Below are 72,089 nucleotides of genomic sequence, written 5' to 3' on the forward strand. Positions count from 1 at the left end.
TGCTGTTTGGCGGGCTTTAAGGTTGTTGCGGGTGGGCTTTGGGGTCTGGGAGCATGGCTGGCACAGTCTAATGTGGATTGCATTTGTTTTTCAGGAAATATATGGTGGATAAGGGGAGTTAGGGCCTAGCTGCACAGCGTGTTTGGACAAAATTGAAAGAAGGCTGAAAATATGAGATTTTCCATTTTTGCTTTTTGCCTGTATGGGGGTGTTCTGATTTTTTGTGGGTGGGTTGGCAGGTCTTGGGGCATTGCTGGGAAGGTCTAATACCAGATAAAAGTGGTTTGGAGAAAATCCACGCTGAAAAGCATTTTGGCACATTAACTTAGGGCTCGTTAGGAGTAGCACTAGCAGCAGGATTGCATGTGTTTCGGGGTGTTATAGATTTTTGCAAAAGAGTTCTGGGGTCTTAGAGCACTGGTGGGAATGTGTAATTTTGGTTGCAAGTGGTTTGAAGAAAATCTATGGTGGGAAAGGCGGGATTTGGCCTAGTTAAAGAAAGCGTTTGCCACTATTCTTAACTTAGGGCTCGTTAGGGTTAGCAGTATTGTATTGCATGTGTTTGGGCGGGGGCTGTTTGTGGGGGGGTTTGCGAGTCTTGGAGCGATGCTGGGTATGGATACTTTTGCTTGCTTGCAAGTGGTTTGAATACAATCCACGGTGGGTAAGGGGGTATTTGGGCCTACTTTACTTTCAAAGTATATTTTGTCACCATTTTCTACTAGGCCTCGTTTTTTGAGATCTGATTGGGGGTCTTCTACATTTTTGCGACTGGGTTTAGTAAGGGTCTGGGAGCCCTGCTGGGAAGGTCTAATTTTTTTCTAAAACACAGTTTACAGTACCCCTAGCTTGAGGGGAAAGATCCGCCAAAATAATTCGCCCATTCTTATTTATCCTTCAAAAGGAGACTCAGACAGAGTACGCACTTTTAAAAATATTGTACTGTCTATTAGGAAACTCAAAGTGTGACTTTTTGCACTACACAGCGTACATACCTTACATTTATTTGTCAGTGGTGTTCTAATATCACTTCCTGTTTTTCCATCAATAATTACAGGACGGGTTTCAGCCTGTGCAATGGGAAAAGAATGAAGTCAGGCTTCACATTAGCGAGCCGCAATTCAGCATCCGCCAGGCAGGCAGTGGACAGGGTGTCTTCTGGTCACCAACATTGATGGACGGAGCTTCAAATGGAATGGAGGAGTCCCGCTAATAAGAGGAATGGTTGGATGCATCTTACAACTAACACACAGAATGCCGTCAGCTGTCAACACAGGAGCCGCGCTGCTATGTCAACATTCCATAGCGAGCGCCGGCTGTCACATGGGCTGTACCAAGTACTGCTGAATGGGATGGGGGAAACATGAAGCAAGGGAAATGCAAACGATGTAAGATACAACACACCATCCTCCCTATGGGAACAGATAACAGTAGGGGAGAAGATGCAGATGGGAAGATGTTCGGCCCTCCCAAGGGGATAGGTGATAGGGCTGTCACCTCCCTGTCCAGGCTGTGGGACCACCTCGGGGGACCTGCTAAGCTAACAAGGCTCTCCTACAAGAAGCTATCTCATTTGGAAATGTTTATGCCACTGGGGGGCGTTCCGAGGTCTGTCACTCCTCCTGTCTGTTCTAGTATCCCTACTGATGTCTCCACCCTCTGACCTTGTCCTGTGAGACCTGGATTCTTCCCCTCCAGCCGGCATCACCCTGTCAGGACTCCACAGTCTACCATCCTCCATGACTACCGAATTCTTGTTTCGTATCTTGATTGTACTGGGGGCATAAAACTTGTCACCCCCTATTCTCAGTCTCTCAGGTTTCTTTACATAGACTCTTTGTCCTTGCTGGAATCCTCTCTCCTTAACTCCCTACTTCTTGTCGTACCATTCCTTGTATTTGCGTTGATTGGCCTCAATCCTCCTCTTGATCTCCTGGGGGTTGACCTCCTCTATTTGTCTTCTTCCCATCCAACTGGGTGTGAGTATGGTGCCAGCTTTCCTCCCCCTCAGTAACTCGAAAGGCGTGCAACCGGTGGTAGACTTTGGCGTGGTATGGTATGCCCACAACATGTCTCTTATCACTTCTTCGATGTTCTGTCCTGCTTGCTTGGTTAACTGTATGCACTCTTTCACCTTTCGGTTTACTCTCTCCACCTTGCTGTTTGCTTTGGGGCAGTACAGAGGCGGGCGAACATGTACTATAGAAAAGTCCTTGAGAAATTCCTTCATTTTCTCTGAGATTAGCTGTACGCCATTATCTGTCACCAGTGTCGCAGGCACCCCCTCTCTTGAGAACACCTCTTTCATGAACTCAATGATCGCTCTGGTGTTCACGTTGTGGACAATCTTGCATGTTACCCAGCTTGAGAAGTAGTCTACCATGACTAGTAGGTACCAGTCTTGGGGCCCTTTGCCATGGATCAGTCCGGCTATGTCAATGCCTAACTTGTTCACGGAGCTTCAGTTACTTCCACTGGTGACAAGGGTGCTCTTCTCGTGGTCTTAGACTTGTCACTTAAACTGCACGCGTAGCAATCACGCACTTTGCCCTCCATTTCACTGTCCATCGTTGGGAACCAGTAGTCTGTACGAAGTCTAGCTTTGCTCAGGCTTCTGCCTAAGTGTCCTTCGTGTGCCAGATCCACTATTTGGTTCCTTAATGCTTCTGGAGGGACTAGTTTCCCGGATTTCAGTATAAAATCTCCTTCTACTGATAGATCTTCCCTCACATTCCAATACGGCTGGATCTCCGTTTCCATGTCCTTGCACTTCTTCGGCCATCTCGTGAGTATATGTCTCTTCACCTTCTTCAGTGTTTCATCTCGTTCCATCTGAGTTTCCCAAGTATTCCTTTCTACCGCTGCTAAGCGCAACTCCAGAATTGAGTCACCTCTCAACTCTTCTTCCACCTCTTCCTCTGCCGGCGCTCTCGACAGGAAATCAGCTACCCTGTTTTGTTGTCCAGGAATGTAGGATACTTTGAAGTTGTAGGCTTGCAGATCCACCGCCCATTTAGCTATACGGGGCGTCATGCTTTCCATGTCTTTCTTTGTGAACAGTGAGACCAATGGTTTATGATCGGTCTGCACTTCAAAAGGAGTTCCCCAGATGAAAACTTTGTAGTGGCAGACTGCCCAATAGACCGCTAGAGCTTCTTTCTCTATGGTAGAGTAATTTTTCTCTGATGAAGTTAGGGTTCTTGATGCAAAGGCCACCACGTTGATTTTGCTCCCCTCTCTTTGTGCCAGGGTGGCCCCAATACCTCTGTTGCTGGCATCCGTTGAGATGATGGTCACGCCATTTTGGTCAAACTTTCCTATAAACGGGGCCTCGATGATGGCCTTCTTTATGCCCATCATTGCCATCTCTTGCTCTTTACCCCAATCGAAGACACTGTCTTTCTTGATCAAGTCTCTTAATGGCTGTGACACCATTGCAAAATCCTTAATGAACTTGGCCATGTATTCAGCAAGACCCAGAAACGATAGTATGTCCTCTTTGCACTTGGGAGTGGGGGCGTCTCTCACTGCTCTGACAAGGTCATGCTTAGGCTTGATGCCCTCTTCAGATAAAGTGTGTCCTAGGTAGTCTACAGAACATACTCCTAGCTTGCATTTTGAAGGTTTGGTGGTGAATCCTACCTCTCTTAATTTTTCCAACACCTCCTTTGCCATCTCCTGGTGTTCAACCTCACAACCTCCATAGATCAGTATGTCATCTTGGAAACAGAGGGTGTTCTTACAGTCCTTTAATACATGTTGCATGACTCTTTGGAAGGCCGCGGCCGCTGACGCCAAACCAAATGGCATACGCAGGAACTTAAAATTGCCAAACAGGGTTGTGAATGCAGTGAGCATCTGAGAATCCGGGTGAAGTTTGATTTGGTAATAGGCTGAGGACAGGTCCAGCACACTGAAATACTTTGCCCCCTTGATCGTGCTCAGCATTTCGCCTATCCTGGGAAGGGGAAATCTGTCCACCAGGATGTTCGCGTTGAGGCCTCTCAGGTCCACACAGAGTCTTATATTGTTCCCTCCATCTTTTGCCGTGATCACAATCGGGGCCAACCAGGCAGAACTTTCAATCTCCATGATGACTCCCTGACTGACCAGTCTCTGAAGTTCCTGCTGGAGGGGTTCTCTCATGCGCAATGGTATGGATCTAGTCTTGTGCACTACAGGTTCAGCCCCCTCCTTAAGAATGATCTTGTGCATATAATTCTTGAAAACTCCCAAACTGTCACTGAACACCTCCTTAAACTCTTCCGTGAGATTTCCTGCTATGCCCATGGGATCAATTAACAACACCTGTTCTTTGTTATTCGGGTCTAGAGTAATACCTAACTGCTTCTGGTGTTTCCAGCCCAATAGAGTTGAGCCACTAGAGGATACATACACCTTACCTACAGTATGTCTATCCTTAAAGGAGATTCTCATAGTCAACATGCCCTCTAGTGGGATTTTTCCTTTGTTGTACCCCTTGGGACTGATGTCAGGTTGCATCAATTTCACAGGATGATTTGCACATTTTTCCTCAAAAACATTTTTATCCACCAGGGTGTAGGGGGAACATGAGTCAGCGTACATACTAAACTTCACACCATCCAGTAAAACATCACATTTAGGATACATGTCCACATCATCTTCTTCCTCTTCACCTACTTGGAAAATATAGGATCTCTCCCCTTCCTCACCTTGTGTGGATTCCTCAATAACATGCACTGCTTTACCTGGAGTTTTACACACTTTAGAATAATGTCCCCACCTGTTGCACTTTCTACACTGCACGTTCCTAGCGGGGCACTTCCAGTTACTTGCCAAATGATTGGGACTGCCACATTTAAAACACACCATAGGGCCGGACTTACTGCGAATCACCTCTTTGTTCTTGTCCCCTAGTTTGCAGACAGTTTCTCCCTCTGTGCTAGAATTGTTTTCTGCCCTCTCCTTGTTTGTCCCCTCAGGGGATTTCATTTCCCTAATACACCTCGCGGTATGTTCTAGTCCCTTGGCTATGTTAATGGCTTTCTCTAAGTTGGGGTTCTTGGTGAGTAATTCCTCTTGAGTCTTGGTGTCATTGGTGCACCTCACCAGTTGGTCTCTGATCAATGAGTCTGTGAGTTGCCCAAATTCACATGTGGCTGACAAACCTCTCAATACTGCTATGTAATTGCTCACTTTCTCTTCCCTCTTCTGCACCCTCTTAAAAAACTTATGCCTTTCCATCACCACATTTATTTTTTCCTTGAAGTGAGCCTCTAATTCCCTCAGTGTGCTTTCATAGACATTAACACCTTCCTCCACTTCCTCTTGGTCATCCTCCACTAACCTCCCTGTTATATCTTCATAGATCTTCCTCCCATGTGTACCTAAATTGTGGAGAAGTATATGCTGTTTACGTATATTGGTGTAATTGCTACCTCCTATGGCAATTAAATATGATTTGAAAATACCTTCCCACCTCCTCCAGGGAATGACAGGTTCTCCTAACTCATTAAGGAAGGGTGGAGGCTGACTCATACCAGCACCAGCCATTGGCATACAGTTACTTTACTTTCCAAAATGACCTTTCCTTTACTTATTAACGAAATTGATGAGTAATCTGCAGGCAAATATTCTTATTTAAAGATAATTCAAATGTGCCAACTAGTAAAACCACAACTTAAGCCCACCATTAATAAAGTTCTGAATATCTAGGGAAAACAGCAAAACAGGATACTTAGCAAGTCCCCTTTTTACTTCCACAGATCTTGTCTCAAGACCAATGAGACCGCTAGCCTCCACCCACTGGCGGGACCTTCCTGTGTAAACAACTTCCCCTCACAAAATTACTTCCAGTCAAGTCGAAATAACTAGAGGGAAGGATACGGTGAATCCTCGTTGGCTGTTGAGCTCTTCCACAACGTTATTGTACAGTTTCTTAAAGGCTAAAGCTGAAACGAGCGGGGGATCTGTCAGAGGCTCGTAATTCTTGGTATGAGGAGACTAGACGGAAAACGCGCCGCCGCGCACCAAGGTACCGACAGGGTGTTGATTTACTTCTCAAGCACACGCGCCGCAAGCTCTGAGTTCTGTATATGAGCGGTGCGCAGTGCGTCTCCAAATCTGTCGCCAATTCCGCCGCCTGCCTTTATTGCGATCGGAAAGTGTTACCGATCGCCTCACAACCGTTGTCCTCGCCTTCGCTCTCTTCACCTCTGCGCCCCCTGTGCCCGGTCAGACACACGAACTAGATCTGAAACGCGCTGATCCCTAGAGCCAGGACGTAGCTCCCCTCAAAGTTCACAGCCATGGACAAAACGGAGGTCGAGGTGCCCGACCCGACACCCGAATTCAATTCCAAACCACACTGACAATCTTCCCTATGCCAATGCGCTAGGATAGAGTCAGTATCATGTTATGTCTAAATCACTCTTACTTGAGCTTCTTGGTATTCCGCTTGTCCATGTGATCAGTCTTTCACTTCGCTGGCTCCGTTAAAATTACTTTTACTTCTTTCTTCGTCGACAGCAATGAATTCACCCCAGGGAGACGACATCCACTGTCCCTGGCACAGTTTTCCTTCTCCTCGTCGCCAAGAATTGTAGTAATCAAGGAACGCCGTAGTTTGTGAGTAGGTTCTTTATTTGATAAGTTAACACACAGAATGCCGTCAGCTGTCAACACAGGAGCCGCGCTGCTATGTCAACATTCCATAGCGAGCGCCGGCTGTCACATGGGCTGTACCAAGTACTGCTGAATGGGATGGGGGGAAACATGAAGCAAGGGAAATGCAAACGATGTAAGATACAACACAATGTCAAAGAAATTCAACGCAAGTACTAGTTAAACTTTCAATACTTTACCATTTGTTAGGCTACATTTTGGCACTGTTCTAGTGTACTGTTGCCTGCTAAATTCTCTATCGTACCATTCTAATGCTACGGTAGGGACAAACAAGGTTTCATTTTCTTTTTTTTCGGATGCTGCAACTGCCACTGTGTAACACCACAAGTACCACAGCAATAATGACATTTCATCCGCCCAGGATTGCCAACCTAAATCGCCATTTCGCGTGCAGCCAGCCCTGTGCCTAGCCCTATTTCCGAACACAAATTACAGGTAAGATAAGCGTTTGGAGGAATGTAGTATAATGGAGTATTAGGAGAGACGAGAGACTGACGGTCCTAGGACTATTAAATTCACTTACTCTGTGAGAGGCACTTAGTTTTGAAAACATTTGGGCCATTAGTACTTACACAACTTGAATTAAAATGCCACTTAAGTTTTAGGATTGTTAAACCCCCCCCCCCCTCCACCAGCCTCAAAAGCAGTAAAAACATGTATGCTAAGATAAAGTTTAAAGTATATTTATATATCCCTAACATAAATAATCTCCCGCAAGACCCAACCCACCCCCCTCCCGAACCCCAATGAATGTCCCTGAAAACTAAGTCCAAAAAAGTAGAAAACCCAACTCCCAATTCCCACCCCCCAGAAGTCTTTACAAAAGGGGCAAGGGACAGTCTCCTCCTACTGCTGGCTGCTGTTGACTTTTCGGGTCAGGTCGGCATGCTCCTTCCGGAGGGTCTCGAGCAGGGTTTTGGTGTTGAGGAGCTCCCGCTCGAGGTCGGAAACCCTCAGGGAAAGCGGTGCATCCTTTTTTTGCAACTGCTGTTGTAGGGCAGCTGATTTCTTTGGTGCTAGGCGGTCGCCGGTGGCTGCGGTACCCCGGCTCCGTACCGCTGGAGGCCTGATGTGCTGACTGGCTGACCCAGGTAGCGCGGAGGAGGATGCAGATGTCACTGTGGATGTTGTTGACGTACTCTGCGTGTCCTCCTCCGCCTGGGCCACCAGCCGCCGATATTCGGCGACAGTGGCCTCCAGCTTCCGTTGCCGGGCCCTTTTAGCCAGCTCCTTCCGTGTTGGTTTGGAAGGAGCATCTATATGAAGAAAGAAAGACATAGTCTGTAACCAATGCTCTTTAAGATTAACACAAAATGATTCAGCAGAAAGTTATGTCACAGTAGAACTAGCAACTTGCAAGCGCAATACATAACTATTGTGGCTAGTATCTATCTAACTGCCCACTTCTTCATCCTTGCTCTAACATTAGTGGGAGTTTAAGGAATCAATTCTAAGAGCACTATGGACTCACTCCATTAGAGTCGACTATGACAGTACACCAGTCTTATTCTTCTTCTTCTCTCTTGTTTAGCAAAATTGGTACGTTAACTTCTGCAAGCCGGCATAATGCCAGCGCAGTCAACTTGCACCCAAGAAAAACAGACGCCCGCCATGATGAGTGAGACAGACATGCGTTACTGTACCAGTCCAGTGCATGCAGGTGGTGATGCTCTTTTTCCATTATGGGTGGCACTGAGAATACTCTGTTACAAGGGCTACTGCTTAATTAATTTAACTTTCACCCTACAGTGCCAATGAATACTAGAAAAGGAAAATGAAGAAGATAAATAATCTGTTTATCTATCACTGCACATGGTATGTATTTGCTTACATATGGGATGACTTTAGGTGCTTTGCTTTTTATTGAGTGAACAGTGATACATCCACAAATGAATGACCGAGTTCTACTAAACTTATTAACAGAGGTAGTGAGTGGCCATCATAATAGCCAGATATATGCTGTGCTTGCAATACAAGCTACTGCTACTATTCATGGTAGTATTCGGACAAAATTACAACTTCTTTTCCTTGCCTTTCCTACACTGGGACGGACGTGCGGGTGCTGTGTTACATGCTCTTCAAAGTAACACTTAGTTCCTCCAGTGACCGTCTACTCTCTCTAGATACACATATGCTATCTAAGAGTCAGATAGTACCATGATCCAGGCATCCATCCATTCAAACTATATGTCAATCATTCTTCTTCATGTCTCTCATCTGGACAAACCTTACGTTTTCTCACGGGGAGCACACTATGCAGTCTGCAATCTCAACAAAAGATTGCAGAACAAAAGAGGCACCATGGTGTGGCGTATATTAACAACGTGACGCATATGGGAGATGCATCACGTTGTAAAGCCCTGCACCATCAGGGGGGCGTTCCGGGGCAAGGAAGGACGTTCCTGCGCAGGAACCCATCCTAAAAGTGGCTGAGGGAAATCTACAAGATTTCAATCAGTCGCTTTTAGGACAATGATGCGTGACTCAAACCCTGCGCCTGCGGCTTGACGCAGCATTGGGGAGATAGGGCACCCCAGAGCATTGCTGGAGCTGCGCCATCTTTGCGACACAACTCCAGCAATGCGCCGCCTTTATGGCACAGATGCGTAACGCTTCGGTGACGTTTTGGGACCATGGTGCGCCGCATTGTAAATACGGCGCACCATGGGTTGTGGTGGCGTGGCGCACAATTACTGGCTCATCCCTTCTACTTTGCAGGGATGCGCTGGTAATTAAAAATCTGACCCTTAGTGTCTAGCATTACGCAGTTCTTTAAACTACACTCATACATAATTTCTCAGGCCAATGAAATGAACACAAAATTGAAAACAAATATACATAGTAGCAACGCTAATGAGAAGGAGAGCAGTGCACCTGAAATGCACAGAAGATTTTGAAATAAAATTTACCTACAATGTAATGAGCAGCATTATTGCTCTTGATAAAAAACAAACAATTGCCATATAATAACACACAGAGCAGGAGAAAACAGAGTAGTGAAGAAATAGCTACTACTACTCACCAAGTCCGGGGATCTCGAGGCCGAGCAGGTCGATCAAGTCGCGTTCCCGGTCCAGGAGATCGGTCCAACGGTGGGTGGCTTAGTTGTAGGTGCGCCGGACCCGAGAGTGTTGGTTCATAGCCCTGCACACCTCTCCCACCGCTTCCGGCACTCCCGGATCCCGTAGCCGCTAGCGATCTTGCCGGCTGCTGCCATGATGGTCCTGGAGAGGCAGAGCTGGACATAAAATACTAGTGCGGCCACCTCCTCCGCGCTAAAGATCTCCCGGGCTTTGACCGTCTTCCCCCCTCAAACTCCCGCACGGGAGCTGGGCATGGGGTGCGGGACCCTTCCCCTTCTCAGGCTGCTTCCCGGCTCCCTTTACCATGGTCTGGGCAGAAAGGAAGGTAAATAATAAAGAAGAAATAGAATAGGGAAGAAAAAAAGAAAAGAGTTTAAAAAAGTAGTTTAAAATTAACCAAAAGTAGCAGAAAACACAAAAATATACAGGTAGAAAAATAGAGGGATAGATAATAAGTAAAATAGATTAAAAAAAACTTCAAACAAGCAAAGGATGGCAGAGACTGACAGAGGATACAGAAAGCATGCCCAGAACCATAGCAATGAATGAAAAACAAGATGGCCGCGCCCGTTCACGACCGCGTGGGTAAGTTCGCGCAAGATTTTCCTCGCGATCACATGTGAACTTGTACTAGCGAGCCGCACACTTTGTGAGATTACACATAGCGCCCGGAAACGGAAATACGTTACGCTAACAAGATGGCCATGCCCGTGAACGACGGTGAGGGTAACTTCGCACCTTTGCGCTATAAGTGGCTCACTAAAACGCACAAAACCTTGCGAACTAACACGCCGCAAAAAACAAATCGCATATTCGCACGAATTCGCGGCTTCTGAATTCAATCTCGCGCAAATTCACGCCCCGTGAATCCCGCGAAATTGCAGAAAAACGATATTTGCAAAACTGAATGCACTCAGCAGGTGCAAAAGTTCAACCTCATCATTAGTAACCATTCCCTGTAGTGCTTCCTGAGGGCCTCCTCCAGAGTTCAGTTGCCTACTTGCAACTATTCTATGACCCTGCTCTGACCCTCACAGCAGGCTCACAGAATAGCTACAAGTAGGCCACAAAGGTCCTGTGAAAAAAAATTTCACTGCAGCAGAAAGCAATTACAGATAAGGAAGCAGCTGCCAGACTCAGTGACACATTAATCAACCCCAAATTAATTCATGTCAGTTGAAGCAGGGCAGGTGTGCTTTTCCCCCCATAATCTACAGTGATGAACCAGAGGGTGGCAATGATGTACCAGAGGGTGGCATGGGTGAACCAGAGGGTGGCAGTGGAGAAACAGAGGGTGCTATGATGAACTAGACGTAGATACAACATAGGCACGACCGTTGCGATCCAACAAGTAAGTTTGCGTTTGCGAACTGGTACAAAACCCTTGCAAACTGGCAGAAACCCTTGAGAACACAAAAAAAAAGAAAAAATCTGAAAATTTGCGAGAGTTCGCGGATTTTGCGGACTGTGAATTCGTGAATACGCAAATTCGCGAACCGCGAATTCACTAAATTCGCCCATGCTTAGCAATGGTATATTGTTCTTGAGATAAAAATAAAAAGCCATTGTCCTACTTTGAAATATTGACACTTTTATTACAAATTCACCAAATCATCATATTTACACTAGTTATATCTCCTAAGATACCTGCGATGAAAAATAAAAGAACAAAGCAAATACATTACTGACAAACACATTTAAAATGCACAAAATCATCAAATTTACATTAATTCTATCTCCTGAGGTACATGTAATGAAAATGTTAAAAGAAAAAGCAAATACATTACTGACAAACACATTTTAATTGCCTGCCTTAGGGGATGGTGGGTGGGGAAAATAAATGATGGGCCCCTGGTGGCCCGGGTGCTGTGCCTGTGGGGAGCGAATGAACAAGGGACTGTTCTGTTCCCACACCCCCTTTTAATGGGTCTAAACCGGTTAGACACCAATGCTGGACACCGGCGTGGACCGGAAGCACTAAAGTGCTTTAGGTTAATGCCCACCGCCTATTGGATGCTCATGGGGAGGTGGAAGTGCTTCCACTTCCTCCTTTACCCCTAGGACCGGTCCGACCGCAATAATGGCTTTGCACGCTACTTAGCGCTTGGCCTTGCCCATATTACCTAGTACTCCCCAAGTCCCCTTTTTACCTTTTGGACCCACAGCCCTTTCACGGATGGGGTATCTATCTCTCCTTCAAGGCAAGCATTAAGACCACACCAATTTTGGATTAGGGGGTGTAACCCCCCCAGCCATATTTATTACACAATTTAAAAAAACAGTAGTTATTACCATTGTGTACAATTACGCAGAGTGTCCAAATACATTGATAGACAGATGATGTCACGTGGCTAACCTTAACAACTCTAATACGGTGTACAGACAAAATATCGACTCCAAAATATCGACTGGACATAATATCGAGTTTTAAATATAGACTGGACAAAATATCGACTGGACATAATATCGACTACAAAAATATCGTTTTTCAGGTAAGTGAAGTAATATCGACTGTATAAAATATAGATAGCAAAAATATCGAATTTTTAATAATATATAATATTTTATAGTGTATTTTTATGTAATAATATGTGTGAATAGTGTGTATTAATGTTATAAAATATTTTATTAAATGAATTTTGTTTTTATAATAATTGCGTAATGTAATTCTGTAGCGGGTTGTGGTTTTATAGGGGAATAGGGTGGGAAGTAATTTAATAATAATTAATTAATTAATATATGTTTGTTAATATTTTTAATTAATAATTAATTGATAATTAATTAATATTAATTAGTTAATTATTTAATATAATTTTGAACATATTTTGTATTAGTAATTAATTGTTAATTAATTAATTATATTAGTTAATTACATTAATTAGAGTAAATTTTTAATATATATAATTTTGTGTTATTTTTAAGTAATTAATTTGGAAAAAATAATATTAATTATTAAAATAATGACAGCTAATGTTCTAATATATTTACTTTATTGTTATTGTTAATTAATAATTAATTGGTAATTAAATAATATTGATACATTTTGGGTAAAGGAGCATTTTTAGGGTTCAGGGTCAGTTTTCAGTTTTAGGGTAAAGGGGTATTTTTGGGGTTCAGGGTCAGTTTTCAGTTTTTGGGTAAAGAGGCATTTTTAGGGTTCAGGGTCAGTTTTCAGTTTTAGGGTAAAGGGGTATTTTTAGGGTTCAGGGTCAGTTTTCAGTTCATGGGTAAAGGGGTATTTTTAGGGTTCAGGGTCAGTTTTCAGTTCATGGGTAAAGGGCTATTTTTAGGGTTCAGGGTCAGTTTTCAGTTCTTGGGTAAAGGGGTATTTTTAGGGTTCAGGGTCAGTTTTCAGTTTTTGGGTAAAGGGGCATTTTTAGGGTTCAGGGTCAGTTTTCAGTTTTTGGGTAAAGGGGTATTTTTAGGGTTCAGGGTCAGTTTTCAGTTTTTGGGTAAAGGGGCATTTTTAGGGTTCAGGGTCAGTTTTCAGTTTTTGGGTAAAGGGGTATTTTTAGGGTTCAGGGTCAACAAATAAGATTGTAAAAAATTATTTTTATTATTTTCATTTATTATTTAATTATTATAATTTAATTTAAGTAGTTTTAAGTATATTTTATTAATTAAAATTTAATATTAATTTAATTTAACACTGTTTTTAATAAAGTCGATATTTTTTACATCTATATTATTGTTAACGATATTTTGTACTCGATATTTTTGTACTTACCTGTTTGTAGATACAAACTCGATATTTTGACTGTCGATATTTTGTCCACGATATTTTGGCAAGTCGATATTTTGTCCCTCGATATTATTTCAGTGATCCCTCTAATACACATGACACTCCTACTGTAAATCTAACAATGCATATATTCACTTTCTGCGTGTCCCCTCTTGAGCCTACGGCAAGGTCAATGACTGGCAGCCTCCAGATCTCAGCAAACTACGAAATTACTTCACCAGAATAGGCTTGCGCAGGGGTCACAGCTTATCGGATGGATACATTCCCTCAGGCCCCCCCTATAACCTGTGCCTTAAATCCATATCAGGGGCTGCAAAGATTCAGCATTCTTGTGCCCTGATGCGCATGTGCATGCGAGGGTGGCCACAGGCCCACTGGAAAGAGTGACTCCCCCTGCCTCCGCACCCCGACAGCCTACCTACCGGCTGTCCCTGCCCTGGAGATACATGGTTTTGACCGCAAAGGAATGAAGACTATGGTTATCACTCATTACCTTACCGCCACAGGACAGCATAGCTAACCGACTATCTGTCATTCCCCTCAGCCCACTACGAGTTATGCCCGCCTACCATGCTAAAATGTCCTCTATGAATGCTTGATTCCATTTGAATGATAGGTGAACCCCGTCTTGCAGAAAAGAACTGATCCCCCCGGATGTACCCATGTCCTATCGAATTCAGTTTTGGGATCCTGAACGGCTTATCAAACTTATTGTTGATCCACTTTACCATGTGATTCAATGCTTGCACTGACTCGCCCCTCTCCCTCGGAACATGGGATCATGTGAGACCCGATGATCACAGCATCGGGGCATCTCTTTGCCAACCATCTCACCTCAGGGAGTAGATCCTTAACTAACAACCTTCGTCCCAGGCGAGATGGGTTGTTGCCCCCTAGGTGCAGGATCCAGATTGCTGGTGGTCCCTTACCTTCTTTTAAAACACAGTTCACCAGCTCCCTGAATTGCCCCACGCACAATCTGCCCTGTCCCTGAAACTCTATTCTTGTTCCCAATTATGCACCTTGGGCTTGTGAGACTGCAAGCAAACATGAAAAGAGAATATCCGTCAGTGTATTGCCCTATTGATAGGCTACAAACCTACACTGTTGCACATGATACCATGTAACAGTATACTGATGCAAACTGCACATGACACCATGTAACAGTGTACTTATGCCAATAGCTCCCTGAGTAATAGGATGAAGAAACTTGCAATTCACTTGCAACAGAACTAATGGGCTAGACCATGTGCAGCAGCACATAGCGCTTATAGCAGTTAGCGGACCACATACTGATCCTCTTGAGCTGCTCCTCGCTTAGACACGTTGCCACTGCCTCAGTGGCCAACCTAATTCTAATGGAGTGGGTCCCAAAGTTAGCTGAATCCATCCCGGCATCCTGGATGGCAAAACCCATGACTCTTTTCAACTAAAAGATTGTGAGAAGGAACCATTCGCCATGTAGCAGTGGTGGCCCTGACTAGGCCGACGTCCGCTGTGCCATAAGGGCCTCCATTCTGGCCATGGGGCAGCACGTATTAGCACCACTTGCCACATCCATTCTTGATCTTACGGTCCCCACTTCTTGTCCACATCTTGCCGTCATTGCTGTGTGGATCACCTCACAAGTATCATATTCATGGATCCACCATTCATAAAGGAACATAAAACACATATGATTAGTGCTCCTAGCCTTTGGGTAAGAGATACAGTTTACCTGCCAGGCTCATTGACTATATCCTGAGACTCTATCCCCCCTTACCACCCACGCCCTCAGCCCAGGCACAAGGGTGCAGAGGTACTGTGCTAAGCAACACTAATATTATAAGTGTATGGGCACAAGGGTGCGTAGGTACTGTTTGACATAATACATTAATATTACAAGTATACGAGCACAAAATGTGCGTAGGTAGTGTGTGATGAACCACAGGTATCTAAAACTTGATTGTACAAGCACGAGGGTGCATAGGTACTGTGTGACATAACACAGGCATCCAATGAATAAGTGTTCCGGCACAAGGGTGTAGAGGCTACTGTCTGATATAATACATTAATATTTTAGGTGTACGAGTACAAGGGCGCGTATGAACTGTGTGATGAACCACTGGCACGTAATGTTTGATTGTCCAAGGCTGCATATGTACGGTGTGACTCAATAAGGACATCCCATGCATAAGCATTCAGGCACAAGGGTGCATAGGTACTGTGTGACACAATAAATTAATATTATATGCATAGGTGTACGAGCACAAGGGTGCCTAGTTACTGTGTGACAAACCCCAGGCATATATTGCATCTGTGTACAAGCACACAGGTGCAGAGGTAGAGTGGGACATAACAAGCTTCAAATGCATATGTGTACCTGCGATGGGTGCATATATGCTCTTTGCCACCAACTCCCAATTCATATGTCTAACAGCACATGCGTGCATAGGCACTCTAAAAGGTGTGACAACAAGTCCTGGGATGTATTGAAGTGACATCACAAGTGCAGATAATGTATGTAAGTGACATCACCGAGGCAAGTGCCTCGCAAGACTGACATCAAAGACTTGGAATATATTGATGTGACATCAGGGCTTGTAATGCCTTGATGTGATGCCAACAGCAGGGCAGTCATGTTTCAACCTGAAAAACGTCAATGGCGTGTCCATTCCAGTGGCAAATAATTGTAAATCCATGGATGCGTAACATTGCTTTCTTTGCGCTCAGATTGACCAGAGACATTCTCACCCCACAAGTAAGTTCTACCGCAAAATGTGGCATGAAAATTCGAGCAACTAAACCAGGCTGTCATCACTATTTAGCAAGCATTGATATTTTCGCTTCCGCAAGGATTTGTTTGTGGAAATTCCATAAGAATAACTAGTAATATATCGCATATATACCTTGTGGTTCTAGTGAACTTGCACCCAGCTTACTTTAAGCATGAATGGTCTTCAGCCTGCGATGGCTGGCTGACTCAAAGCAGGGCTTTTAAGACTTTATATTGAAAACAGACATTCCATTCTGACCGCTTAGCATAGCCTCAGTTGCATCACATAAGGAGCATGGAATTCAGACTTCCAATGAGAGCGCCTAGCATAGCACCAGTTCGATTTAAGTGAAGAACATTGAAATCAGACTCCCAATTAAGAGCACCTAACATAACACTGATCCATTAACTGAGGAACATTGAAATCAGACTTCCAATTAAGAGTGCCTAGCATATCATCAGTTGTATTACATGAAGAACATTGAGGAATACATCACAGAGATTCAATAGGCTTGCTGTGTTCCCTATATCGTTGACCGCAGTGTAGACTATATGCCCACCCATTTGTCACTGCTTTCCCATCTCTGGGTAGTCAGTAGATGGCCCATCTTCATCTTGCGGAGATCCCCCTAGTCCACCACACCCCCTACCATGACGCTATCGGACCCTATTCCCAGCCCCTCCCGCTTCTAGGTTGTAGGCCTTGCCCAGTAACTGGCCGCCGAAGTCTAAATTCGAGACGTTAATCATAATTTGCTGCCTTCAACAAAATGTACTGCATGTTCTAACTACTTTTGATGATGTATCATGCTGGGTGCACCACCAGGTTGTTCACATGGCTCTTTTTGGGGTGTTGCACCTGCATAACAGGTAAATACTGCGACGATCTCCTGGGCGATGGTGCGTGATCAAGCGGCGATCTTCCTCTCGCAGCTCCTCGATGGGATGGCTCTGCAACGATTCTTTCAGCGACATGATGCGGTGATCTCACCCAGCGGCGACAGGCTCTGCGACGATATTCGCAGCGGCGGAAATCTTCCCACCAACGAAGGGTGTGACATCTTCAGGCAGCGGTGACAGGCGCTGCAACGTTCTCGTAGCGGCGGGAATTTTCTCGCTCAGCCGGGTTTGCGACAAAACTTGCAGAGGTTTCTTTAAAAGCTTGGTTTCCAGCTTCCCATCACATGTACAACTTCCAGAAGCACCACACATGGGTAAAGCACTCCAGGAAGGACAGAACTCTCTCAATAAAGTTCAGGAAAGCTGGGGGTGAAGTCCTTTTGTTCCTGGGACTTCATACCAGGAAGCCAGCTCATAACAGCCCTTGGAGATTCCTTCAAGCAAGGGGACACAGCAAAAAGCAAAGTCCTTCACCTCTCCTTGGCAGCCTAAGCAACAGCAGGTCAGTCCAGCAGAGCAACAGCAGGACAGTCTTCCTTCTTTAGTTTCAGCTTTCTCCTTGGCAGAGGTTCCTTCTTGATTCCAGGATGATCTAATTTTCTGTTGTAAGGGGTCCTGTACTTATACCCCTAATAGTCTTTGTTTGCTTTGTCCAAGTGGGTCCTGATCCCGGTCTGAACCAGTTCTGAGTGTTCCTTGAGCACTTTGTTTTCCTGGCTTCTCCTTTCCTTTGAGAGTGAGGGGCAGGGCCATCAGCCACCCAGCAGAAGGTGGAGCCAGCATTGTGGCAGACATTCAGCCTTGGGCTGACCCAGCCAGCCTACTGGGGGCTCCCCAGCCCCTGTCACTCTCAAACCAGACAGTCAATTCACAAACAGGCCAAGGCACACAGAAAGGTCAGACAAGAGAACAGCAACTTTCTAAAAGTGCTATTCTCAAACACAGGAGTTAAAAACAACTTTTTCTAAAAGATGTGTTATAAAATTCTGAGTTCAGGGATACCAGACTTTGATGTCCTATCTTGTTGCTATGGGAAGATATGCTGGTAGCCACTGTAGCCAGCATCCCCCCATGATAGCCTATTGAGCAAGATAGCCTTACAGCAGTGAAAAACAAAAATGGCTGTAATTCACTACCAGAACATGTCACCTGCACAAGTACATGCCCTACCTTTTACATACACTGCACCCTGCCCAAGGGGGTACCTTGAGCCTTCTATAGGGGTGACCAATGTGCCCAGAAAGGGAAGGGTTAGGCCCGGTCAGTGGGGACACTGACCAGGAGGACATGGCAGTTCACAGACTGCGCACAAGCACTGCGATGCAAGGCCGAGACACCATTTTAGGGCTAATCATGTGGGTGGCACAATCAGTGCTGCAGGCCCACTAGTAGCATTTGACATCACCAGCCCTGGCACACTCAATGCACTTTACTAGGGACTTCTGGGTGATACAAATATTCCAATCAGGTATATCCAATTACAATAACAATTTAAACAGGGAGCACTTACACTCTGACCCTGATCAGCCGTGGCAGAGTGTCCATAGCAGAAACGAAAACCAGCACAGCATCAAAAATACAGGAGGTAGAGGCAAAAAGATAGGGGGCAACCACGCCAAGGATGCCAGGTCTAACAGTGTATAATAAAACAAATACAACGTTAATATTTGCCTCAAAGACATCTGCTTAAAGTAGAGAATAATATGAGTAAATGGCACACTCGCAAATAGAATTAGAGGTACTAACATATTTTAAATGTTAGATTTTAAATTAATTAAAAAACCGCTAGCTCATATCTGTAATAAAACTAATTTAATTTCAGGTGTTTTCTAAAGACACACAGTGCAACCGCAAAGCAGTTTAGTACAAAAATAATCAAATTTTGCAAATAATCTAGTAAACATGAATCACCCTGGCTTTGGAATGTTAACATTTTCTTTCTAAGATGATGCTGGTCCAGAGATGCTTTTGTAATAAGAACACAGTGCTTTCAATTGTGTAAAAGTATAATGAATTAACTAAAGACAAATCAAAAGTTCCCAATGCTAATTGTAATTCTGCATGTGGTATTTTCTCAGAGGGTCTCACCATGAGGAACTATGTGTTGGACATTACACATGATTGCAATGGTATTTAATCAATGTACCAAATAGAATGCACAGGATGAAATCTGCAAACAAGTTGCATTTTACATGCAAATTATTTTAATCATATAAATCTCTTGGACTGTATCGAATATGGATCACTGCCCCAAGCTAGACAGACTTGATATCAGGCCTTGATCGATAAAGCACGTATCATGAATAAGCTTTTAAAGCACTACTGAATATTAATAGCAACCTTTGGAAAAAAGTGCCTGCGGCAACAAATGTTGAAAGAGGAAATCTGAAACATAAAATCACTGAATGCACAGAAGGTACACCAGTTACATTTGCGTGGAAATATTAGGCAAATATTATCAAGAAGTTTATTTGTGGTCCTAGCCATATATTTTCCAGGCTCAATGCAATCCAACAGCTCATGTTGAGAAAGTTCAGTTTAAAACATACATGAGCACTAGTATATATTTTGTGAATTTGGAAAAATAGACACATTTGTTTTTCCTGTTTAATTGTGTTCCAGAGACTAATCAAAAGCATGTATTACCAAAATTAAATAAAAAAAGTATGTGTTCAAGTTTACGCGCTTTTATCCTGTTTTGCCGCATTTAAAATGTATGTATTGACGTGTGCCTGTTACTATAATGAAGAAAAGGATAGAGGTGGGGGCATTACTCGCATAATTTTGTGTAGGAAAATTATGCGGAATTACTCAAGAATTCGGAGAGATTGTGTGGAATTACTTTAGAAGAGTAATTTTACATTTAGCACTATTTTTGTAGTGCTACAATGCCCTCTTGCATCCAAAATGGATGATAGGATCTATTACACTAAGAAAATACTGCTAAATGCAAATAGGCATGAGCAACAGCATGGGCATCCAAGCCAGGTCCTACCTGAACCGGAAAACAAGCAACCCAGGACCGGTTTAGCCCTAGTTATGGGCTCATCAGCAGGGTTCAACTTGGTTCCAGTGACACATTGTGCATGGGACCTACGTCTACTTTCCTGCTCTGGCTATTTTGTTACTGCGGTCTGTTCAGGGCCAAGTGACTGGGTGTAGTTGGCAGTCGGACTTTGTTTATTCCTCTCAAACAGCCACACAATAGAGGGATGTATGACGTTACAACGCATACATGCACAACGCAGTGACTTATCTTTCGGACGGCATATTTCTTCTCTTACTGGGAAATGTTTTGGCATCCTTCGGATGCTTCGTAATTTCTCCCCTTAGTGTCCATCCAGCACAGGAAAATCATTGTCCAGGCACTGGTCGGCTCTAGGCTGGATTACGCGAATGTTTTATTTCTGGGACTTCCCAAATATCTGGTTAGGTGTCTACAAATCGCCCAGAATTCTGCGGCCCGAGCCATCTTTGGTCTTCCAAGAAGAGCCAGAGTCACTGATCTTCTTTCTACCCTACACTGGCTACCTATTGCCAAAATGATTCTTTTTAAAACTTTGACCACGACTTTTAAGGCCCTACATGGTATAGGCCCTAAATATATTTCCAAACGATTGTCCTGGTATCAACCCTCCAGATCTCTTAGATCTTCGTCCCTATCTAAAATGAATGTTCCCATTATCAAGCGCGCTAGAGCAGGAGGACGGTCCTTTCGTTACTTAGCCCCTCATGCTTGGAATGACCTTCCAATTTTTTTAAGACAGGCTTCTAGCCTTCTGTCCTTCCGAAAGGCCCTTAAAACATGGCTTTTCCCTTAAATTGGTGTTGCTTTCCTGTATCTGCGTGTCCTCTCAGTGTTATGTTCTCCCTTCTTCGGTGGGTACCTTCGACAAAGCGCCGGGATACTCCGTGGAGTGGCCGTGCGCTATAGAAGTATAAAAATAACATAACATAACATAACATAACAACGCATACCATTACAACAAAACTGTTACAATGCAGGATCCATTACAACGCATGCCATTACAACGCATGCCATTACAACGCAGCTGCTATTAAAACGCATGCCATTACAACGTAAGTATGGTTAAGTATATATATATTTTTTAATTAACGGGAATGTAATAGTAGTGTAAGTGTTGGCTAGTGTAGGGCTTACAATTACTATTCTAACTCCAGGGGGGCGTAATAGTAGGGTAAGTGTTGGATGGTGTAGGGGTTAAAATGTAATTACATACTTACGTTGTAATGGCATACGTTGTAACAGCAGCTGCGTTGTAATGGAATGCGTTGTAATGGCATGCGTTGTAATGGATCCTGCATTGTAAAAGTTTTGTTGTAATGGTTGTGTGTTGTTTTAGTTGCGTTGTAATGGCTGTTTCCCCAATAGAGGGAGCAGGTGTGTGTGGAGAAGGGCCATCATTGGCAGGATGGGGGTCAGAGCTAGGCATTGTCACACTTCAAACTACCTCATTATTCATGCAGTCATGCTGGAGTTGGGAACGGGAGGCTGGAAAGGGGATTCTCTAAAAACGTTTCCTACTTCAAAGAAGGCACCTGGTATGAAAATAAGACCCCTGAATCCACTCTTCAGATTATTTTCTGAACCTGCAGAAGGATTCTCAGAGTACTGTCTGCTGCTGTGGCTTCAGAAGACTCCTTTGCTGTATGTGGAAGGACAGCTCCACTGCCCAAAGTTTGCCTTGGAACCTCAACCGGCTGCCTCAGCCTTGTTACAATACTTGAATCCAGAAATACCAGTTTGACTCCATGGGCTAGTTCGCTGGCTTCCTGATTAGAGCCTAGGGATAAAAAGGCTCAACCCATCTTTACCCTCACCTGGATTCAGCCCGGTTGAGTCTTGGCCCTCCAAGTGGTCATTCTCTAGTCTTGAAACCTTGGATGGGGTGCTAAAGGTGCCCAAGAAGCCAAGGTCCCAAACTTGTGAATTAGAAACTTTTTGGCCAAAAGCTGCTCTGAGAACTAATTGGAGGCTGGGACCTTATGGTCGTCGATCCTCGCAAGGCCCATCGCTGGTCAGCTTGACTTTGGGGAAGCACCTGCTATGTACCTCTCTGCAGCAGCATGTCCTGTTTAGCTGTCCTTCGCAGAAGAGGTATCCAGCCTCATAGCGGCTTCATCAGCTACAGCTTGTTTCCTCATCTTGGTGGATGGAATACTAAATCACAAATGTGATGGATAGCCTGTCCACCATATTACAAGTTCCCTGGGACATAATGGAATTGCAACACAGCAGATGGGATGTCAATCATGTTTGTGTTGGAGAAACACTATCCACCAAGTTCATAATCATTCCTACGTCTGAACATAGAAATCTTTACCACCTGCAACCTTGCCCATTCGAAACTTTAACTTTTCAGGCAATTTTTGTTAACATTTCTTCCAATTCCGAAAGTAAGCTCCGATGAGGGGCAATTCATATATTGTATTTGATCTGCTTTCCATTTTCCATCATAGTCGGCCATATTTTTTTACACTGACCTGGTCTCGCTCAACTACATGTCCGCAGTTTGTGCTTTGATCTTTTTGGTGTTTGTTTTTACAAATTTATGACTAAAATTCTACTAATAAAGACCGAGGAAAAAGGGATTAGATGGAGTGGAATGAAAAAAGATCTTGCCATGTCAGTTGAAAGACCAGATAGGGCAAGGGATGTTTCAGTGACTAAATGATAACAGATTGCTGTATCTTTGTCGTCATTCTTTTACAAATGAGTGTCTCTCAGGGTATGACGAGTGGACCACTTAAAAAGTATAACATCCTTTAGTATGAAAGGGGTCTTAGAAGTAAAGGTTAGGCTATGAGAGTTTAAGTTACATGATACATCATTGAGTCCAGTCTGTAGTTGAAAGAGATAAAAAAAGAAAAATCACACGCATGTTTGAGAATCCAAAAATTACAACAGAGAAGAGCAATAGAAGAAAGTACAAGAAATATGTGCACACCATTATTAAGGTCAATCCTGATCCTTTGTTAACAACTTCAGATTAAGTGAATATGTTAGCTTGGTCAAACAATGTTCAATTGTATATATTTCCACTAGCTGTATGCGTACAGGGCAAAACAGACAAAGGGGGAAATTGACTAAGATTTAATGCAGTGTTTGCACCACAAAAAATCCTTTTTTTACACTGGAAATAACATGAAAGTGATATGGCCTGCTTTGCATTACTTAACCCCAAGGGGGCATTCCATGGGTGGAGCATTGGCGTTCATATGCAACCCTCTAAAGTTTCCGATGCTAAACCCAATTTACAAAATAAAGTAGACAGGGCTTAGCATCAGAGAACTGTGCCCTTTGAAATAGGTGCAAGGAAGGGACAGTGCTTTCATTTGTCTTTCCTTGCCCAACTTTGTACGTGTGCTGCACTGAACAGCACACATGCAAAGAAGGAAAATGGTTTAAGTTAGTCTATGCATAGTATTTTGTACTGGAAGGGTGGAGCATGGCAGCTGATTTGAGTGCCAGCACTAGGGAAAGGGGAGGAGAGTGCCATATTTCAGTATATTTGGTGCACTCCTCCTCTCTCCTTTTCACGCAGCACAGCTTTTGCAGCTGCTGCAGTGTGCTGTGTGAAAAAATGGTCAGTCTGCCCCAAAATCTAATGCAGTTGCAGTGGGCTGTGCTACTCCTGAGTCACACAAGGTCTTTACTCACATAATGCTAGAAGAGGTTTTGAAAAGAATAATGTGAGAAGTTGGCCTGGTATATAATGCTCACTAATTCTAGTGATCACTTTGTACCATGCCAAGCAACCCTTATGATGATGGTTGTAATTCAACCTTGTAGACCAGTTATCCTAGTGGTAACGTGGACAAAGCAGTCTTAGGCTAAACTCTGAAAGGCATGTGAAGCCAGCTGTTATACCATACACAACCCCCTTGAATACCAAATGAAAGGGACACCACACAGATATATATTGAAAATATATATTGATTTATTAACTATTAAAATCCCCTGGACTCTTTATGAGCACAGAAGCACAAGCGTTAAATCACAAGACAGTTTAAAATACACAAAAGTTGCACAATATGGATGAGCCCTAGGGGCCACCTAAACCATATACTAAGAAAGTGGTATAAGAGATACCAAAAGGAAAGGGAACAGGCCTAGGGCCTTGGGAATCGCTGGAGCTATTCGAGACTGGAGTTAACTAAGTCGGGAAAGGCCCACGGGACTCGGGTGCAGTGTTCAAAGTGCACGCACTTCTCAATACAAAGTCTATGGTGCGTAAAAAGCACAAAGTTAGAAAGTTAGGAACCTTCCGAGTGACCTACGGAGCTGAAACTTAAAACACAGGCCCTTGGGATGTGTACCAGTGCAGGAGCACCGGCGGAGCTGAGTTACCTCACCCACAGGAAGCGGGTGCACAGGGTCGAAGATGTGTCGGGTTTCGTCACGCTGGTCGATGGTGCTTGGAGCTGAAGATGCTGCAGGCGGCTCGTTGAGAAGAGTTCCGGTGGATCCAAGGGTGGATCTGAAGAGTTGAAGACCTGAAAGCAGAGGGGACAGTGTTCAAAGTCACTAGCCAGTGACTACCGTGGAACCAGAGTGGAACCAGGCGATGTCGGGTGCAAACAGGCGTTGTCGGGTAGCTTCTTTCTGCAGCCACGTGGATACCCGGGGTCGAGGACGTCCAGGAGTCGGTCACGAGCTGTCCCACGTAGGCTTCTCGCTGTTGGCGGTGTCGGCGACCTGATCGGAGCAAACAGGCCTTGGCAAATGCAAGCCACGCAGGAGTTGAAAGATGCTGTTCACTCGGACCAGCAAGGTCAGAGCGAGTGCTCCTTTTCACAGGAGCTTGGGTAGGTCTGGAGCAACCAGACCTGCTGTTTAAATCTTCGGGTTCGTCGCCAAGATGGCCGCTGACCACGTGGCTAGTGGCCGGGATGGCGCGTCGAGTGGCACAGTGCAAAAGGGCCCCACGCAGATCGTGGAGATGCTGGGGGGCTGATCTTCGGTGCAAGGGCTGCTCGGTGGTTGGGGTTCTCAATCCCCAAAGCACAACGTCGAGGATGCCTCAGAAGCTGCGCAGTCAGCTTTACGAGTGTCTTCCAAGAGGTCCGGTCCCACGTCACTCGGTGCCTCCACGGGTCCCTTCTTCGCAGGGACTGTGGATCGGGCTCTGAGAGGTCTGGGAGTCTGGTTCTTGTCGGGCTCTGGGCTCGGTCTCCGGCGGGAGGCGGCGGCAAAGCAGACGTCGAGTCGCTGGTTGGTACCTGTGTTCACAGGGTGGTCACTCCTTGGCCACAAGGGAGATTCTTCTTCAGTCTTCTGTGCAGCAGAATGTCGAAGTCCAGTCTTCTTCTTAGTTTTAAGTTGATTTCGGGATGATCTGCTGTGCAATGGCACTGCTCCCTCTCTTATTCCAATCTGAGGGGTGGATCTCCTGCTAGGTCCCTCCCCTATGGGTGGGACCAGGAAGGGGGGTGGTTACACCCCCTCTCCTTTGTCCAGCTCCTCGCCAGGACTGGGGCTGGAAAGCCCCAGAACCGGTTTGGGCTGGCTTATGCACAGGGACACCTTGTGTGCCCCAGGCATGTCTCAATCTATTCAGCCCTGTCCTACCCAATACACAAAACCCTGTCTGGGGTGGTGCTCGCACCTCCCCAGGCAGGAAACCCTTTGTCCAGGCCCTCCTCGCTGGAAGGACTCCCAGCAGCAGGAGGTCAGACATGTGTCTGTGGTGGCAGCATCCATTTTGTGATGCTGAGGCTCTGTTTAACTTTAACCAGGGTTAAGGCTACACACATGTCGTGTCCCTCTAGAAGGGTGGAATGCTATCCCCGTCGCCAGAACTGGCGAGGGGATAGTATTCCAATTCGTATGACACCTTACTCGACATGTTTTGATAAAGCCAAACCAAAGATAGCATATAACCGCGAGGATTATAATGCACTTAAGAGTATATGGTATGGCAATATCCCGGAACAGCTTAGGGAGTGGTTCCCGACAGCTGCAGACAGGCTCAGCTCATGCTAGAGCACCATCTCACATATTTCCAAGCACTCTGCCTCCAGGATTGATGAGGCCTTCCATAGGAGTGGCTGATAGGAACATATGTGTCCAGTTTAGGGTTAGGCACAGACATACTGTACCTAAGTAAGAGGTGGTTACACCGACTTACCCCAGCTGAGTGATCAGCCAGTTGTGTCAAATATGGAGGCCAGGCCAGGGGTGGCACAACACATGCTGCAGCCCCTGGTAGGCCTTGGCTACACCTATGCCCTGGGTACCTATGGTACACTGTTACAGGGGCCTATAAGGTGAACCAATTCCAATTGTGTTATGTACCTAAGGTACATGGAGTCCATTTTAAGGAGAGAGCAATCAGCATGGGGCCCTGAATAGCAGGATCCCAGGCCAACTAAGTCAAAAACCAGCTAAACACCAGGCAAAAAGTTTGGGGGTAACCATAGTCAGATATCCACCTTCCTACATAACCCCCCCACAAACGAAAGGAGATAAGGCTATCCTTGACCAGGTAAGCCTATATTGCCTAAGTGGCCATATAAGGAAGTACCAGCTCTGGCTTGGTAACCCCCTGTCTCATGGTCCACTAAGCAATCCCTCACCCTAAGGGTATCGGAGGGTCTCCACCATAGGGAATCTCTACCTGTGGTGTGTCTTTGCAAAGTCAAAGGCTGGTGTTGAGATGGAGTACTGAAGTGAGTTTCCTCTGTAGGGCTCAGCTTCCTCCAATCACTCTCCACCATGTGTGCCTTTCTTTCTCTGACTGAGTTGCACTGTGCTCTCAGGGTCAACCTCTGGCTACCTAAAGCTGGAGGCTGGGTCCCTCTGTTTGGCTTACTGGAGGGACAGGTCAGGTTTGGGCCCTTAGGGTCCCAGGTTTTGCTGTGCCCAACAATATCCATCTGGGGGAGGTCCCTAACTACTTTTAAGGGGGATCCCTCAGGAGTTTTTAAAGCTTGCACCTCACTAGGGCTACTAGTTTTGGTGCCCCTAATCTGCTGATGGGGGTGCTTTATTTGACAGGGGGCCCTTTGGGTCTCACTGTCCTTCTTGTCCTCTGCAGCCCTGGGCTGAGTAAGGCAAGGTAGAGAGGGGCAGGTTACCTGCTCCAGACTGGGTCCCACCTGAGAAGGGTCCACTGCCATCAGAGGCTCTGTTAGGCCAGGCCTAACAACCTCTGGGACAGTTCCTTCATCAGGGGTAAGATCAGTTCCCTGAGGAGGCTGATCCTTTCCTAAAGTCTGGTGGGAGGGAGATTTCTCTTCCTCCTCAATGCTCTCTGTTTGGGTGGAGTGATCCATCATTTCAGGCTTCACTACCCATGTATCAGTTTGAGTTTGGGCTGTGGCCATCACAGCCCCACCAACCTTTTCAGGAGGAGACTCAGTTTGGGTATGGGCTGTTACTAGTACAGCCCTGCTACTCTTTCCAGGAGGGAAGTTATCTAAAGATGGGGCTGAGGTTTGCTCAGCCCTCCCAACCTTTTCAGGAAGGACATCTTGAATTGGGGCTGTAGCCATTACAGCCCCACTAACCTTTCCATGGAGATTTACCATTCTAGAATGGGTTTGCTGTTCAACCTCAGCCCAGGCTGAGATTTCCAAATCATTACCCAGTAGGCAATCTACAGGCAAGTTTGCTGACACTGCCACTCTCTTTGGGCCAGTGACACCTCCCCAGCTAAGATTGACTACTGCCATGGGATGATTGGTTTCTATGCCATCAATGTTTGTCACCTGATATCTGGCATCAGGTAAAAGTTGCCTTGAGGGGACTAGACATTCAGCCACCATGGTGATGCTAGCCCCTGTGTCTCTGAAGGCCTCAACTTTCAAGCCATTGATGAGGGGCTCCTGTCTATACTTGCTCAAAGTGTTTGGGCAAGCTGTGAAATTGGCAAACCCCATGCCAGTCTCATAGACAAGAGTATCTGAGTTAGGGGACCTGGATAGGCCAGGGTCCACCTGTCCTCCAAAAGTAAACCCACCCAAATTCTTGGGGGTGCTCCCACCACCTGGGGGACCACTGCTAACAGTGACAGGAGGTGTTGGAGCCTTACCTAGGGGTATGTTCTCCTTATTGCCATTCTTGGGACAACAGCTATCTGTTTTGTAATGCCCCACCTGTTTACAGGTATGACAATACGGCTTTTTCTGGGATGTAGAAGTGTCTTGGGACCCACCCCCATTCTTGGAGTTTTGGGGCCCTGGGGAAGTCTTTTCCTTACTTTTATCCCCACCCTTCTCTTGAGGCTTGGTAGTCTCTTTCTTTTGGTCACCACCTTGGTTCTTAGGCCTGATCCTGGTTCTGACCCATTTGTCTGCCCTCCTACCCAATTCTTGTGGGGAGGTCAGATCAGAGTCAACCAGGTGCTGATGTAGAAGCTGATTTTGACAATTACTTAAGATTTGCTCTCTCATAATTAAATTATACAATCCTGTATAGTCAGTAACCTTACTTCCCAGCAACCAGCCCTCCAGAGCCTTAGTGGCACACTCAACAAATTCAGACCAGTCCTGAGTCTGTGTCTTCTGGGTATCTCTGAACATTAACCTGTACTGTTCAGTGGTTAAGCCCAACCCATCAATCAGAGCACTCTTCAGGACCATGTAGTTTCTAGAATCCTCATCACTAACTGTGAGGAGTCTGTCTCTGCCTCTACCATCAAAGGAGAGCCACAGGATTGCTGCCCACTGCTCCTGAGGGATCTGCTGTACCATGCAGGCTCTCTCAAGTGCAGTCATCCATTTGTGGATATCATCCCCAGCTTTGTAGGGGGGCACAATCTTACTCAGGTTTCTTGTATCAAAGGACCTGTCTTTATCCTTCTGGATATTGCTGCCACCAGTGGATCCTAATCCACTCTCTCTAGGCTGTCTTGCTCTAGCAAGTTTCTCCTTGGCCAGGGCAACCTCTAACTCTTGCCTCTGGATCCTAAGCTCAGCCTCTCTCATCTTGGCCTCATGTTCCCTTCTCTGAGGGCTAGTCATCTCCTTTCTGGAGTGACCATGAGAGCCTCTAGAGACATGGGAGGTATTGGATTCACCTGAGTGATGCCTCCTCCTCCTATGGCCCTGGTTAAGTCCACCTGGGGGTCTGAATGGGTTGTTACCTGATTCATTCCCAAGTTGACTTAAGTTAGCCTGGTTCAGTCTACTGACCAGCACCTGACTATCTCTGTCATCATCTGACTCACTGCTTTCCACCTCCTCCTCCTCTTCTTCTTCCTCTACATCTACCTGAGGAGCTCCAGTGGTGGAGGCTTCCTCATCTACCAGGATGATAGGGGCAGGGGTGTCTACAGTGTCATCCTCTGAAGGATGGCCTCCTTCAGCATCCCCTGTGGGGTTTGCTTTAGAGGTCTTTAGAGCCTCAGACTGATCCAAGAGCTCTCTTAGGTGGTCTGTAGTAGGGGAAGGCCCTGTCTTCAGACCCCTTAAGACACAAAGCTGTCTTAATTCCTTAAAGGAAAAAATAGCAAATTTGGATGGTGCCCTTGGAGGGTCACTCTCAACAGGGATGTTCCCAGTGGAACCCTCTGCTCCAGACATTGCTCTAGTGTGGGTGGATGTGTTGCAATCTACCTACACTGGTGTTTACCTACTAAACCTATCTAGTAGTTGTAGCTAGGGTGTGCTACTCCCTTTGCTCTACAACAACTAAGTTCAGTAGAACTTAAGTATACTAGTCTTGTTTTATATGTACCTAGCAGGTACCTGTATGATCTTTCAAATGATAATCTCAAAGATTGTAATGGTAAAACAACAGCAAGCTCAGATCCCAATCCGCTGCTCACCAATGTGAGAAGTTGGCCTGGTATATAATGCTCACTAATTCTAGTGATCACTTTGTACCATGCCAAGCAACCCTTATGATGATGGTTGTAATTCAACCTTGTAGACCAGTTATCCTAGTGGTAACGTGGACAAAGCAGTCTTAGGCTAAACTCTGAAAGGCATGTGAAGCCAGCTGTTATACCATACACAACCCCCTTGAATACCAAATGAAAGGGACACCACACAGATATATATTGAAAATATATATTGATTTATTAACTATTAAAATCCCCTGGACTCTTTATGAGCACAGAAGCACAAGCGTTAAATCACAAGACAGTTTAAAATACACAAAAGTTGCACAATATGGATGAGCCCTAGGGGCCACCTAAACCATATACTAAGAAAGTGGTATAAGAGATACCAAAAGGAAAGGGAACAGGCCTAGGGCCTTGGGAATCGCTGGAGCTATTCGAGACTGGAGTTAACTAAGTCGGGAAAGGCCCACGGGACTCGGGTGCAGTGTTCAAAGTGCACGCACTTCTCAATACAAAGTCTATGGTGCGTAAAAAGCACAAAGTTAGAAAGTTAGGAACCTTCCGAGTGACCTACGGAGCTGAAACTTAAAACACAGGCCCTTGGGATGTGTACCAGTGCAGGAGCACCGGCGGAGCTGAGTTACCTCACCCACAGGAAGCGGGTGCACAGGGTCGAAGATGTGTCGGGTTTCGTCACGCTGGTCGATGGTGCTTGGAGCTGAAGATGCTGCAGGCGGCTCGTTGAGAAGAGTTCCGGTGGATCCAAGGGTGGATCTGAAGAGTTGAAGACCTGAAAGCAGAGGGGACAGTGTTCAAAGTCACTAGCCAGTGACTACCGTGGAACCAGAGTGGAACCAGGCGATGTCGGGTGCAAACAGGCGTTGTCGGGTAGCTTCTTTCTGCAGCCACGTGGATACCCGGGGTCGAGGACGTCCAGGAGTCGGTCACGAGCTGTCCCACGTAGGCTTCTCGCTGTTGGCGGTGTCGGCGACCTGATCGGAGCAAACAGGCCTTGGCAAATGCAAGCCACGCAGGAGTTGAAAGATGCTGTTCACTCGGACCAGCAAGGTCAGAGCGAGTGCTCCTTTTCACAGGAGCTTGGGTAGGTCTGGAGCAACCAGACCTGCTGTTTAAATCTTCGGGTTCGTCGCCAAGATGGCCGCTGACCACGTGGCTAGTGGCCGGGATGGCGCGTCGAGTGGCACAGTGCAAAAGGGCCCCACGCAGATCGTGGAGATGCTGGGGGGCTGATCTTCGGTGCAAGGGCTGCTCGGTGGTGGGGGTTCTCAATCCCCAAAGCACAACGTCGAGGATGCCTCAGAAGCTGCGCAGTCAGCTTTACGAGTGTCTTCCAAGAGGTCCGGTCCCACGTCACTCGGTGCCTCCACGGGTCCCTTCTTCGCAGGGACTGTGGATCGGGCTCTGAGAGGTCTGGGAGTCTGGTTCTTGTCGGGCTCTGGGCTCGGTCTCCGGCGGGAGGCGGCGGCAAAGCAGACGTCGAGTCGCTGGTTGGTACCTGTGTTCACAGGGTGGTCACTCCTTGGCCACAAGGGAGATTCTTCTTCAGTCTTCTGTGCAGCAGAATGTCGAAGTCCAGTCTTCTTCTTAGTTTTAAGTTGATTTCGGGATGATCTGCTGTGCAATGGCACTGCTCCCTCTCTTATTCCAATCTGAGGGGTGGATCTCCTGCTAGGTCCCTCCCCTATGGGTGGGACCAGGAAGGGGGGTGGTTACACCCCCTCTCCTTTGTCCAGCTCCTCGCCAGGACTGGGGCTGGAAAGCCCCAGAACCGGTTTGGGCTGGCTTATGCACAGGGACACCTTGTGTGCCCCAGGCATGTCTCAATCTATTCAGCCCTGTCCTACCCAATACACAAAACCCTGTCTGGGGTGGTGCTCGCACCTCCCCAGGCAGGAAACCCTTTGTCCAGGCCCTCCTCGCTGGAAGGACTCCCAGCAGCAGGAGGTCAGACATGTGTCTGTGGTGGCAGCATCCATTTTGTGATGCTGAGGCTCTGTTTAACTTTAACCAGGGTTAAGGCTACACACATGTCGTGTCCCTCTAGAAGGGTGGAATGCTATCCCCGTCGCCAGAACTGGCGAGGGGATAGTATTCCAATTCGTATGACACCTTACTCGACATGTTTTGATAAAGCCAAACCAAAGATAGCATATAACCGCGAGGATTATAATGCACTTAAGAGTATATGGTATGGCAATATCCCGGAACAGCTTAGGGAGTGGTTCCCGACAGCTGCAGACAGGCTCAGCTCATGCTAGAGCACCATCTCACATATTTCCAAGCACTCTGCCTCCAGGATTGATGAGGCCTTCCATAGGAGTGGCTGATAGGAACATATGTGTCCAGTTTAGGGTTAGGCACAGACATACTGTACCTAAGTAAGAGGTGGTTACACCGACTTACCCCAGCTGAGTGATCAGCCAGTTGTGTCAAATATGGAGGCCAGGCCAGGGGTGGCACAACACATGCTGCAGCCCCTGGTAGGCCTTGGCTACACCTATGCCCTGGGTACCTATGGTACACTGTTACAGGGGCCTATAAGGTGAACCAATTCCAATTGTGTTATGTACCTAAGGTACATGGAGTCCATTTTAAGGAGAGAGCAATCAGCCTGGGGCCCTGAATAGCAGGATCCCAGGCCAACTAAGTCAAAAACCAGCTAAACACCAGGCAAAAAGTTTGGGGGTAACCATAGTCAGATATCCACCTTCCTACAAATAAGAATAGATGGTGCACCTGACCCTAATGCTCTTCCTGGCACTTTGTTCAAACACACTATCACCTGATAGGAACTACTCAGCAGCCTTTAGAGATGCTTTGGTTCATGATTCAGGAAACTGATCTATATTGTCTGCTCTTTTCAAAAGTTTGATTTGGCTGTTTCCAGCAAATGCAGATTAATTGCTCTTTGATGTAGAAGCAAAGGCATATGCCGAAATGTTACTCAGTGAATGTGAGAAGTAGGTGAAAGAAAGGGCACTCATAACATTGTGCAAAATGGTGTTTAGTGAGCAATGCAACACCATGGAAATGATGCCTTTTCTGACGTATCACACTGCTGAGACATGCCTCTTTGCCTGTTTCATTAATTTTTGTACTGCTTTTGATGGAGTGGATGTGGGGCGGTTGTGGTTGAGCCAGGCAAATTGGGGCATTGCTCCCAACCTGGTAAAATCTGTACAATCATTTTATAAAGGGACATAGGTGTAGATTAAGCCTATTCTGGGGCAGCTCTTATCTAATTGGGTTGTTAATAGTAAGGGGCTGATGCACAGCTGTGAATTGATGCCAATGTTATTCAGTCTTTACATAACAAATCTTGGTGAAGCACTATCAACTGAAAGATTATTCCTTCCACCCACATCCCCAAAGCTTGGGTCACACAACATTCTGATCATGAATTTTATAGACAATGTGTTCTCTTTTGATCAGATCTCAATTAGGCACTGCAAGAGCTTAACAGATATTATGATGAAAACTACCCATTGGCCAACTCTGCCAAACTAAGAGGCAGATTATGACTTTAGGGGTGCTTGGGGGTGCTGCACCATCTAAGTACCACCAAAGCTGTCCATGGACCACCCACCAGACAATGAGTACAACTCATGTCTGGTGGGCTTTTCTTTTACCGTTCCCACGGACGGTGGTGCCCCGAAAACAGGCACTGAAATCCAAACTCAAAAGTAGTTCCAAAATGGCAAAGACTTCACAGTCCATGCTGTGCTGGAACTTGCTGTGTATTCAAACAGGGAGGTACATGTTGTGACCACATGAATGCATCCCTATGGCAGCTGGGGAATCCGCTCCCCTTGTTTCCTCTCAGCCAAACTTTTCATGGCAGTGAGCCTGCCATGAAAAGAGTGGTAGAGGGGAAATAATAATGTTATGTTATGTTATGTTATGTTAAATGGGACTTTTATCTGTGCTGTACCCCCACCAGGGAATGGCTTTGCCCTGGCACAGCCGTCAGATTAGTGGACAGTCCTAAAAGCTGCCTAATAATATGGCAGCAGCAGGACCACCACTGCCATGCTACCACAAGTCTGTACCAAAGCCCGCATACTAGAAATCAGGCCCGAAGATCCTAATCTTTGGTAAAAGCATGAAATCTGAAGGAAAATGGCATACCTGGAGGCATGTGCTAATTGGCACAGCTACGTGCACTCACCTAGGGGTGTTGATTAATAACATGGACACTCCCTGATGAGTAACCCTTTTAAGATGCATCTCAAGAATGTCCTAAGATATTTTTTTTGTTTTATTTCCAATGTATAAAAATCTAGAGAGCTCTAACACTGGTCTTGTTCCAGAAGCCATGAGAGCAAAATGAATTCTGGTCCCTGAAACACACAATTTGCCTATTTGGATCAGATAGGATGGTGCATAGAACTCTTGCAATGCAAAGCCTAAAGGGCAGTTTTTTACTTACCATCAACATCTAGCCATGCACAAGTAACAGTGGAATACCAATGACTCAGAATTGCTCTGGACGGTTCATTGAAAAACATGATTTGTAATAAGCTTTCCACGGATTGCAACGAACATGGGGCGTCACATGTGCGTTTGTGCTTCACCGTGTACCGCCCACACTTGCAGAGGTACAGATACAGGCACTGTGGGCTCCGAGAACAAACAACAAATGAATTTTTGGCACATACTACACACAATGTGCCTATTTGAATCCAATAGGGATGTCCCTGTATCTTATGTAATGAAAAAACTACAGGTCATTTTTTGGCTAACCATCTACAACTCACCACATACATTTTAAGCGTTTTGGTAAGTCAATTACTTGATATAAAATCTGCTTTTTGGAAATATTACATTTTCTCTGAGGTGCACTGGATGGATGCTTGAAATGGATTATTGGAGTCAGGCTTTCCACTGAGGGCAGCCATCATGGAACATCAAATTTGAGTTTTTAGGTCACCGTATATCCTGCTGACTTGCAGGCACCATGAGCTATGAGAAACACATACAATGTTTTTAGGTTGATAGTAAACATGCAATTAAAACTAGTATCAAACAAAATGGATTGCACTCATTTTGGGTTAAGGAATCATTTGGGTTGCATCATTGATTCCTATCTCGTCGCTTGCAAACAGCATGCTGGAAGCACTCTTTAGGTCCACATTGGAAAATTCAAAGGAAAGTGGCTGACTGATGCTCAAAGCACTAATTGTAGTCTATGTCACTTACAGAATCTCTACAAATTGGTATTAGAATGGGTAGGGACTTGGCTCTCTTGAATAAGGACATTGTTCTCTTGGGCCTGCACTGTTAGACCCGCTTGCAGAAAAGCAACATTCATGGTAAGAAATTATCTGATTTGCTTTTACATTTTGAAATACTTAGGGCCAGATGCACTACCCATTTTTGCATGCGCAAACAGGTTTGGGACGCATTATCACAGGCAAATATACCAACTGGCCATATACAAACCCTATTTAGCGAGTCACAATGTATTTGTGACTCACTAAATAGGATTTGCGACTCGCTATTAGGGAGGGGCATTCGAAGGGCGACCATTCCTAATAGTGACTCACTACCCTATAAGAATGTTTTGCATCCGCAATTGTGGTTGCAAAAGACTTCCAATTTACTACCCTCTTCAAGAGGATTGTAAAGCACTTGCAAAAGAGAAGGGGTCCACAGGGGACCCCTTCCCCTGTGTGAATGCAGCAGAAAATATTTCTTAGTGGCAGGCAGTGGTCCCAGGGACCACTATCTGCCCTTAAAAAAATTAAACAAAAGTGTTTCATTTTCCTTTTTTTAAATGCATCCCGTTTTCCTTTCAAGAAAACGGACTGCCTAAAAAAAAACTGTTTTATTTAAAAGCAGTCCCAGACATGGACGTCTACTGAGCCCAGTATGCCACCATCCCTGGGAGGGCCAGCCATTTCCAATGGAGTCGTAAATTGCGAGTGCCTCATGAATATTGATGAGGCATGCAATTTGCAACATCATTGGGAATCGCAAACAGGGTCTCTGACAATCCTGTACATTGGCATTAGCGACTCACAATTTGCGACTCAAAATTATTTGCAATTTGTGTATCACTAATGCCAATAATCGTACATCTGGCCCCATATTCCAGAATTGTTATTTCCTGATTCAGCTGTTAATACTAGTTGATGGAAGTCAACAGAACACACATTTATATCCATTTTTAATTTTAGAACATATTTGTTATCACTACATTTCTATTTAAAGAAGACGTTTATTAAGTGATCTTTAGACAGCTGATAAGCTAACTGCCATTAACTTATGCCAATATGTTGTGATAAAAATCATGATAAAGGTGAACACTCAATAATATTTTTCCTGAAATCTGTCAGAAGAATTTTACATTTTGGTGATATGTAAGAATGCAAACAGATGGTGAATTTTCAATTTAGCTTCTTGAAAAACTAAGTATGCTTACTGAATTCAGGACCAAAGTTTTACACCACACTGGACACCACACTGGCACCACATTATAACTTTGCCTGATTGCAGGGTTTGCAAATTTTGCACTTTATTTCCTAAAGGCTTAATTGTAATTTCAATGTTACTGTTGACAGAACATTCTGAGCATTTTTGGGGCTTTAGTCTCCCCCCTGCAATCTCAGGAGGCCACCATCTTCTGCAAGGTTGTCAGCCTAATTGTGCAAAACGGAAGAGCTCAGGAGGTGGGGAATGTAACTTTTCACTATATGTGCAGGCCTGTTGCGTGGATGTGCTACAGATGTGCCAAAGGCCAGTTCTCTGCACCCATCCGTTTCTGTTCCATGGCCAGTGCCAGCCCCCTTGCCAATTGTATACCGGGTAATTCCTTATCCAATGAATTCTTCAAAAATCTTAATATTATAGTTCCCCACTTTGGTCACACCCTAGACCCCACCAATCTACAGGGCCTAATGTACTGTATGTCCTGCGAAGGAAAATGTTGTCTAAATTATGAGCCATCTTCTGCTGCCACCTTAGCTTCCACTTTGGTTATGAAATGACTCACAGGTGCAACCCCTTAACAAACATGTGCAAGAAGTGCACAACTTGATCACACACCTACTCCTTGATTTCCTGTTCATCACCGAGTCTTGAATTAAACCATAGTGCAATCCCAACATCGCCCTATTCTTCCATCAGGTTGTGCGATACTCGGAAGTGGCAAGGATGAAGGTCGTGGACGAGGCTTAGCTATTATCTTTTGCAGCTCCTTCCAATTGAGCTCATTCGAAGTGGTTTACCTAAAGGGAGAAGAATGTTTAGAGGTTAATTTAAAGATCAGTCCTTCTCAGTACTTCACTGGGTGTGGAGAAGCGTGGTTGAATATGCAAATTTCCCCACACTTGGGGATTTTATCTATCACTTTGATGACAGTATCTCTCTGAGCTCCACAATTATATCTGACACGGCATCAGTCCGCCAACCAGGTATAATGAACAGTTCTGCTCAAGTGCAGGAGTAATGTCTTTCTTGCAACACAAATATCCGTTATAGGAAGTAATCCACCAATCCTGTATTCACGGTATTCCAATATCTTTAATGGTATTAATCTTCAATCCAGTTCTCAATTGTCATTCAGCCAACACGTGTTTCGACTGTTGCTAATCTTTGCATCAACAGACTTCATCAGGGCTGAAACCCAAACAAATTTACAACATTATTTACATCCTCCAGTCCAAATGCTGGTTGTTACATTACCCATTGCCAAAATCACCCAAAGGGTATGTGTTGCTCGTAGAGCCCAAAAGAGGCTATCAAACTACCAATAAGAGACAAAAAGTCACCCAAGTGAGAAATAAGTATCACCAAGTTCTCCTTACTAGACGACTGCCTATCAGGGTTCAGAGCAGGACATAGCACGGAAACGGCTATACTACATATTGTGGACGACGCGCTACAAGCCCTAGACCAAAATTGTGCCTGCCTACTGATTCTCCTAGACCTGTCATCTGCATTTGACACGGTAAATCACGAAGCCTTACTGGCCAGACTTCGAGATAGGATGGGACTAACTGGAAATGTGCTGAAATGGTTTGGCTCTTTCCTTCGGAACAGGACACAAGGATTCCTGGTCAATCATTCTACCTCAACTCCATGTCCCAACTCAATAGGAGTCCCGCAAGGATCAACACTTTCTCCAGACCTGTTTAACTTGTATGTCGAACCACTCACAGAAATTCTCCGAGAATCACAGATATCCTACCACATGTATGCGGATGATACGCAAATTTACATAAAGGTCGCCTCCGTTGAAGACATTGATCGGATGAATGGTTCCTTAGGAAAGGCACTGCAATGGTTATCCACCAATCACTTGAAGCTAAATGCTCACAAAACAGAGTTCCTACTAATTTCACCACCAAGGTGCCACTCGGAAAGTAGGGAATGGACCAAACTAGTGACTGCTCTAAACTGCACCCCAACACTAGTCGAATCAGCTAAATCGCTTGGAATCACCCTAGACGAGAACCTCGACATGAAAGCACACATTAATGCAATGGCTAAAAGTGCCCGCTTCCACCTTAACTACTTAAGGAAAATGAAACCTTTCATCCTTGAAGCTGACCTAAAATTAGCAATCCAATCTCTTGTTATCTCCAGGATCGAATACGGATGCTCCACCTTAGCAGGATTACCAAAAATGTCAACAGCTCCGCTAAAAGCCTGCCTCAACGCAGCGGCAAGACTTATCACAGGATCAAGGAAATTTGATCATATATCCCCTCACTTGAAAGCTTTAAACTGGCTACCTTATGAAGCCAGAATCCAAATGAAGTTAGCATGTATCACCCATAAAGCGATACACTTCAACACTCCTAGATATCTAGCCAAGAAAATTAAGATATCGGGAGGTGACAGACCAAGTCGGAGTGCCGCTGAATTGCTATTGCGGCCAGCCAGGTTCCAAAAGAAAAAGACTTACAACAGAGCGTTCTCTGGAGCTGCCCCTAGAATCTGGAATTCTCTTCCTCCAAACATTAGGAAGATTCGCAACATTGCATCATTCAAGAGGGAAGTGAAGAGCCACATGATGTGCAAATACCTTGCATTGATACACTATTGGGATCTAGGGCCGCTCTCAGAAGGATAAGCGCCAACTGGAATAAGATGAAAGCTATTTTGACTCAAGACTGGCGCTTTATATAAGACGCAGATGTACCCTTACCTAATGCCCAGATGGGCAATGTGATAACATATCTGTATCTCACAGCCTAAACCTAATAATATATCTTATCTCACAGCCTAAGCCTTACCCTCTCCTACCTCAGTTTTTGTGGGGGTATGTGGTTTATGATATCAGCTTAGCCTTACCCCACGAATGGACAATTTAACGCGAACTGCATGGTGACTTGTGTTTCTCATATACACTGTCTCACTCTAGTCATAGCCACACTACTATCTACCTCTTAACGGCTTTGGTCTTAGAAAGGTTAACATTTTTCTAAACCTAAACCTTACCATCGCCTACCTCACTTGGGCGGTACACATTGCATATAATATAAGCTTAGCCTTACCCCACCTCTTAATGCGAATTGCACTTGTGTTTCTGTTTGCATATACTTTGTTTCACACAATCATTGTCATTCCATTATCTACCTCATATCTGTTAATTTCTTGTAATGTCAACATTTATGTTAGTTAACCTATTAATGCGAATTTCACTTGTGTTTTTATCTGCATTTATATTGTCTCACACAATCATATTCATTCTATTATCTACCTCATATCTGTTGTTTATTATAATGTCATCACTTATGTTAGTTAACCTATTCTGATGTCAAGCGCTCTGATACCCACGGGTCTTGTTCACGCTATATAAAACTCTACAATAAATAAATAAATAAATAAATAAATACCCTAATTGGTAAGGAAGTATTTATAAAGTCAGAATAATCCCAAACGTACCATATAAAACACGTTGTAAAGATAAAGTATTACCTCAAATACAATCTAATCTTGCCATAGTCAATAGGTCAAAGTATTCCAAATTTGTTGAGACAAGTAAGAAGTTACCTGAAACAAAGGTATACTGTCCAAGTCAGTCTCCCATTTAATAATAATAGGTTTTAATTATAAAGACATGCTGCATTGTGCCAGTCATCCTGTGCAGTACCTTTCGGTGATTTTGGCAATGGGTAATGTAACAACCAGCATTTGGACTAGAGGATGTATATAATATTGTAAATTTGTTTGGGTTTCAGCCCTGATGAAGTCTGTTGATGCAAAGATTAGCATTAGACGAAACATGTGTTGGCTGAATGACAATTGAGAACTGGATTGAAGATTAATACCATTAAAGATATTGGAATACCGTGAATACAGGATTGGTGGATTACTTCCTATAAAGGATATTTGTGTTGCAAGAAAGACATTACTCCTGCACTTGAGCAGAACTGTTCATTATACCTGGTTGGTGGACTGATTCCGTGTCAGATATAATTGTGGAGCTCAGAGAGATACCGTCTTTGAATTTGTATCAACCCTGGAATTCTGGGGTTTCTGGGGACTGTTTGGTAACCAGTCCCTTTCTCTCTTAGAGTTCACTATTTATTTGAATCTCATTTGATACTGTGCTTTACCTATAGCTGTGCGCCTGACCTCTGGCCTGGTTGCCAATTCTGATTATCTATCACTTTGATGCTACTGATTACCCCAAATCTACGAGCCTTACGTAGACTGTGAATATGCTAGCTCCTCTTTATCCAGTGGTAGCACCCACACATTTAGATGAGCATCCCCTTGATGGAATCTGCACCAACCATCCTCTACTGGTTATGGAGGAACTAGTAATTCAATCATTGTTGGCCATGCACTAGTAATGTTCAAGTTATTGATCAATGTTAACGACCCGCCGAATTACCTAGCTGATCACAGCCCCTCTACCCTTAATCAATGTGGAAAGATGATAATGAATCCTAATCTCACCAACCAGCTGTCTGTGACCTCCTCTCCCCTTAAAGTACAACCGCTAGTTAGTCAACAATTCCGATTATGAATATGGCTGATGAATTAGTGCCCTTAGTTCACCCAGGCAAACAACATCCAAATCATTTTGCACCCTGGTACACCCCCTTCCTTGGAGAACAAAAGCTCTGCTATAAGTAGCTCAAATTGAAATGTCGCCCAGCCTACAAACCAGAGCACCTAACTCACTTCAGACTCGCCCAGAAATCCTAAAACAATTTGATTAGGTTGGCCAGAAACCTCATTTCACCTTTCCAATTGGGCAGGCCAAGTTTAATTCTGAGAAGAAATTCCAAGTATTCAAATTTTTCCTACTGCCCAAATTGCTGTCCAGGAAAATACCTTGGCAGTTTGGGCTGGACTGTTCCCGTGAGGCACAGGGTCAAGACTGATTTGCATATAGATGTGTCTGTACTGGGGTGTTGAAGTGAGCTAAAGAATGATGATGGATTCAAACCCAGATCTGTGACTGGGGTGAGTGTCTGAAAAGTTTCAGTTCTCCTTCCATTATCTCCTTCTGTTTGCCATGTTCACCCTAAATTGGCAGGGTATGCCCAATCGTGGGTCCCTTGCTCACTTTTCCACTGATTTCAAGCTACCCTGGCTAATGAAGGATGTTACCCAGGAACTGGTCCCAGGATGCTTGTTTCCAATCCAGGGAAGACATGGCTTAGCAGTTCGGGCTGGACTGTTCCCATGAGGCACAGGGTCAAGACGGATTTGTGTATAGCTGTGTCTGAACTGGGGTGGAGAAGTGAGCTAAAGAATGATGATGGATTTAACCTAGATCTGTGACTGGGGGTGAGTATATGAAAAGTTTCCACGCTCTGTCCATTATATCCTTGTGTTTGTTTTGTTTCCCCTAAGTTGACAGGGTATGCCCAGATGTGGGTCCCTTGCTCACTTTGCCACTGGATTCATGCTAGCCTGGCTGATGAGGGGTGTTGCCCTGCAACCGGTCCCTGGATGCATGTTTCCAGTCAGGGAAGACATGGCGTCTCTGTTCCGGCCGGACTGTTTCCATGAGGCACAGGTTCAAGCCTGATTTGCAGACAGCTGTGTCTGAACTTGGGTGGCAAAGTGAGCTAAAGAATTATGATGCATTCAACCCAGATCAGTGACTGGGGGTGAGTGTCTGAAAGGTTTCAATGCTCGGTCCATTATCTCCTGGTCTTTGCCTGGAAAATACCTACTTACCGCCCCTTTGTGAAAAGATCTCAATTTGTTTTCAGATAAGATTCCCTTATACTATGTGGGTTTGATGTATATCCTTTCTTTTGGATGTGTGTTTTGGGTGTTCGCCCCACTTAGACGTTTTTATGTCATGTTGTGTCTGTAAGTCGCCCTGCGCATCACCTTGTTGTGTCCAGTGTGTAAGCCACCCTGTGTCTTACCTTGCTGTGTTTAGTGTGTAAGCCGCCGGTGCATCATGTTCTCATGATGTGTGTGTAAGTCGCCCGTGCTTCACCCTGTACTTTTACTTCATTATGTTGTGTGTGTAAGTCACCTTGTACTTAACTTCGATGTGATGTATACGTTTGTCACACTGTGCTGCACCTATGTTGTTTTCTTGTGATGCACATGTTCATGGCTGCTAGTCCCATGCAACAAGAGAATTTACACTGCTTAACTTATGGGTTTGTCCCATCTTAGCATGGTCACTAAGATGAGGGTTGACATTTTAGCCACAGTCTTCCTAGTTGAGGAGTACTTCTTTGGGTGTCGTCCATCCATTGTGTAGAGTCTTGGAGTACAGTTTTCCCTTTACTCTTTTCACGTTTGTCTTGCTCATTTGTATGTGAGATTTTCTTATGCTAATTACTTTTTGTTCACTATTAAAGGCGGTGGATAGTTTTAGTTTGTGTTTCTGTTCTTTCATCCTCTTTTCCTCCTTTGTTTGTCTGTTTTTCCTCTTGTGATGTGGTTTTACCATTCATGCCGGAGTTTATGGACTGTTTTTATAATTTATACTTTGCTCTGTAGAGTTGTTTTCTTTTTAATGTGGTTCAATTTATTTTTCAATATAAGAGGGAGAGGAGATGTAATGTTCTCATGTTCTGCTGTAATGTTTCCGTTCACCTTGTCCCTAGCTGCTCAGCCAGTGTGAGTGTTGCATGTAGAATGCTGACGTGAGTGACATGAGTGGAATGCTTGGGTGCCTGGTGTGTGAGTGTTGCCAGTTGGAAGATGGGCTGAGCAGCTAGCTTTCTGGTCCTGGTGGGGCTTTCTGTAACTTCTACTTATAGACTTAATAAATTACATCAACTTATCTCGGCTATGTCTTCTATTTCACCTGAACACGTGGGACCAGTCCACTACAGATACTAACCTTACAACGGAGCTTCATAACACCAGACCCAACAATCATCCATTTTCTGGATAAGCCATCCAATGCAGTGCTAGTCTCCTTCCAGGAGATTTCATTACATCAATCCTGCCAATCCATTCTTCCCAGCAAGTCAAGCTCCCCCAAGACCCATGCCCACTGCCCATCTTACATATAGCCATTGATACAGTAAACCCTTTAATCAACCAGATACTTGACACCTCCCTCTCCATGGCTGACGTCCCCACAGCCTGGAAATTGGAAGTGGTGAAATCCCCGCTAAAAAGGTTTTTAGCAGATCCCTCAATCCTGGTCAACTCTAGGCCCATTTCTCTGCTTCTCTCACAGGCCAAAACGCTAGAAAAAATTGTAAACGGTCAACTCATTTACATCCTAGATTATTCCAATTCATTACATGTTTGCCAATCAGGGTTTAGACCTAAACACGTTACAGAGTCTGCCTTATTGGAGGTTCCAAAACCATCCTAGTGGATCTTTCTGCAGCATTTGATACCATTTCTCACCATTCTTCTTCAGCAGATAAGTATCTCCCACAAAGCTGTGACCTGAATCTGATCCTTTCTGACTGATAGAAAACAACTGGTAGCCATGGGACAATTCTTGTCAGTGGAGAGATCAGACACTTTTGTTGTTTCAAAGGGCTCGTCTCTTGGCCCTGAGCTATTTAATATTCATATGCCCCCTCTGGTATCCCTGGTAGCCTCCTATGAAACTGCTCCAACATTATATGCTAACGACGCGCATTTGATCTTATCTTCAGACAAAGGGTCTTTTGGATCTGAACTTAATGTCAAAAACTGTTTCACCAACATCATCTGATGGATGGAAAAGAATCATCTTAAATGTAATGCCGATAACACTGACATCCTATTGTTCAGAAATTCAAACCTGTTCTCCCCCCATGCAGGGGAGTCCGAATTCCATCCCGCCTCCACCTGCCATAGATGAGGTGGCAAAAAATGTGGGTGTCAAAAGTGAAATCGCCCTTTCCTTCCACTCACAGGCTCTGGCAGTGGCAGGTATGTACTTCAATTTGATCTACTCCCTTAAAAAGGTTTTGGATTCCTTGCCCTAGTCGGTAGGAAAACAGTTGCCTTTGCTTTAATAACCTCCAGATTAGGCTTCTGCAACAGTTTTCATGTGGGAAGCTTGAAACAGCTGTTCCATACACTTTAGATGCTGCAGCATGCTGCACTAGATTGGTGCTCAAACTCTCCAAAAAGAGTTCAGCATCCAAAGCACTGAAAAGTCTGCAATAGCTACCAATCCATAAGAAAGTCCCGATTAAGATACTCATTTTAGTGTATAGAGGCTTCAATTCCACCTGCCATCATAGGACCCAGAGGATGCTGAAATCCCTTTAGACTCAAATCCTGGGGCAAGGAGACTTTTATGGTGTTGGGCTCCAAAGCCTGGAATCAGCTTCCAAGCTCCCTTTGATTTATATAAGGAAACAAGCTTTAAGAAGACTCTGAAGACTTGGTTTTTCCTTGCACCTGACTCTCTCTGCCACTCTTTAATCTAGTCAAATTCTCTGGTTTTCCTCTGGGTGTCATTACGTATAGGATACATCGGTTTCCAAGTGAGAGCCAGCATGCTCTCTTGGGAGTGACAACATCCTCTACAAATATCTTATTTATTCATTCAAATATGTTTTGTTTCCTGGAGATCAAACTCAATACATCTTTTGAACTGTTGAACTCAAATAGAAAAGTCCCAAAACATAAAACAGTTTAAACACATTTACCTAAAATGATTCTTTATTTTAAAATGAGCAAAGCAGGAAATGATCATCAACAGCATTCTAAAACTGTTAGTAGAACATAATGATTATAGTGTGTTGCAGTGTATAAGGACAAATAAAACTGATACATGTGGGTGTTTCAAACTGAGTTAAACTCTGCAATATAGACTTACTAGTTAATATAAAAGGAGACTGTGATCAAATGCATCTTTCCGAGTGATCTCCGCCATTTTTATGAACTAATGCTTCTGGTTTTGAGCAATACACACTGAGGTACTGCTGACCAGTCACAACTGCATGTGCTCTGACCTCTAAAACATAGCAAAGGTGGCTACCTTCAATGTGGCATATTTACATTGCCAGTAGGCCATGGTATATGCTTTAAGTAAATACCCTAATACAATACAAAAGTAAATGTCATCTTTGCACTGCAGCATCTATGGTGCCATATATTAGGCAAGGAGATTGTGGCTTTAGCCGAAATGTGTAGGCTGAATCCTGTAGCTTTTAAAACTGCTGACAGACTTGTAAAAATAAACATTTACACAGGAAGGAAATCCTTCTTTTAAATATTAACTAGTTCACCCGTACGTAGGTATTGCAGTCCACGAGGCAGTATGCCTGTTAGTTTCCAGCAGGACATGTACGGATTTCATGTTTGCATGTTTCGACAGTGACTATTCCCCAAAAGCTATTTTCAATGTTAGGGCTCAAGCTGATTCTATGAAAATAAACCTAAATTAAACATGTTATGTTAATTCTGTGTATTTGATTACAAATATGCTATATAGGGATGACTTACCTACTGTTACTAATATTTATTAAAAATTCAATTGAGGGGTGCTTTTTGTTAAATATACAGGAAAGGTCACTTTAGAAATCTTACAATTTTCCTGCCTGAAGCCCCTGCCATCTAATTAGCACTAGCCTGTCAGTAGCTGGCCTGTCAGTCCTGTTATGGTAAGGTAATAAATAATCCTCTCAGAGCATAGACAAGGGTTTGGGCTTGTCAGGATAGCTTGCAGAAGGAATGTGATCCAGCTTCAACCACGCAGGGGAGTTTAGGAGTCTCCATGAACGTTACTAACTTAAAAGGACCCAGAGTGAGACCTGTATTTTGATAGTTTAAAGAAAAGAGAAATCTGGAAGAGAGAGACTGTTATCCCAAAACAAATGCTAGCCTATTGGCTTTAGTTTCAGTGAAGATATAGCTGGTCCCAGATACAGATTGATGTGGTTAAGGTGGAAGGACTTGGTCTTCACCTCCATCCCCTCAGAACACTTTCTGGACGGGTGGCAGAAGATTTGCGGATTAGACTTGCTGTCTATAACCTATATTGAGACCTAAGGTGCTGGGCATTCTCCGACTTGTACCCAGGAAATAAGAAGTTGGTGCCAACGGTCAGTTGAATGACCTGTTTTGGGACCAAAATGACATAACAAGCTGCTATAGGCCTTTTTTCTGGCCTGACCAGTAGACCAATTAAAGCTGGACCTGGATTGTACATTACTGATGACCTCCGCTGTAATATGTCCTGGCCCTAAGTGCTGTCAAATAGGAACTGGGAGCCATAGAAGTGGCTAAGAGGGAATACATTAAAAAGTCTAAAAATGTGGGAGTTAGAAACATTTTAGACTTCCAAGACCACTTGAGCTTCAGAGGGACCTCATGCCTAAAGTGTCTGAATTTGGAATAACGTCAGTGGTTATAGTTTCAGGCTTCATCACAGGAGAATTTTGAGCTCCCAAAAAAGAAACTAAGGAGCAGATTTGCAAAGATTGTTGGAATTTAGCAAGACTACTTGCTGCACTGCACTTCATCAAATGGAGAGGGCAGACATTTTCCACATCTGCTAAGATACAACATTCCTGCTCTCACTCTACTCTAGCACACTGAGTGCAGCCTAGGCAGGCACCCTTACGCCATGGTACAACTATGCCTGTGTTATAGTAAGGTTTGTTTTTATGCAGGAAGAGGCATTTACCTCTTTCTGTGTGTGCTGTAGAAGATGAAATAATGATAAAAAATAAATGTATTTCTCCTAGTTAAACCACAGCTGGGACAATGTAGCACAATGACACATTTCCAGGTTTACTAGTGTTTGTAAATATCGGAATGTGCAATAAACCATGGGTGGATGCATGGGAACACCTGCTCTCCACCAATTCATTTCAATTCATAAAGCTTTATTCGATTGTTACAAAATAACAATCATAAAAGCACAAATTAAAAATCATTATTATATTACATACAGTTTTTTTTAATTTACAAAGTATCAGCTTTCATACTGTGCAAACAACGCTATCATCAAAAGCGAACAAGGTTAATCCATAGGGATTTACAAAACAAATCAAATAAAAATGTATAATTAAACAGTATTACTTAGCCTTTTCCTTAGATAAAATACTGTCTTTAAGAACATGGCAAGTCTCTATACGGTATGATCATTTTCTAATTGCTGGAGTTTTAAAAAAGCGGAGCAACACTGTCTTAGTCCATAAGCTTTTACAAGCGGAACCAGCCACACTTTACTCAGTTCAGAATACAATTTGCAGGAAAAAAACAGTATGGATTGTAGACTGGCATGAGTGGTAATCGCATGGACATAGTATGAGATGTCTTGACCAATCGTTCAATTTGGGCCACAAAACCATTCTATGAAATTTATTTAATCTGCATCTAATCAATAACATTCTATCAAATGTAGCAGGAACATATGACAAGTAAGGCTCCATTCCAAAAGAAGTTACAATAGTTTGATGCTGGTTAACAGTAGGTTTAGTGAGTTCGCTAGTCAGTCTGGCCTCTACTAGCATACCTAGCTCCTCTCTTTTTAATGCTTCCCGCAAGATTTTTTGCATAGAGCTTGGATTTGTAAAATACTCTATGTGGCCCAAGTCGGTCATAAAATCCCGCACGTGTCTAATACATGGTATTTTTTGCACTCCGTCAAGTTGGAGGCAGTCAGCAATAATATCCATATTTAACTGTGTTTGTTCCTTAACCCAGACACTATGCCACAATAGTATTGGTTGTATTTTAATTAAATCAGATAAAATAGAAAGGCCCAACTCTTCGTGGCAATAAAAGCTGACATACTCAGGGGAACCGACAGAATACATCTTAAAAAATAAATCTCCACTGCGTTGTGGTTGTTAGACCCCAAACCCCTGTTCCATACATCGTGGAGCTGATACAACTCGCTTTGTAAATTTGGATCAGCTCCGAAGGGGTTTTCCGGCCCAGTTTCTTAGAAAATCCCATCAGGGGTTCGAGGCCCGGATAAAAGTCAGTTTTTTGGCAGTTATGGTTTGGGCCCACAATTAATTTTGATTAAGCAAAACTTCCAAATACGAAAAACTCTAAGTTTAATTTAGTTTCTGCCCCTCTACAAAGATATCTTTCACTTGCTTGGGTCCATGACCATATCTCATTACGTATGTCTTAGAGATGTTGATACTAAGGCCTCGATCCTTCATAAAAACAAAGAATCCGTTAAGTAGCTTTTGGAGGGCAACTTGAGTTTCAGCCAACATAACTGCGTGTCCGCATAAAAAAGTACCGGGATGGGCCGACCGGAAAATCATGTGTAGTTTTTGCTAGTGCTTCCCCTAATCCGTTTGTATAGAAATTAAACAGAAAGGGGGCGAGCACACAGACCTGCCTCACCCCCCTTCTAACGGGAAAGTTCCCCCCTTATTCCATGACGCACACTAGCATTTGCGCTGCTATAGAGATTTCTTTAAAAAATAATATTTTTGGGATCCACTTTCAAGTCCTCAAGGATTTTCCATAATCTTACATATCTCACTGAATCGAAGGCAGCAGTTAGGTCAACAAAGACCACGTACAATCTACTATTTTTGGCCTTTGTATATATTCCTACAAGTAGGGATACGTTTAAACACTGCTCTATGGTTCCAAGCCCCTTTCAAAAACCATATTGTAAGTCAGTTAACATTTTATTTTCTTCTGACCATTCCTGCAAACGTTCTAAAATCACTCGCCCTGTCACTTTCACCATTGAGTCTAATAAGGAGATCGGTCTATAGCAGCCCGGATTCTGACGATCCCCTTTTTAAAAATCGGTACTAATATTGACCTACCCCAGGTTTCTGGCAGTTTTGTTTGACAGCTTGCATTTATAACCTGTGTTATAATAGGCCCCCAGAGTGCGACATTGAATTTAAACAAATCTATCGGGATGCCATCTGGGCTGGGTGCTTTGCCGGTCTTGCTCCTGTGCAATGCTCTAATCACTTCATCTAAAGTGAAATTTAAATTCAATTTTGGGTGGTCGTTCTCTACTTCTTCAACAGGTGTAGTATGGGTAGCATCAGTGCCATTGTACACCTGCATGAAATGGGTTATCCACTCCTCCTCTGTAATAGTAATAGATATTCATGGACTTACTAGTGAGGTTAGGAAAGGTAGCTTCACCGCCCTCCAAAAAGCTGCACTATCCGTCAGGACTGCCGCTGTATGTAGGGCTTCCCAAGCTTCATTTCTCAAGGTGTACTTCCTTTCCATTAAAGCCTGTTGATATTCCATCCTTGCAAGTCTGATATTGTCCACTATTCTAGGATGCCTGTGTAATTCTAATTTTAGGTTACAATAAGCTTTAGTACATCTTGAATTAAACCAGCCTGACGCCTAATTTTTCTTTTGATGCTGCACCACTAATTAGTTCTTAAGGGCCTGTGATATTTCAGCATAAGCTGTAACTATACTTTTTACCGTTGCTATCTCGGACAGGCAGGTTTCAATTGCTGTCTTACAATTAACCACTAGATATCTAGTTATTTCTGAGGAATCCACTGTTGCCCATTTGAGTGTATACCCATAATATTTGTATAGAGTCAATTCACAACTTCGTCTTTATCCTTGTTTGTATTAGATACCTTCTTTACCGGTAGGGCAACAACCTAGTGGAGCAGGAAGTGAGCACTTAAGGAATTCTGATCAATCTCAAAACTACGTAGTTTTAAAACATGGTTATGGGAGACTAATATGTAATCAATTGTAGAGGCACCTCTTTCATTATAGGTATAAAGCATCATTACTGGGGGCTCCATAAGCTCATTCACAAAACCTAGGTCAAATGTAGCTAAAACTTAATTAAGCAATTCTACAGCTGTGGAATGACAAAAATGACTTAGAAGAGTTGATTCCTCATATAAATGACCACACAATCTCCTATCCTCAATGGAGCACATTGCACAAATAAAATCGCCCATCAACATTATCACAACATTGGCAGGGCTAGCCTTACAAATTGTATGTAGCTCTTTACTTAATTCTTTTAAAACCAGACAAAATTCAGTTGAAATCGCTTTATTATACAAATTCATTAGTATCACACATTGATTCACAAGTATGGATTTTGGTGCATCCCCAGATGTACAAGAACTTGTAAACCTGGGGATCTGTCAAAAACATTCACCTTCCGATGGAAGGCATAATGAGGAGAAATCTCTCTATTCCTCCTCGTTTCTTACTCTTTCTATGTTTGGTGCATTCTACGGCACAAGTAGAAAGAAGAATATGCCTCTCAGGGTTGGTTTTGTGCAGGAAAGCATGCATTCCTGCACAAAATCAATCCTGCATGTACCACAGGTACCCTCGCACCATTGTGCAAGGGTGCCTGCATTGGTGCTAGACTGCCAAAAGGGCACCAGTGCAAGTTATAGGAAGGAAATTTGCCTTTTTGACTTAAATATGGTGCATTCCTGCCCTTTTCCTGTCACTCAGTGCTGTGCAGCAAGGTGCCTAGCTGCACTCCACAGCGTGACTTCCTCATAAAAGAGGCTATAAGTCAACTTTAGGACCGTCTGACAAAGGTACCATACACTTTTGTGTAATTTACACTTTTGAGCAAGTTTATTTCTTTTTGGCTGTTTAGAAAATCGGTTTGTACATTTACTCCACAAGTGTGACTTACAAGTCTCCACAAAATTGAAGGGCCTGGTGCCCATACACAAACTGCAGGGGCAATTCACAAAGGTAGCTCACACTTTTGAATAATTTATACATGTAAGTTACTCTCATACTTGTAATTAAGTTGAATACTTTTGGCCATTCACAAAATTCAAGTGTAAAGTTACACAAAAGCTTAAAAGTTAATTGCATATATAAATTACTCAAAAGTGTACATTTCTTTTATGAATATCTGCTTCATCTGGAACAATCTGCTTGCGGTATAAAATCATTAATAGAAATGGGGTAACCCAATAGGTCTAGGACCTGGGTATTAGAATAAATCACCACTGATTTTGTCTTCTTGGTTGTTGCTTTGTGAGATTATTCCACTTTTTGAATTATGAAATGTTAACTAACTGCGACATTGCAAAATATTAGTCTTTGGACCATTGTTTCTTAAATACTGTGGTATAAAATCTGCACACCATTGCAGACAGTCTGAAGTTTCAGCAAGACCCCGACAACCACAGACAGTGATTTTAGTCAGACACTTTATTTTTTCTAAATTCTTTTTGCTTAAAGGCTATTTTTTTTAATCCTATCTCTGGTCCCTCTTATTGAATTTTTAGTTGTTATGGTGTCACAATTTTTGAAATTGGTTAAGAAATGTTTCTCTTGTTGCGTTTTGACTTTTTGGCTGATTTAGTGTATCTGATTACTTTGCACATTTTCCTAAGTTGCACCTCTCTGTTCTGTGCTTCCAGGGGTTGAGGACATATTTATTTTACTGACAATGTGTGTTTCGTCTGATAGGATTTTGTGACTTATTTCGTAGTAGGAGTCACACAATCCCCAGCTATATCTTGTTTTCTAACCGAGATTTTTGGACTTGGTCCCTTCTGCATGGTCACACCCAAACTTTGTGCCTTCACCCCTCCTGTTTTCTAAACCCTTTTTTGTTCAATTGTAGGACTCAAATAGCTAGAGCAGGAAATGACAACTTTCTAAAAGTGAATTTTTCAGAATTGTAACTTACAATCTGACTTTACTATTAAAGAACATTTTAAATTACAATTTCCCAGATGCCTAACATGCCTTTCTTACCCAAGCAAAAGTTATCATTTATTACATGTAACAAGTTAACCCATAGTTATCCAAAGACAGAGCGAGGCCTTATAATAGTGAAAAATTAATGTAAGCGTTTTTTCACTACCAGGAACGGTAAACCTTAAAAATACATGTTCAAACTTTTAAATACACTGCACCCATCCCCAAGGTCCTACTTTAGGGGTGACATATGTATTAAAAAGGAAGGTTTAGTCCTGGCAAAGGGGTTCATTTTCTAAGTAGAAATGGCAATTTTAAACTGCACACAGGCTGCAACGGCAGGCCTGAGGCATGTTTTGAAGGGCTACTTAAGTAGGTGGCAAAATAAGAACTGCAAGGCCACTAGTAGCATGTAATTTACAGGGCCTGGACATAAGTGGAACCATACATTAAGGACGTATAAGTAAATTAAATGTGCCCATCAGGTGTAGCCTAATGTTACCATGTTTTAAGAAATCAGCACAAGCATTTTAACACTGGTTAGCAATGCTAAAGAGCACAGAGTCCTAAAGTAAAAAAACAGATTTCAGCAAACAGTAGGGGAGTCAGCAACATTCTTTGGGTAGACCACAGGTCTAGTATACAGCTCCTCAGGATTACTAGGGAAAATACAAAGCATGCAAAAGGTCGGATGTGGCATTATGGATGAAATACTGCGATTCTGCCTCTTAGCTATAGATAGCAACACCTTCTGTACAGGACGAAGGGTGCCTTTCATGGAAATTACTAATCATGGGCGTAAAATCCGTCGCGCTCGCGGAATTTGCGGATTTTCGGCAAATCCGCAATCCTCGAATTCTCGCGAATTTCCCGAAAATTCGCAAATTCGCATGCAGCGGATTTTTTTGCTTGGTGATACAATATTACGGTGCGCGGCGTTCACTTACCGTCATTCAGCGTTTGCAAAGTTGTTTTTCTCCATGTTTTGCGTGTGCTGCACCATTTTGGATGTTGCTGCGGGATCCCGCGGGAGCTTGTCGAACGCGATGACATCATCGCGGCTTGCGACCTTGCACAGCGAGAGTTTGTCAACGCGAGTACGCCATGATCACGCATCGCCGGAGTTCGCAATTGCGAACACATAGATGCGGCGGGCAGCAACAATCTCGCACTCGTGAAAATGCAAAATTTGCAATTCTGCACAAGAAATCCACCAGCAAGCAGCATAAACCTTCTGAAAATTATTGTTTTTATCAGAATAACTCCTCAGGTTGACATTTGCTTGCACTTTTTTTTGCAAGGAGTCCATTTTGGGGGGGGTGGGAGAAAGGAAGTGCCCCACAGTTTCCAACTTCCTCTTCCTGTCCAGCAGGCTCCTCCCAGTGCTTTGCTCATGTCCTGGTCACTTTGATTTGGATCTTGACCTGGAAGGATTACTTTTTGTGGATGCTGCTGGATATTTGGATTTGAGGCCTTTTTGACTTTTTTGGATCACTTTTAGATTAGAAATTTCACAAGTAAGTTTGTTTGGGGCATTACAGTTGCTGCAACTACAATTTTGGAATTTTCGATTTTTGGGCTGTTGTTGGGGCCTTTTGCCCAGGGGTATTCAGTGGTGCATGGACTGAGTCTTTCTGTGGGGTCTCTTTAATGTAAACATCATGGAGGGCATGGATGGCATTGGATTGTGGTGATTTTTGTGTGTTTTTCGACTTTTTGGGGTGGTAATGGGGCCTGTCCATGTGGGTGGGGGCCATTTTGAGGATTGGTACAGGCAGGGCCTGGCCATGTGGTGGGTGTCTAGGGGCCATTTTGAAGCCAGGCAGTGTGCTTTGTTGTGCCATAGGCCTGCACCCAGTCTGCCATGCTTTCATCCATTATGCCCAGGGGTACTCAGTGGTGCATGGGCCTAGTCTTTCTGTGGGGTGTCTTGAATTTGAACATGATTGAGGGCATGGATGGCATTGGATTGTGGTAATTTTTGTGTGTTTTTCGATTTTTGGCTGTTGTTGGGGCCTTTTGTCCAGGGGTACTCAGTGGTGTATGGACTGAGTCTTTCTGTGCGGTCTCTTTAATGTAAACATCATGGAGGGCATGTATGGCATTGGATTGTGGTGATTTTTGTGTGTTTTTCGATTTTTTGGGTTGTTGATGGGGCCTGTCCATGTGGGTGGGGGCCATTTTGAGGACTGGTACAGGTAGGGCCTGGACATTTGGTGGGGGTCTAGGGGCCATTTTGAAGCCAGGCAGAATGTTTTGTTGTGCCATAGGCCTTCACCCAGTCTGCCATGCTTTCATCCATTATGCCCAGGGGTACTCAGTGGTGCATGGGCCTAGTCTTTCTGTGGGGTGTCTTGAATTTGAACATGATTGAGGGCATGGATGGCATTGGATTGTGGTACTTTTTGTGTGTTTTTCGATTTTTGGGCTGTTGTTGGGGCCCTTTTCTCAGGGGTACTCAGTGGTGCATGGACTGAGTCTTTCTGTGGGGTCTCTTTAATGTAAACATCATGGAGGGCATGGATGGCATTGGATTGTGGTGATTATTGTGTGTTTTTTCGATTTTTTGGGGTGTTGATGGGGCCTGTCAATGCGGGTGGGGGCCATTTTGAGGACTGGTACAGGCAGGTCCTGGCCATGTGGTGGGGATCTAGGGGCCTTTTTGCAGCCAGGCAGTGCGCTAACCAGTACTACAGTGTTGAGCTGATATTGAAAGTTGAACTTCTCTTCACAGACCGACTACCTGTAGAGAGCAGCAGAGAGCAGTCGTAACTGCAGAGGCAAGCAGAACGCAAAACGCCGAACGCCAGTCGCCATACTCAGTGGTGCAGTGCGGCGAGCGGGGAATCCCCGCTCAGAGTTTCAAGGTCCCGCCTGAGCATACTTTTCATAGTCCGTTACCCATTACCCGGTAAAAAGATTCCCGGTGTAAGACGGCAAGACAGGACTGCAGAGAAGCCGACTGGTGCAGTGAAAGGCTTCGTTTCCTTCTGTGATACTGTTCCGCCAGCCGGCCGGTTGGCTCCCCACTCCCGCCACGCTTCCGCCCCGTTCCCGGGAGGGCGAGGGATTGATTCTCGGAGGGCCATTGCGGGCCGGACGGAGTTCTTCAGGGAGGAGCTGAGAGGCTGAGTCCGAGATCAGGGCTACGTACGACAGCTACGGGTAGAGGAGCGGAGCGGAGAGAGCCTGTCTAAGAGCCTGCATCAGATCTGCATCCGCATCAGAGCCACAACCTAAGCCTGCGCTCCCAGGATTTGCACGACTGACAGCTACCTGACCGGGTAGGTGCCGCGTTTGAAGCAGCGCTCACAGTGACCCCCGGACCGCGTAAGCAGCACTGGGGCATTTGGGGGGCTGCTGGCTGCAGGCACTGGCAGCAGAGAGTAGCTGCCAGCATAAGCAGAACAGAGGCAATGAGGGCAGAGTCTGGAGGCAAGTGCTGAGGACCCAGCCAGCCAAGCCCCCACTTCTCACATCGTCAGGTCAGCCTGTACTGCTCATTGTATATTGTTGTATACCACTTGCCAGGAGGGAGGCATAACGCAGCACAGCGAGCTCAAAGGGGGTAATTAACATCATTGGCACCAACAGTGATAAATTATTTAAAGCGATGCTGCAACTCCCACTAACTTCTAACTACTAACTGCTGTATCTTACACGGTTTCTTTTCCACAGCCCCTGCATCATCAAAATCTGTTCTCTACTGGAGTTTTTTTTCATTTTCCCTACTCGACACCAGTAGTTAGCAGTAGAGAGCTAGAGTAGAGAGCTAGCAGTGAGAGAGAGAGCTGAAGCAACAGAGGCCGCGAAGGCGGCATTGAGCAGGACGCCGGAGCTTCTACGCCATCACCATCGTATAGAAACGGTGTTCCACCAGGCTCTAGCATACCTCCGGCAAACTATACAAATTTGACTTCCAAAGTTCTCTTGGAATGCCAGTAGCCGCTAGTAGCCACCCCACCTTATACGCTTTGCACTTTAATCGCACCTCATCATCCTCCCTTTCGGCAGCTGCTCCTACTCAGTGGGGGTAGACAGGCTTGGGAGGGGGAGTGGAGAGGAGTGGAGTATGAGGCTAAGGTCATTGTGGGGCAGGCTGTACAGGTGGCACAGATACCGGGCCACAAGGATACTAGAAAACCAGCCACACAGCCCTTAAAGTATGAGATTAGGTAGGGTAAGGAGGTCACCAAAGCAAAAAAAACGAACTCCAAAGGCAAGGAAATCCCCACCAGTTGACCAGTGTAAAGTAAACCAGGAAAAAATATCACCAAACAAAACGGATATAAAAAAGGGCTAACAAGAGTGCTACCCACCCAACTTATCTCTCCAATTGCATCAATGTTCAGGAAAAAGCAGGGCGAGAGAGAGAAACTAGAGACAAACAAAGCTTTTTTCTTTCTGAAAAATCCAGGAGACACTCTCCTTACAACCCAACAATCTCATCCGGGCCTACCTATACCTTTAACTCCTGAGAAGGTCTCCTGCAACAAAGGCCTAACATCAATATTCATGAAACTAACCCTCCAGGTACCTTGAGCAAATTCAACTAGCTCACCTCGCCAAAATAGGTACCAGGATGAATTTATAGCAATGGCCCACACGCAGGACGAACTTGGAGAGGGGCTCGACCAGGAAACCTCAACGCCACAAAAACGCAGTATAGGAGACATTTCCGTCATAGATTTGAGTAAAACACAGGCGACTGGAACCACAACAGAGGCCACCCTAGATAACAAGAGGACGAAGGAAGTATTGACGAGCACAGAAAAATCAGCATCCAACGCAGAACTCAAAATACCAACAGCAGCACTAACCTTTTTTTAAAAAAATTCAGAAACCAAATCACAAAGCCCCCCAACAGCACCGCAAATACAGAAATTACTTAACAAAGAGCCCCAGATACTCAATGCCCAGATACACAGGGAACAAAACACAACCCAATTGGAAATGATTAGTCAGAACACTCAAGAAACGTCACGGTTGAAGCTATTAAATTCCACATTAAGCCCAACATCAAACAATGAATTAATGCAAGATACAAGTAAAAATAAAGGGGAAAATAACAAGGGGGAAATAAAACCATCAAGCCGCACAGCAAGCCTTACATCAAGCCCATTAGTGAACAAAGAAAAGCGGCAAAACACAAGCATAACCTACCGCAAAAGGGAAGAAATCTCAGACAAAAAGCCAGGCAACACATATGAGGAAGGGCAGTCTACTCAACTGCAAAGCAAAGGAAAAACAGAGGAAAACCCCAGAGATGGATGAACTGTTACTCCAAAACCGGGCAACTCCTCGCTTCCCCAAGAACTCGCTGATTTGCCACTCAATCAGAATTACGAACAGAGCGCTAGTGTAAGCACTTCAGGGTTGTTTCTCTCCACAATAGAAACACTTCAATCAACAGTAAAGGCTTTAAACTGGCAATCCGACAAAATGGATATCCAAGTCGACTTAATGAACACCGTAGCCCACTACATTGCGGGGATCGACAACAAACTGGATAAACTAAACAATTTGATAATAACAGCCCAATCAAAGTATACACTGGAACAGAGTCCCTGCACCTGCGGTCCTATAATAGACAAACTAAACCTCCTTCCCAATCTAATAGAACAAATACTGGCTGTAAGAAAATCAGATTCACCTTTTTCTAATGAAAATTCAACCAGGAATATTATTGATCACAACCACGTTAAGAGTCCAGAAACAGTGAACTCAACCAATAAATTACTGACCATAATACCATTAAGATGCCAGAAACGGATACATCCAAAGGAAAGAACAGGGCAGAAATAAGTCCAGCAGTAAACATAACAACTTCAAATAAAAAAACTTCCTTAACAAGGCGGCAAAAAAAACGTGGAAGGAAAGCAAGGAACAAACATCCAACAGGGCACGCGGAGGAAGGTACTAGAATATTCCCCATATTTACCTCAGCTATAAACAAGGAGGAAACACCAAACATGACACTACAATCCGATGTTTCATTTGATCAAACACACAACTCATCAGGACAACAGCTTTTAACAAAAAAAGAAAGGGAGGCCCTTCGCACAGAGACGATATGTAACGCTGGCATATGCACAGTATTAACGGCCATAGGCGAAACAAACAAAAGAGACGCACAGCCGAGGTTGGTCTTGGGTAACGGAACACAGATAATTGATGCAGTGGTAAAAGGAAGATGCACAGAAACCGGCAGTACATCACAACCAACCGGCCCTTCAGGCCTACCTACAACTTCGGAGATCCACGGAAAATATCAAGAGTCGGCCGAGAATAAAAAACTAACACCAGCCAGACAAAGATATGACGTCACCCAAGAAAAACGACACGAAGGAACCAAACACTGCCTAAAAGGCAGAGAAGAAACAATCCTAAGACAAAGCCGGCCTCAGGGTACGCTACAAGATTCCACAACAGAGGGTACACCTACTAACGCAAATAACAACCAGGAGGTCCCATCAAAAATAAATGAAAGAACCGTAAATTGGAAAAGCCGGGTCTGGGGTGAAAAAAGTCTACCCCCCACTGTGGGTATAAAAATACTACTAAGGCACAGAGTCCGTCATATAAACTTGAACGGCAACGAGGACGCCACTCCAGGGAGGGAAACAGAGTCTGAGTATATCAGAGTCCCCCAGACTAGCACAGCCACGAACGGAGGCTTAACAAAAGAGAGTAACCAGACCATAATGACCACGATATCCCAGTGCGCACAGGTAATCGATACGCACTGAACACAAACATCTGCCGGGACCCGGCCCCACTGCAAAATCAGCCCAGACAACATACCAGAACTAGGGAAAGGCCCTGAGAACTGGCCTAGCAATGGCAACTTACATCTCATACAACTTTTTTTTACCCCAGAATACGAAACCCAGGGGCAGCATGACATCCTCAATAGGGGAAATTTTGTTTAAACTTTACGCCAATATTGAAGGGCTTCAACACCTAACTAACACTGACCTACTCTCAGTTAAATTTTGCAAGCAAGTCACAACTAGTTCATTGGAGCAAACTTTACCAACATGGCGAACAGCAGAAATCGCCCAGTTAATACTATCCTTTAGAGAGAGGTTCGATTCATGGGGCATAAGACTTTCCAGGCCGGTAAAACCATGCTACCCAGGCCCTCTTGAAGATCGTCCGGCGACAAAAGGGAAAAAAGAAAATCTGACAGAAAAAAAGGATCAGGTAATCTCAGTACTACGGAAGGCTAGAGGGAACAGCCCTTCACCGACAATCCATCCCCCAACTACAACAGGTAGCCAAATAAATTCAAAGGATGACGCCGCCTAGTGCAACTGGCTAACAGACACATTAAACAAACAGAAAAATAATTGACTTCCCATAAAACCCCAAAAGTATAGTACCCAGGAAATCATCCACCTATTGTCCTGGAATATAGCCAGATCCAGGAAATGGATGGAAGAAGGTTTGCCCCCCCCCCCACAATTGGACAGCATGCAACATCATTGCCCTCCAAGAAACTTGGGCATTGGAGGAGCTACCTCTAGCTGGGTATACTCACTTCAATATACCAGCGAGGAAAAACTTCCACTTTGGTCGACCAAAAGGGGGTCTATCAGTTTATATTGCGTCGGACATCGCGTCGGACATCAAGATTAACTCAGAACAAATAGCCCCATATGGGCCAAACATGCAATTGACAAAACTATCTATGCCGGGCAGACCAACTCCGACACTACTGGTTAACTTCTATGCATCTCCAAAGGTAAAAGAGAAACAAGTCGCATTGGATCAGCTAGTATCTATAATCAGGGATACTCGAAACAATAATCCACCCTGGGAAATCATCGTAACAGGTGATTTTAATTCAAACTTAATCTATACACCTGAGGATGATGAGATTATAGCAGCTGACAACGAATTTTGGAACGTCAAACCTCAAACTCAGCTGCAAACAGAGCGCTTCGATCCAACTGGTCGAAAACTGATAACAAGCCTGGAATTCCTCGGACTGCGGTTCCTTAACGGAAGAATCAAAGGTGACATCCCGCCAAAGTACACCCATTTAGGAACCTTGACGGCCTCAAGGCTTGATTACACAGCAGTCTGTCTTCCACTATTGCCATTCGTCCAGCAATTTTCAATAGAATAATACCTCAAAAAGCGATCATTCTTATCAGCACATTTATTTTAATTTAAAACTGACCAAATACCACAGCTGCAATACATTGGGAGATAACCTCCCGACCACTAACATGAAACGACTTAACTGGACAACGGCCCACATCGATGAGCTGCAGGCAAACGTGCAGAGACTAAAAATAGAGAGTGAGGTAACAACAGGTACCCAAATACAAAAATGGGAGAGCTTCACGGGAAAATTAACAGCAGGTATGTCTGTTCCAAATAAATCACAGCCTCCAATTAACAAAAATTTCTCTGCCAAAGAACCTGTTAAAACTCAAAATAGAGATAAGGAGAAATGCCAGAGCATTAAAAAAGACAACTACGTCATCCAAAGACTGGGTCCAAAGACAAAACCTCAAGAAAGAATATAAAAAGAAAATGTGGGAACACAAAAGATCTCTGAATGATGACTTCTGGGTAAAATTACTCTGCACTGCCAAGAACACCAATTCAAATGTATTTTGGAGGATCATTAACAGCTTAAATCAAAGACCCAACATCAACCAATGTCCAAGAAGCGGACTGGGTCGCGCTATTAACAGAGAGGTTCGTGGAGGCAACACCAGACCAGCCCACCCCATGGAGCACCCCAACAAACTACCAACGAAGTGGCCAAAAAAAGAAAAGGGAACATCACTCCCAGCGGTAGAATTAGAACCTCTTGCATGCAAACATCAAACCCAAAGGATGAACGCAGAGCAAATCCATCCCCAGACGGGGATCTCCTGGTAACCAGGCTTCACCGTGACGTGGATAGCCCACGGGAGAAGAAGGACGCAATAAATAAGGTCAAACAAACACGGTATAGCGAAGAGGTCATAAGAAGAATCATAAGGAAGTCACGAGGTAACGGAGCTTCAGGGCCAAATGGGATCCCTCCAATAGTCTACAAAACTGATTCGGACTTCTTGTGCAGAAAATTAAAAAAATTATATGAGGAGATCATAAGCGAATACCAAATACCATCAAGTTGGCAGGGCTCCATAATCTCACCCATTTTTAAAGGAGGAGACAGAACATCCCCAGCTAATTATAGACTGATCGCCCTCCTAGATGTGGAGGCAAAGTACTTTGCATCCCTCGTCCTGGAAGATCTAATAAATTGGTCCGACGACACAAAGAGAATACCGTTAAACCAAACAGGCTTCAGGAAAGGGACTGGGACACAGACAAATATTAGGACTCCCTCAGTGCTAGCCGACAAATATCTCTGAAGAAAACAGCCCTCCACCTGTGTTTCATTGACTTAAAGGCAGCATTCGATAGCGTAGATCGTAACATCTTATGGAGGAAATTACGCAGCTGGAACATTCCGGATAAAATCCTGAGAGGGATCTTACTCATTTATTCCAACACTTGGATGGAATTTAAATTGGGGAAAGGAACACAGCTCTCAAGAAAAATCAATACCAGCAAAGGTCTCAAGCAGGGCTGTGTGCTAGCCCTCCATCTTTTTAACCTTTTTATGGCATACCTAACATCAAGTCTAAATAAGATCCCATCCCATCCACCTAAACTTGGCTCCTTTCCACTAACTCATCTATCCTATGCTGACAACGTGGTACTGTTGAACCTAACGAAGATTGGCATCCAAAGGTTATTAGTAGGGCTGGCAGAATTCATAACAAACAACAACCTGGAGATAAATACAACAGAAACAAAAACAATGCTCATCACCAGGCGGCGTACAGCCAGTGCGCACATCTACCTGGAGGGAACAAAGCTAGAGGCTGTGTCCAACTTCAAGTACTTGGGCTTCTACTTTGATAATCAACAAAACCACCAGCAGCAAATGTCGTACATCACTCAGAGATTAAACTCACTTTCATTTGCTTTCAGATCTCTGGCTAAAAAGCTCACGGGCCATCATATAAACCTCTACTGGCAACAATAAAAGCAAAAGTTCTTCCAACCCTGTCATATGGCAGTGTAGGATTGCAAGGGAAAGATGCTGATCTGCTTAACAAAATGTAGACAGCCATCTTTAAATCCACCTTCCAAATATAACAGGGAGGCTCACCAGCTCAGACGAGGTTAGAATTTGGAATAACAAATGAAATACTGGGAAGAAAGTATGCAAATATCAAGTACTGGTATACACTGAAACAGAATACGTCAGCCTCGGAATTGCACCAAGCACTATGGGAAGAAATAAGATCTGATGTTAAGTCCCCATACAATCAGTATCTTGAAAAGGCCATAACTGAGACTGGAACAAGGAAACTTTGGGAACTCAACCTGCCTTACACGGCGTTCAAACATGCTGTAAACAAGTCGACACTCTCTTACTTGATAAAGCTACGTTTAGCACCAGAAATAACGCATGGATGGTCATATCAAATTACAAAACACTTGTGGAAGACCCATACTTAACAATCACATTCCCAGCTCACAGAAAACAGAAATTAATAGGACTTCGTTTGGGGAAATTTCCATCGATTATGGACCAACCAAGCTGGGTGCACGACGGACCCAAAATCTGCAGACTATGCAGGAGGATCAATGAGGACTTCATTCACCTTGTCTGTATCTGCCCAAATCTAGCTCAAGCTCAAATCTCTCTTTTAAAAAAGTCTATGAACGAGCGGGGCATAAGAACGTGCAGATCTGCAATTATGGCAACTTTGAACCCAGCAGACACGTGATTGAACTGCCTACTATTAAAGTTCCTTGCAACCCACTCCCAAGCGCTGAAACAAACCTTAGCACCATGTCCACAAAAGGATAACACGACAGTGGTAGCCAGGGGAGAGGGCCCTCCGGAACTTAACAGAGAAAAAAACCAAGAACTCCGGTACTAAGCTAGACAGATTGTATTCTAATTAAACTGTATTCTATTTTAAATAACAAGCTCTATCTTAGAATGAGAATGTTTTAGAACCTATTAACAAATATTGCACCCAAAAATTTAGAAATTTTAAACAGACTAGTTGATTCTTTTAAAATGTATTGTTGTGGTTTTAATTAACTGAAACAATAAAAAATGTCATTCTTCATTCATTCTTCTTCAGTGTGCTTTGTTGTGCCATAGGCCTGCATCCTGTCTGCCATGCTTTCATCCATTATGCCCAGGGGCCTAGTCTTTCTGTGGGGTGTCTTGAATTTGAACATGATTGAGGGCATGGATGGCATTGGATTGTGGTGATTTTTGTGTGTTTTTTTTATTTTTGGGCTGTTGTTGGGGCCTTTTGCCCAGGGGTACTCTGTGGTGCATTGGCCTAGTCTTTCTGTGGGGGTGTCTTGAATTTGAACATGATTGAGGGCATGGATGGCATTGGATTGTGGTGATTTGTGTGTGTTTTTCGATTTTTGGGGTGGTGATGGGGCCTGTCCATGTGGGTGGGGGCCATTTTGAGGACTGGTACAGGCAGGGCCTGGCCATGTGGTGGGGGTCTAGGGGCCATTTTGAAGCCAGGCAGTGTGCTTTGTTGTGCCATAGGCCTGGACCCAGTCTCAATCAATCAATCAATCATAGACATTTATAGAGCGCTCTACTTACCCGGAGGGTCTCAAGGCGCTAGGGGGGGGGGGGTGGGGGAGGGGGGTGCTGCTACTGCCCGAACAGCCAGGTCTTGAGCTTCTTCCTGAAGGCGAGGTGGTCTTGGGTCAGGCGCAGGTCGGTCGGGAGGGAGTTCCAGGTCTTGGCGGCCAGGTAGGAGAAGGACCTTCCTCCTGTTGTCGTTCTTCGGATGCGGGGGACGGCGGCGAGGGCGTGACTGGCTGATCGGAGGTGTCGTTTGGGAGCATAGAAGTTGATGCGGTTGTTGAGGTAGCTCGGGCCATGATCGTGTAGGGCTTTGTGTGCGTGGGTGAGGAGACGGAAGGTGATTCTCTTGTTGACAGGGAGCCAGTGCAGGTCTCTTAGGTATCCGGAGATGTGGCTGTGTCGTGGGATGTCGAGGATGAGTCTGGCTGAGGCGTTCTGGATCCGTTGGAGTCTCTTCTGGAGCTTGGTGGTGGTTCCGGCGTAGAGGGCGTTGCCGTAGTCCAGTCGGCTGGTGACGAGGGCCTGGGTGACAGTCTTCCTGGTCTCGGTGGGGATCCACCGGAAGATTTTCCGTAGCATGCGCAGGATGTTGAAGCACGACAAGGAGACTGCGTCGACTTGCTTGGTCATGGAGAGGGAGGAGTCCAGGATGAAGCCCAGGTTGCGTGCGTGGTCTGTCGGTTTGGGTGCAGTTCCCAGGGCGGGGGGCCACCAGGAGTCGTCCCAGGCGGAGGGCGAGGATCCCAGGATGAGGACTTCCGTCTTGTCCGAGTTCAGCTTCAGGCGGCTGGTCGACATCCACTCGGCTACTTCTTTCATTCCTTCGTGAAGGTTGGCTCTGGCGGCGGCGGGGTCGTTGGTAAGGGAGAGGATCAGCTGGGTATCGTCGGCGTAGGAGATGATGTTCAGGTTGTGTTGGCGTGCGATGGCCGCGAGGGGGCTCATGTAGACGTTGAAGAGGGTTGGGCTCAGCGAGGATCCTTGGGGTACGCCGCAGATGACTTCGGTGGCCTTTGATTTGTACGGTGGTAGGCGGACTCTCTGGGTTCTTCAGTCGAGGAAGTAGATGATCCATTCCAGTGCCTTCTCCTGGATTCCGACGTTGTAGAGGCGCTGCACTAGGGTGCGGTGGCAGACGGTGTCGAAGGCCGCAGAGAGGTCTAGGAGGATGAGGGCCGCTGTTTCTCCGTTATCCATCAGGGTTCGGATGTCATCGGTGGCAGCGATGAGGGCGGTCTCGGTGCTGTGGTTGGCTCGGAAGCCAGACTGCCATGCTTTCATCTATTATGCTAAGGGGTACTCTGTCAGTGGTGCATTGTATTGGTCTTTCCATTTTGGTGGGTGGGTATAATAAAAATGCCTACTTGCAAACCTAATTGAAGCGCTACATATGCAACATTTATTTAACTGATGTTCCTCTGGCTTTGTTTGCTTTTAGGTGCAGAAAGACGAATCATCAGCCTCGTTGTTCCTCATCAGTGCCAGGAACAAGTCCGGCTGCGGTGTGTGCAGCACAACGTCACGTGTGGCCACAGACAACTCTGCAACTTGTGCAACTGCGGCCTGATGTTCTGACATCTGAAGAAGATGGCCCCAAAAATTGTTGCCCGTAGCTCCTCTAGCAAGAACGTTGCCAGTAAGTAGCAGAAGAAGCAAGTGGCGCCACTTACCAAGGAGACTGGTGTGCCGAGCGCCACATTTTTGGGGAAAAAAAAGTACGCCTTCAGCAGCAGCGGGGTCTGCTGGGGACCAAGCTGGGAGCAGCACCCCCGCTCCATGGGCTCAGTGCCATCACCACCACGCCAACTTAAGTCCAAGCCCTTGAGTGCTGCAGAGGCCGCCAGTCTAGTTGTTCAATCACCATCGACCAGTGATGTTGGCTCATCGCAAGAAAGTAGCAGCATCCCTCAATCAACACAGGTTGTTGTAACTCATCTGACGAGTGTTAAACAACCACAACCACAACAACAACGACATGTGCAAGAAAAAGCCCAAGTACATGTGGAAGGAGAGGCGGCGGAAGGAGATGTGCAAGCAAAGGTGCATGGAGCGGCACAAGTGCCCACAATAGTTGTCCCTCCCGATGTAGGGGCACATCAGGGAATCAACATTCAAGCCGAGGTATCATTTGGGGAAGCCACTCCTCCTGCTCATTCATTGTCTTCCAGATCCCTAGCAAGGAAAAGATCAAGGATGGTGTCTACATCTTCTTCAAGCACCCTTCCTTCTGATGATATGGATGAAAATTGGGAACCAGCACAGCCGTCTGAGAGTGAGGCACACCATGATCTGACAAAGGTAGCTAAGAGTAAAAGGAAAGTCCCCGAAAGTCTCATAGTTATGGAGTGTGATGATGACGCTGAACAAGATGTGGCGTATACTCCTACTGATGAAGACTCTCACGACGACGATGCAGTCATCATAAACGTCACTCCAGGCTCAGCGGGCATGCAGCAAACAGACATTTTTACCCTAGCCCGAAATGCTGCTGAGCGTGATGTTGGCAACGTTGGAATGGGACTGAGGTAATAGAAATTTTCAGGTAGCTAATGTGTCCCCCGCTCGCACCCCATCCATACACACGTGCCCCATGTATGCCATGTAATTCCTTTTCCGTGCCTGCTAGAAAGACGCATATGCATTTGCGTCCAACGTTAACATGTCAGTTATACAGTCCTCCAAGAAAATCACGTTAATTAGGCTTCTAGGCCTATGGTGCCAACGTCTTTACATGGTGCACTTTTGAATAAAGCACACGTTTTCTCCATGTTTTCTGGCCCAGTCGAGCCAGGCCCTTAATCGAGGCTCCGAGTTCTTTTCTGTCTCTGAAAGTTGCAGTTAAGGTATGCATCCCTGACCTCTACCTTACATCCTGCCCAGACGAGCGGTGCCCGGCTCGGCCTGGCCTGCCTGCCAAGACGATATTTTGCCTACAGTTATCTGCTCAGCCTCCGCGAAAACACATTCCAGTCTAGTGAAATAGGTAAACATATTCCCGGCTGCAGAGCAAAGGGCCCTGCCTTCCTGTCTCCATGCAATTAATTTACTGCACCCATTACCAAGGTAGGCCCATGGCCCCCGCACTTTACATGAAGATCCGTATGCACGCACTAGCATTCAGTGATGAACGGCCTCTGCCCGAGAGACCTTTTACTTCAGACACTACATCCTCTAAACATAAGATACCAGATATGCTATAGGTGCAGGTCGTTCTGACATCCCAGACATTAGTCTCCTCTACTAGTGCAAAAGTCAAAGCCCCCAGCTCTCCCCAGTTACACGTCATGCTCAGTTGCGCGCGCATCTAGGCCAAAGGTTTCTGCTGATCCTGCAAACTTTCTCTAAGCATCCACCCACTTGTGACGTTTCTTGTGACGTTTCTCTGACATGTCAAGTGCACGCCCACGTGTACGCCTTCTTACACGCCTCCTGTTACGCACATGTGTTCTTATCTCTCTCTTTTCACCTGTTATGCCTACTGTATTCGATTCAAGTATATGCTTTTACTATATATAATGTGTGATGTTAATAAAATGTTGAATGTCCCTTCCTGAACCTTAGTGGTGATGGAACCCGATGTCCCATGCCTCGAGGCATTTCATTAAAGCCCGTATGACTCAGATACCACGGACTCTGCCTCTCATTTGATTGAGCTATCCTTATTGTCATTTAATGTATAGAGAAATAGTCCGGTAATTTTATTTACCACAAAATCTGGTGCCCGAACAGGGACCCCCCTTCCCCACTCGCCGGCGATGTAACGCAGGCCTTGACCCCCTCTACAGCCAGTGCACACCTGCGGGTTTTTCCTGCTATCTCCCTCAGGCCCACGGAGGAGACGGAGACTGCGACCCGGCATCCAGACGGGGCGGTGAGGAATGCGGAGGATCCCGACCAGAGCCCCAAGTTGAGAGAGCAAGGTCCGAGGTATCCGGAGGCCCACCTGTTCCGAAGCGCATGCGTAGGAGAAACCGTAGCCCGACGCAGTCCAGTCCAGTCCAGTTTCCGAGGCCTTCAGTTTCTGCTTCCCGGTGAGTACCGTTGTTGGGAACGCATCTAGACGGGTTCATTAACTTGTGCCCGGTCAAGACAGGTCTGGGTACACAGACCTGGTCCAGACGTGTTCACTTAGGTGAGTACGGTATGACGTGTCTCTTTATGGGACCGGTATGTCTGTACTGTTCTAGCAGTGCATCTAGTAATTCAGTATTCTAGATCTCGAGAATTATCAGTATTGTGTTTTCTATGTTCTAGGTAGCATCTGTTCGAACATGTTTTAATGTGTTTCATGTCGTGGTATGAATGATTGTTTGCAATTCATTACTGTGTTTATTGTGTTCACGTTCAATTCAGTTCAAATATGCCACTGTTCTCGAAATTACGTCAGATAGGAACCAGGAAAGGGATACTCGAAGAAGCAGTTCCCGTCCCGCTAGGGACACTCCCGGACATTTTATGTTCCATAAACATGGCTTAGATGCCATACTGTACCTAGATTTGTGGGTGGATTACACAAAAGATCTGGAAGAGAAATATAGATGGCCTGTCTCAGGGACATGGGATGCTGATTGCATCATGAGAGTAGAAGAAGCATTATGGAAAAAGAAAGCCTGACAATCCCAGAAAGATGCCATAGAACTATGGCGTAAAGAAGCGCATAGAAGAACAGAGAAAGAAATCAGGAAAGCAGAGAGAAGTAGAGAAGAATCCGAAAAAGCTAGAGAAAAAGAGTTACTAGAAGGAGAACGAGTCAGAATAGAACAACAAGACAGACAAAGAAATGCCCTTATTACAGGTCTATATCCTGTTCTTGACGAGGGCCTGCCCAAGGCGACGCCGGAAGTACCCCGTAACTTGCCACCACCATTGGTCCCGACTAAACTCCGTCATAAACAGACCGCAGCGGACATTTTCCTTTCTTCCTATTTAGATGATGTTGCTCCAGAATATACCAATGTACGCATGCCACCTGCTAATAATATACATCAGCCTATTCAGTCTGTTCAAGACATGACACTCCCACTTCCTCAAGACTCGACTCCCCCACCCATTGTCACTTCCCCTCCTGTCACTACTACTGCTACTGTTCCTCCTGTTATTGGTCCTACCAATCCTTTTTCTACACTTACAACCCAGAGTCTGCCTACATTACCTACGCCTATTTTTCAAGCTATGACACCAGTAGTTACAACACAGCCAGTTGATGGTTCCGCTTCCGCTTCAGGAGGCGCAGCAGGAGGTCAGCCTGTCACCCCGCCTCAAGTAAAACGAATGACGCTTAGAGAAGTAGCATTACAACGCACACCCAAAGCTGCAACATTCGCAGCCCTTAAACAGTACCTTACAGATTGCAGATATGACCCAGTACCAGGCGAAGACGAGATGATGATATTTTCAATACGTTTACGATGAGTCACAAACTATTTGACTATTCTACCACATATGAGACAACATTTAGATGACATATATAAGTTCATTAGAACAGGGCAAAGACCAGAATGCATTCACGAAGCCATGGCACTCAATAAGGTTGAGACACAAAGAATGATCTTACAGTTTTTGATAAATTGTTTGATAAGGGAACGAGATCGGCCAGGTACAAGCAAAGAAGAAATGGATATCCTGATAAATTGGAGTAACAATATAGCTGATGGTAAACATAATAAACAAGGTTGTATAGAATCCATGTACAGAAAGATCCGTAAAGAAATTGTAATAATACACGAAAAAGAAAAAGCAGCTAGGGAAGCCGAGAAAGAGGAGAATGAAACCACAGAGGACGATGATATAGATGATGCAGAAGAAGACGCAGATAGAATAGCGTACGTAGGTAGAGCAAGACCTTTTGACAGACCCATTCGCCTAGAAAGCAAGAAACGTTTTCTTTCTCCCATACCAGAACAATGTTCTCTTGAGCATTTATTCCAAGCCACTGATAAAGTACTGAAACAACGAATAGGTTACAGTGAACTTAGTACCATGCGTGAACAAGAACTAGCACGATCAGCAGTACAATGGGCTGATAATAACAGCGTATATAAAGATGATTCAGTAGCGCAAACATTTTTGAATCTTTCCCCAGCCGAACAGCGCTTAGCTGGTATGTACATGATCCAGCATCTCATTACACTATATGAGAGTCAGCATTCTGATCCAGGTCCCCTATATAATATATTGGAAGAATTACTCCTAAAAAGATGGAGAGGCCTAGGTACCGATTTAATTAATGTCATTCTAGAACAACGACACAAATACAGAACTTTTCTGACTCCACATTTCGTTCCGGTTCCACCCCCAGTAAGGAAAACATTTTACATTGACAGACAGAATCCCTTACGAGAAGTTCATCCCGTCCAGACCACAGGGGGTAAGCTTCAACGAGTATTCGTATACACACCCTTGACCAAAATGGAACTATTGGAAATGAAGAAAATAGTGCCTTGTCATGATAAAGATCCAGCAGGGTTTCACCGTGAATTAAAAGACATGCTACACATGGGGGATTATACATATCCCGATATTCTTAAAATGTTAAAGGTATTGTTGCCCGCTGGCATTTACGAAAAACTTAAAGAAAAAGAATGGGAGGTGGGAGATAAAAAGATTATCTGGACTGAATTATAAAACGAAGAAAATACACGAATTCCAGGTACTGGTCTTGGGGACAAAGCTAAAGCATTACCAGGATTACTAGTACAGGTCTTGCCGAGGCTATTGGCAATTAAAAAGGAAGACTGGGATGCAATCTCAGCCTGCAAACAGAAACAAGATGAAGACACTAGTGATTTTTATTCCAGATTCGAGAAATGTTTCATTATTAATAGCGGCCTGAAAACAAGTAGTGAATCATATCCACATCTTTTTGTGACCAAATTAGTAGAGAATTCCTTAGTCCAAGTCAAAAATAGAGTTCTGAAAGTCGAGAGTACAGGGCAAGCAAATACCCCTTCTCAAATGTTACAAATGTTACAGTACCACCAGAACCGAATTAGAGAGGAACATGATCATGAACAGAGGCGTATGAAAGACACGAAAATGAAAGTACTAGTAGCTCAGTCTGTTCCAGCTGACGGTCAGAAAAAGGGTACAGCACCGCCAGGTCATTCTGCAGCTCCCGTTAAAGGGAATTGCAACTATTGTAAACAGCCAGGTCACTATATAAACGAATGTACTGTTCTGAAATACAATATTGCTACAGGCAGGACGAAAGAAAGACAGCGTCCTCCTAGACAAGAACATGTTCCACAGCATATTCCACAGAATTCGCAACCTCCACAGCAAGCACAACAGACAGTAGCTGTACCCCAACCCCAACCCATTGCTGCCACGCAACATGTCACGCAACAAATGTACCAGTATGCACAGTCAGATTACCCCGATTACCAGCAGTACTCATGAAACAGCCTAGAGAGGGAGGTTGGCTTGCCTCTTATCGAGGTTCCTGTAGATCAAGAGGGTCCCTATGTACATAGTCAGGTATTAGGGAAAGACAGAAAATTTTTGATTGACACAGGGGCGAGCAGAACTACCATCAGTCATGACGAGGTTCCAGGGGCACCCCTCTCAGGCTCACAGAATGTTTCCCTGGGTTTTTCAGGAAAGCCTATTGTTAACGAAGTGTCAAAGCCAGTTTCCTTAGAAGTTGGTCCATTGTCCCGTACTACAGACTTGTTACTTACGAAAGCATGTCCTGAAAATCTGCTTGGTATTAAAACATTGAAAGCACTAGGAGCAGTAATATGTTGTTCTCCGGAAGGAGTGAGATTGTTTCTACGTGATTTTAAGGGTCATTATGTGTTGAGAGATTTTGATCCAAGATTGCAAAATGTACCACAGTATTTATGGGCACAAGGTCCAACTGATGTAGGTTGTATGCACATTACACCTTATCGTGTTACACTCAAGCAAGGAGTTGTACTACCCCGAATCCGACAATACAAATTGCCCCCCGAGGCTGTAGCAGCCTTACTGAAAATTATTGACGAACTGATTGCTCAAGGAGTGGTTATAGAAACTGACTCCAATGTATGTAATTCTCCAATCAGTCTGATTCTTAAACGAACTGACCCGAATGCACCACCAGTCTACAGATTGGTGATCGACCTTCGAGAATTAAATAAATGCATCATTCCCCAGTACCCAGTAGTGCCAGACATATCTTCCTTATTGACTACTATAGATTCCGAAGCAGCGTTCTTTACTGTAATCGATCTCAAAAACGCCTTCTTTAGTGTCCCCATTCATCCGGAAAGCCAGTATCTTTTCGGATTCTCTTTAAATGGCCGAAGCTTCAAATTTGCACGTGCACCTCAAGGGTTCACGGAAAGTCCTAGTATTTACAGTCAAGCCCTGAAACGACAACTAGACAGTATTCACATGCCTACTGACACTGCCCTGCTCCAATACGTTGATGACCTGTTAATAACTGCACGGACCGAACGTG

This window comes from Lissotriton vulgaris, chromosome 4_1, assembly GCF_964263255.1.
Source record: "Lissotriton vulgaris chromosome 4_1, aLisVul1.2, whole genome shotgun sequence".
Classification (NCBI taxonomy): Eukaryota; Metazoa; Chordata; class Amphibia; order Caudata; family Salamandridae; genus Lissotriton; species Lissotriton vulgaris.